Source organism: Perca flavescens, chromosome 6 (genome assembly GCF_004354835.1).
Source record: "Perca flavescens isolate YP-PL-M2 chromosome 6, PFLA_1.0, whole genome shotgun sequence".
Classification (NCBI taxonomy): domain Eukaryota; kingdom Metazoa; phylum Chordata; class Actinopteri; order Perciformes; family Percidae; genus Perca; species Perca flavescens.
Window position 1 is genome coordinate 11,538,217 of NC_041336.1, and position 62,463 is coordinate 11,600,679.

At 40.3% G+C, this 62,463-nt stretch overlaps 3 protein-coding genes across 8 annotated transcripts; 2 read left to right on the plus strand and 1 right to left on the minus strand.

The window, feature by feature from the left end:
* Positions 1-6,650: 6,650 nt before the first annotated feature.
* Positions 6,651-12,390, minus strand: LOC114557688 (type-4 ice-structuring protein LS-12). 2 transcript variants are annotated; one of them, XM_028581310.1, is made up of 4 exons: positions 12,380-12,390; positions 8,370-8,444; positions 7,776-7,926; positions 6,651-7,015 (listed from the first exon to the last, which is right to left on the minus strand). In XM_028581310.1, the coding sequence occupies exons 2-4, from the start codon at positions 8,419-8,421 to the stop codon at positions 6,748-6,750; spliced, it is 471 nt and encodes a 156-aa protein (XP_028437111.1). In that variant the 5' UTR covers positions 8,422-8,444; positions 12,380-12,390; the 3' UTR covers positions 6,651-6,747. The 2 variants fall into 2 exon arrangements, with proteins under 2 accessions (XP_028437111.1, XP_028437110.1); XM_028581309.1 differs by lacking the exon at positions 12,380-12,390 and adding an exon at positions 8,662-8,767.
* rbm8a (RNA binding motif protein 8A) lies at positions 12,384-17,967 on the plus strand. Of its 2 annotated transcripts, none has more exons than XM_028581308.1 (6): positions 12,384-12,537; positions 13,498-13,557; positions 13,674-13,751; positions 14,251-14,387; positions 17,142-17,278; positions 17,510-17,967. In XM_028581308.1, exons 1-6 carry the CDS (start codon positions 12,477-12,479, stop codon positions 17,556-17,558), a joined length of 522 nt encoding a protein of 173 aa, XP_028437109.1. In that variant the 5' UTR covers positions 12,384-12,476; the 3' UTR covers positions 17,559-17,967. The 2 variants fall into 2 exon arrangements, with proteins under 2 accessions (XP_028437109.1, XP_028437108.1); XM_028581307.1 differs by having other exon boundaries at positions 12,387-12,543; positions 17,510-17,650.
* A 375-nt stretch (positions 17,968-18,342) lies between these two features.
* On the plus strand, positions 18,343-59,542 carry otud7b (OTU deubiquitinase 7B). Of its 4 annotated transcripts, none has more exons than XM_028581621.1 (12): positions 18,343-18,524; positions 43,867-44,076; positions 47,510-47,680; positions 47,886-48,116; positions 48,590-48,691; positions 49,099-49,226; positions 50,907-51,013; positions 51,412-51,539; positions 52,200-52,349; positions 53,331-53,448; positions 56,272-56,350; positions 57,367-59,542. In XM_028581621.1, exons 2-12 carry the CDS (start codon positions 43,992-43,994, stop codon positions 58,855-58,857), a joined length of 2,790 nt encoding a protein of 929 aa, XP_028437422.1. In that variant the 5' UTR covers positions 18,343-18,524; positions 43,867-43,991; the 3' UTR covers positions 58,858-59,542. The 4 variants fall into 4 exon arrangements, with proteins under 4 accessions (XP_028437422.1, XP_028437423.1, XP_028437424.1 ...); XM_028581622.1 differs by having other exon boundaries at positions 53,334-53,448; XM_028581623.1 differs by having other exon boundaries at positions 47,889-48,116.
* The last annotated feature ends 2,921 nt before the right edge of the window (positions 59,543-62,463 follow it).

The following is a 62,463-nucleotide window of genomic DNA, read 5'->3' on the forward strand; positions in this document are numbered from 1 at the left end:
GAAACCAAAAAAGGCCCCACAACGTATTTATCCAACACAGGCATGTAGCAACAGCTTATAGAGACAGTACATACACGTAGCTTTTCACATGTCCAGGACTAGCATGTCTATTTTTTACTAGTTTCTAGTGTGTGCTGCCCGAAGAAAACGCCTGATTCACTCCTATTTGGTCCAATCCTTCCTCATGTTCTAAGCAGCAACTGCGATATTTCGGTCGAGCGTTTACACAGAGGTGCACAGCTTCACTTACACTCTCCTTTTCCCTGCATCGCTCTATTCTGTGAGTGTGTGTATGTGTGCTTTCACTCCTGTCAGTCCATTTAAGGGCCTTTGGTTTCAGAGGAGGCCATTGTATTTCCTCCATCGCCTAGCAACCATCACCAAGGCTGACACTCCATTGTTGCGGAGGCTGAGCACCTGAATTGCCTGCTGCCTGTTTCTACTTTTCAAAATTGTCCTGTAATTTCACAAAGTGGTGTTTCAGCATTAGAGAGAGAGAGAGAGAGAGAGAGAGAGAGAGAGAGAGAGAGAGACGGCCGTGCTCCAAATTGGAGGGCTATATGAAAATTTGAGGAAGCTTCATTTGCTGGTTTCACAGGAGCTGCACACATTTGTTAAAGCCACACAAATGGTTGAGAAGCGAAGACATTCAGAGCATGTTGTGCATTCAGCAAAATGAAAACAAACAGTGTGTGTGTGTGTGTGTGTGTGTGTGTGTGTGTGTGTGTGAGAGAGAGAGAGAGAGTTGGAGAGAAGCAGAGATTTATCCCCCTTACTTTCTGTTTAAGTACATTTAAATACTTGAGTATTTCAATGTTATGCTCAGACACACTAGTGTGTTAAAGACAGGAGCTGAATCAGATAAAGAGATGCCTGTAAGTGTTTTGTGGCTTATAGTTTGTTAGGCTGAGAAAGTGATAGAGAGAGATACAAATCCACAAAGACAGGCAGACAAAGAGTGAAGAGAGAGGGAGAGAGAAGTGGAAATACAGAGAGAGAGCAAAAAGGAGAAAATGGGAAAAAAAATATGAAGAGAGCAACATGTAGTGGGCGGGACTTGAGCATTGAAAAGGTTTGTGGGCTAGATTTTGCTCAGTGACGTCACTTTTACACAGTTTCCTTGAATAGCACCTGTGTGCATGGGGGCTGTCCGTCAGTTCTGAGTAAAAATATAATCCATGCCAGCAAAAACATATCTATCTGTTTTCTGCCCTGGCCATTGGAGACAGACTGTGTCCTTTTTTCTCCTCAGAGGCCAAGATCGACTCTGTTGTCTTTAACTGCTGGGTGTGAAAGAATGGCCCCCTCAAACCTTCTATTTTCTCAGCCTATGTACATAAAAACAAAAAAATCCTTTTTGTGAATTCAAGTGAGTTTCATTTTTATTTTGACAAAGACTCCGCTTTCTCTTTGTGCAGTGCAAATTGCTCTTTTTTGTGCGCCTTCAATTGACGTCCTTGTGGATGACCCCAGGTGCCTAATTCAGAAATGGTAAGTGCCAACAATTTCACATTTGGATAAATCAGTGTGTCTTTCCTTATATTGTATATCTTTTTATTGTTTTGACTGAGCCATACCGAGAATATCTGTATCGTCTTTTGAATATTTACTGTTTTTGCAGTGTTCACTGCAACCATTTTGCTCTGCTAATCCAAAGACACATTTTTCCTCTTCAACTCGTGTCTTGTCATTGTCTGTCAGTTTCAACCGCTTTCTCGTAATGATTCTCATTTGTTCAACCGGTCCATTCTGTCTCTGCACTCCTGTATTTCACATCAAACTGCACAAAGATCCTGAAAGTCTGGCTGTTCCTAACCATTCTCATGAAAATCATTTACAATACACAAATTTTGATTTAAAAACACACAGATACAGGCGGTTATCTACCAACATCCACACCTTAGACTGGTACGCCCCACTGACATACTGTAGATGTATGCACAAATCTACAGCATGTCAGGTTCAGGTGGTAGAGCGGTCGTCTACCAATCGGATGGTTGGTGGTTCGATCCCTGGCCCTACAGTCCCATGTCAAAGTGTCCTTGAACAAGACGCTGAACCCCGAATTGCTGCACCTCATCGGTGTCTGAATGTGTGCGAATATTTATCTGATGAGCAGGTGGTACCTTGTATGGCAGCCTCGGCCACAGTGTTTGAATGTGTGTGAATGGTGAAGGTTTCCTGTACTATGTAAAAGCGTAGTCGCTAAGAAAAGTGCAATATAAATACAGTCCAATTACATACAAATACAAGCAAAAGCACACACACACACACACACACAGGATTGTCTATGTAGAGGACGGTGAGATGGCAGCACTGTTGGCCAACATGCTATCAAGTTTCACTAAATACTCAGATTATCCTCTGCAGTCATGGTCGGGATTTAAGTTCAGCAGGAATCAGTCTTACACAATGAAATCCTACATAAATCGTGAATGCAGAGCTGTGAATGCAGAAATAATAAGTCACTTTTTCTTTAGGCAATGACAGCAAAGATTGAAAAAATAGATTTCTTTTTTGTTTTTTATTCTGTTGCAAGAAAGTAAACATCTTTTTATTTGATAGAACCTAATAACTAAGCAAGTAAAACACATGTATAATAATGACAGGACAATCCTACTGCCAACAGCCATTTCCTAGGCAGCTTTATTTGTACCCCACTCTTAATATGTTGCATATCATTTTATGACATACACATGTCATAATTCTAATGTTGGTATAGCACCTACTGTACAATGAAAGTGCTTTTTCTGTGTCCATTACTATAAGTATGTGTCCATCCCTGTTATATGTGTCCAGCTAAAGCATTAACAAAATGGCAAAGTGCCAGTGAGAAACAACTGACTGTAGGTTATTCCCTGAAAAGCTGACTTCCGATGTCCAAAACTCTATTATTCATGTTAAATTATTGATCATTATTGACAACATAAAGACCTTACCTGTAACTTGTAGACATTATAGACATAGACAATATGGAATGAAGTGCAGTACATGCGAGTGGAAAAAAATGTTAAATGAATGCAATAGTTTTCATCTGAGGCTCAGCAGGAGCTGCTTTATGGAATTAAAATGTTGTGAATGTAAAATAATTTGTTTTTGCAGCCTCCTGTAGCTTCTTCCAATAAGTAATCAATTGTATCTGATGGGAAATGATTATCTGATTCAAAAATCCATTATTCTGTACACAGCAACTGACAATCATTTTCATTACTAATTGATCTGCCAATTATGTTTTCTTCGATTTATTGATTAATCGTTTAGTCTATAAAAAAGGAATGCCTCTCACAGTATCCAAAAGCACATGGTGATGTCTTCAAATGTCTTATATTGTCACACCAACAGTCCAAAACCCCAAAATATCCAACTTGCTATAATGTAAGACCAAAAAAGCAGCATATTCTCAGATGTGAAAACTTGGAACCATCACATTTTTGATTTTTTTGTTTGTTTTTTTGCTTGAAAAAGGACTAAAACAATTAATCGATCAAAAACAGTTGCGTATTAATTTTCTTTTGATCAACTAAACGTTGCAGCTCTACTTTTAAGCTGCAACGTTTGGACGTTGTTCTGTTGTAAAACATGATTAAAAGCTTAGTAAGACTGCAGCGTTAAATCAGTGTGAACTTCATAATAGGGACAAACAATTGGCTGAGTAAATATTTTAATATTATTTCAGCAAAGCTTTAAAGTTTATTCTGAACTGGAAAGGATTTGAACATGCTCACAGCATCCTTTCTCTTCACCATTCACCTGCTTTATTGCAGCGGCATCGCTGACTGACCGATGAATCAAACTGAAACTGAACTAATTAACACTGACGTCGGTACATCAAATCACACCACAGCGACTGAATGACAGCTTGTCAGCGAGTGTTTTCTCTCTGTTCCAGCGTGCAGGATTGTCTCCGGCTGTACCGAGCCTCGGATCACACAGTTTGTTCTGGCAGATAACCCCTGGCCCTGCTTCAAGCCTTTCTACCTTCATCCAGAACACACTGAACCCTCCACAAGTTCACACAAAACAGTTGGTTCCATGTTTCAAGGTGAGAAAGAGAAACTGCGTGTTGTGTGTCACTTTTTAGTGGTGGAGTACATATATAGAAGTGCAAATATATATTTATAGAATGTAGAGGCAGAAGGGAACACATATTTATCAACACTTAATACATTATGCGAGATGATGACTTTGTGATTATGATTTTCAAATATACAAAAAGACGGTAGATGAAAGATAATGAATAGTCACAGAAATAATTGCAGTAATTCAAATAATAACCCGTGCAGGAGAACTTTTTTTTCCATCAATAAAAGGTGTTTTTCTTTCTTTCAAGCATGATTTGAGCGCTTTTACAGATGGTTATTTGACTGGCTGCCCATCGATTCATTTAATCTCTACAAGCACAAGGAGAAGGCCGCTCAGCACTGCCAGTTCTTCTGTGACGAACAGGCTCCGGCCTTCAACCCGAGAGGTTTGAGAGTGCTGACGAAAGTTTGGTTTGAAGGAGAGCCATGGAGGTTTTGTCAAAAGCTCCTTCAGCCCTCCCTCGTCTCCACAGGATCACACATTAGCTCAAGGAGGCCACCTTGAGTAAGCTTGGAGCTTGGCAACAGAACTGGGAGAGAATAAGAGAATACTCGAGAGAATAATACTGTTGTTTAATTATGCCGTTTGTTGAGAAAGCTAATATGTATTCTACTGGTCCCAGTAATGATTTGATTGGTGCATTTGTAGTTGGCTTAAAAAGAAAAGCATTCTTTACAAGATTTTAATTTACAGAGACGAAGAATGAATTTTTTTTAAAATGCTGTTAAAAGTTATAAATCTCATGGCCGTCACCGTTTGGATGAGGAAGTCCATAGCAGCATGGAAGACTAGTGATTTTGTTGTTATGCGGTTGAACTGACAACAAGTCATTGTCTCCCTCACTGCTTTGAGACACAAGCTTGAACTCAAGCCACATCTGTGACAATTTCTCTCAAAATGTGACACTGAGCTCCAATTTCTCTTTGTTGCATAACAAAACACTGAGTGCTCCAGGTGCCTTCCAAGAAAGATGAGCAGCAATTACTGGACACCTTGATGTACTATTGTGCACAACACAGACTAAACTGGGTCAAATCACAGTTTATCTCCATGGGGAAGCTGCACAATTTTGGGGGAAAATCCTGCATCAAATGTTTAAAGGCACAGTGCTTTCAAAAGAAACAGCTTTTAGGCAGAACCAGATAGGACTGGTAGAAATCTAATTTCTTTATAGTAAATAAATACTTTTGCCAATACATTTTGAGTTATTGATAGATTAAGAATTGGCTACTGTTAACTGTGTGTTTAAAGCATTGCAGATCTTTCAGGAACTATTCCGTTTGGTTTTAGAGTGATTTACTTATTTCCAATGAATCTTTTCAATTTTAGTTCAATTGGCTCACGTCCGCACAATTCACGGTACGTTTTTCTCTGTCCCTTCTGTGTGAATGGGATGGCAGCGTACAGGAGGATACAAGAGGTGGAATTAGACTGTTAAAGGACAATTCCGGCGCAAAATGAACCTAGGGGTTAATAACATATGTGTACCGAGTCGACCGTTGTCTGGGATATGTTTTCATGCTAATCGAATGCGTCTATAGCTTGGAAGAAGCTAGCACAAACCGGTGGTTAGCTGCTAACGCTACCTTTTGTGGCAGAGGGTAAATCGCTATTTCTACACCACTAACAAGGCTCAAAATAGCACCACACTTCAACAGTTGCATCATGAGGGTCCCTACGTGTAAACGGAAGCATTGAGAACTTTGTAAGTGTACAGACAGTTTATTAAAAAGATAGATTGTAAAGACAGTAGCGTTCGTGTTTACATGCGGACGACATACATGCGGACGCCGTGCAACCGGTAACAAGTAACATAGCTCAAACACGGCGTTCGTCGTTCGACTTATCATGACTGTTTTCCCAAGATGGCGCCCGCATGTAAATATGAAGTAAATGGTCAAAACAGATTTGCCAATTACCTTATTATAGTTTTGAACACATTGTTCAAATAGAAATAAATCAAGACATTGATTGACTTGACTTAAGCGGTGCCCAAATTAGACATTGATCGTGCAAGTGCATCTGTTGTTAATCTGCTTATTTTACAACACGCTGGTGGAGGTGATTTTATTTTCTTTCTCTCCAAGCTTTAAGGTTGTAATAAAAAAAAAAAAAAGACTTGTGGTTAACATTCTGATTGTGTAGTAGGTTAATTATTGGCCTTAAATCAATACATCCATCAATTTAAGTTAATCTCATTAATCAGATTTTATCCACGCTGTAAACTGGACTCTAACCTATTTGACAGCCTACTTCAGAATATTGAACCATGATGGAAAACACCAATGACCCAAAGGTCAGAGGTAATATTGATATTGACTTCCACTTCAATGAGTAACTCTCAACAGATTCTGCTTCAATATATTTCATTTCATCTTGATTACTTGCCCTTTGGCTTTATTTTTATAAATGAACCTCTTTACTCAGAATGCTTAAATAGCTTTACTCATATAAGTCCAAATCAGTGGTGATTTTAGACCCTTTTTAGGGGGGCTCAAGCTAAAAAGTCTGATCCTAGAATTGCCCCTGGTCCAAATAAAGAATACGTCAGCACAAAATGATGACTTTCCAACACCTTTATTGATAACATTCAGCCATCGCATCTCAGATAACTTGGAGACAGAACCAAAACGGGAGCGTTATTGCAGCTGGAATGAACCAGAATCAAGCTTCACTGGGGGGGAGCAGGGCCTTGGTCTGGTCCATCACTTGCTGGAAAAACTTCTCCATCATGTCGGTCAGAGGCTGGACCTGGGCCTGGAAGTTATCGGTCAGAGGCTTGACCTGGGCCTGGAAGTTGTCGGTCAAAGGCTTGATCTGATCCTCAATGTTGGCGATGAAGGGCTTGACCTGCTCTTGCAGCTTGGCGGCCTCGGCCTGTACCTTATCAACCAGAGGCTGGATCTGAGCCCTGCTGTCCTCAATGTAAGTCCTGTGAAAGGAAGAGAGGAAGCGAGTTCTGTTAATCACTGCTGCTGACTCCGACTTGTATTTTAATAAAGGAAAGTTAACTTAGACTGCCGGAAAATGTATTAGTGTGACTCTTAAGGAAAGTCTTTTGAGAAAAACAGCTGTGATTGACTCCTTATTGCTTCAATGTGTGTATTTATGCATGCATTCAATCCAGGTTAAGATAATGTGGGTTCCAAGAGGTGTTTAGACTTTAGACTTGTGTAATTTACATCATAAATATGACTTTTTCATCTTGAAAACTGACATATTTACTGTTTTCAGAGACAGTTTTTCTCAGTCATGAATTTCTCAATTACATTAGATTTTCTACATGTTAAAATTCAAATAAATAAACTTGTATGTGTATAGCTAATAAAATATTTCAAAACATGAATAACTAAAGTCATTATTAAAGTCAGTATATTTGAAATTAACACTTCTGGAACTTCTATATGACATTTTGACCACATTGTTCTAAGAAAAATGAAGCGGTCATACATTCATGTTAACACTTAACACTGGCCATTTACATTTAGAGTTTATGCTTGAAACATTTCACTGAATGCCTTATCCAATCTGTCGCTTACAGAGAGGGAAACAGTGATTTTAAATGCCTAGATCACAATTCCAAGCACAGCAGAGCAAAGTTTACTGCAGCCCGACAAAAGACTGAATAATATGTTGTGCAGAAAACAATCATGAACATAAGAAGAACATGAAGGTAATTTTTTTTTACTTACTGGGCAGTGTTGGTCACCTCCAGAGCCTTCACCTTCTCCACCATGTCCTGAGTGGCGCCGGTGATGCTGGCAGACATGTCATTGATGAGCTGGGTGAGCTTCTCCAAATCAGTCTGGGCGTCACGCTTCACCACTGACCCGGCCTCAGTGCCTGTGAACACGCATTTACTGTTCGTTATCTAAATCCACTTAATGTAATTCAAACTTACACACTGCACAGCCTGAAGACAGTTACACATATGAACAGTGATGTCTTCAGTTCATCAGATAGGGTAGGGATGCACACACATTACAAATATTTAATTAGCACTAGTTCTCTGCTGTTGTGTTAAAAACCCTTTAAATTTGGTTGGTTTGTAGATTTTTTTTAAATTGTCCACTGAAAGGTATTACTGTTTCTAAACTGGACAGTGGTCAAGTTAAAATCAAGGTTTTTACTTGCTTAAATGTCAAAGAGAAAAGGTTCGGATGTGCAGAAAATTAAGCAGATATTCTGAAGTTAAGTTTATATATTTTATAGTCTATATCTGATCTTACAAATACATTATGTATATCAAATAGAGTTGTTTTTTTATCAGTGAAAACATGTCTTACCATAGGCAACAGCCAGCACAACAACAAGAGCGGCAACAAGGGAGAATTTCATGGCTGCAGATGAGCAAGACAAACCTGAAGAAAGTTCAAGGATTATTCAGATGACACTGAAAGTTTCAGAGATTAAAATAAAATGGTGGCAAAATGTGATGAAGCAGCAACAGACATTTTACATCATTTAGGAAATGTAAGTAATAGTCAATGTGTTTTCCACAAATGGATGAACAATACATTTCTGTCTACAGCCATAGAAAGTATAAGAAACACCAAAGGAAAACAGCAAGAGACATACCTTAACTCCTGGGGTTCTCTGACCTGATGGTGCCTTCTGTCAGAGAGCCGGAGGCTTTTATAGCTAGTTAATCACGACTAATCACAATTTAATCACCTCCTACGTAAGGAAGTGACCTGACAAGACTGAGTTGGCTGAACCTTGATGCTTGAGAGCTGTCACCAGATAGAAACAAAGTCCACTGTGTGTGTGTGTGTGTGTGTGTGTGTGTGTGTGTGTGTGTGTGTGTGTGTGTGTTTGTTTATGTGTGAGAGAGAGGGAGAGAGTTGGAAAGAGACAGAGATTTATTCACTTCACTTTGTGTTTAAGTACATTTAAATACTTGTACTTTACTTATTATTTCAATGTCATGCTCAGACATATAAGTTATACAGCTGGAGTGACTTTGAAGATCAAGGTTTTACAAACAAAACAGATGCTCATCTTGATGTATTTTTATTAGTAGTATAAATGAAACTACCCAACTGTATATAAAGTCAAATTTAGCTTCACTTCAACCAGCAACAACAACAAAAAAATGCTGCGTACACATTAATGCCTCAGCAATATAATAATGACAGGAATCATTCGGCCTGCACTTTTTATATTTTAGGTACATTTAGCTGCTTACTTTACACTACAATTTGGAGCTAAGGACCTTCACTTGTAAAGTATTTGTTCTGTGAGATATTGACACTTAAGTAAAGGATCTGGATTCTTCTTCCACAACTGCACCAGTATAAAGCACTTTCAGTATGACTAAACGATATCAACTAAAAGAAAGAAAAATAACAAAGGGTGTCTTACTTAGATGCAAAATAAAGATAAAACTATGAAAGAGCAGGCAACACAAACTGGAAAAACAGTTTCATAAAGATTTCATGTTTTTTTCATTCTGGGCAAAGTAATGTTTTTGTGGTTAACTTCTTTCCTTTTTAAAAGTAAATATTATACAGTATGTAATTAATGAGCACTGATCTTATTTTTATACGTGCCCTATCTTTTGGTGATTGCAGCGGTTTAATCTTACATTGATATCTACTTAACAGAGGGTGAGTTGGAGCCTTGGGCACTTCCCTGGTCCTGTCAGCAGTCATCCCTCATGTGGCATATGTAACAATCAGCAGCAGGCCGAGGAGCTCCTGATAACCTCATCAAACAAGATACCGTAGTTCCTGTGTCATCATACTGGGGCCTTCTGGCTGTTACTTCATTTTTCTTTTTCAAACCAATACAATTACTGCCTAGATGTGTCTACAAATCATCAAATGATTAACATTCTTTTATGTACATTTATTATGTAATCCCTTTGGTATATTTCTGTTTAAATATACTATATATTGTGTTGTGTTCTTCACATTTACATTGTAACAGCTGTAGGAAAGTGTGCCGTGTCTGCAATTATGTCACTGTATGGCAAACTACTTATCTACTTAATTATAACTTATATTGATTGTACTACAACCCCTTGTTTGGGAACAATGAGTATAATAAAGGGGTAATAAAGAAAGTGTAATTTATTTAGCAGATGTGAAAATGGTCTTACTTGTCTTACTATTATTTTACTTACTATATTAAGTGCTTAACATGGCTTTGTGTGCCATCTTGGATTCTGTCTTTCAAAGCATATTCAAATGGTGAAAATGTCGATGCAACAGCTTCAGCTAGCTAAAGCCAGCCTGCTTGGTTTGATAGGAGCATTGAGGTAAAAAGAAATAACTGAATGATAGATGGTGAATTTAAACTAGATAAATGTGAGTGTCCATTCCAAATTAATTTTGATTTAGAGAGATATTATGAATGTTCTGGATGGTACTATAGACTACATAGCCACATATTGGTACAGTGTTGATGTGGACATTGTTATGCGTACATGCTAGTTCAAAATCCATGAGATTAAAGTTCAGGTCAGCTATTGTCTGTCCATGCACTACCCTGACTTCAGGCCTGTTATTTTATAGTTTTGTGTTTTTGTGACACTTAACAAATTACTTGAAATACCAGACTTAGGCCTATCAAACTGTAGACTTACTGTATAAAAAAGAACATGGTTTAAATGGCTATCTTTGGTGTTGGGTTAGCCTTAACTAATGCTTATCTACACAGAATTCACTCCAGTTGAACTTTAGTGAACCCACCCTCCCTCTCTCTCTCTCTCTCTCTCTCTCTCTCTCTCTCTCTCTCTCTGTCTCTATTAAATTCAATTAAATTCAATTCAAAGGGGCTTTATTGGTATGAAAGTTTAAATAACAATGTTGCCATAGCATTAAACAAAGCACAATAAACAGTTATATGAACATTGACACAATATTAGGATGGATTTATATTAATTCAATATAATTTTTGTATGGGAAATATAAAAACAAATTCCTCTCTTTAGCTCTCTAGCTCTCTCATGTATCTATCAATCCATGTTTTTGCTTATATTGTGGTTTTGGATTGCAATGGCCATTAGTCCTTTCCCCTTTAAGAGCTCTGAAGATTCCTCTGGTAAAGCTTTGACTTGTGGCCCCTCTGACATAATTTGCCACAAGATGGCAACATTGTAAGGCATTGTAAGAGCAGTCTAACTACCATTTTTTTTCAACCTGGACCCTATTTTCCTACGTTTTTGTGTCTTGACTGATGGGAACAACAATCTTTGACATTAGTCCAAAAAGCAAGATCGCTACAGTCAGCAGCGGCAAAACAAGCTAATTAATAGGGCAGACGTCCAGCTTGTATTTACCTTCACAAAAGTGCTCGTTTTGACACTGACAGGCTCAGATTAATATTCTAAGTGTCTGACAACATTATGGAAAAACAAAACAACAAAACAAACATCTAAGTGTTTCGCCCGAGTTGTTAACGGATGCAATTTAAGCTGGGCGATATGAAGAAAATCAAACGTCACATTTTTGACCAAAAACATCAATGTCGATATTGCGGCGATATTGTAGGCTGACTATTGCTATATGAGATTTTTGATAAATAATCAACAGTAGCCTAATGTGGATAATGACTAGTGGGTAAAGGCAAATAATAGCTCAGCTAACAGTCTGGTACGTTCAGAAAATTACATCTAATGCAACTTTAAAACCAGGTGTGTGTCATATTACGATATCTAAAATTTGAGGCGATATCGAGTCTCATATATCCTATCAACATAATATTGAGATATTGCCCAGTCCGAAATGCATCATACATTCAACATCATTGTTATCCTTAACCATCAAAACAAAGTGGTATATCACATTTCCATTTTCACCTGCGAGCTAACTTTGCGTCTATGTTTTGTGTGATGAAATCTTTATTTATAAAATAACTAAAGCTATCAGATAATTGTAGTGGAGTAAAAGTACACAATATTTCTGTCAGAAATGTAGTGGTTTAGAAGTAGAAAGCAGCATGAAAAAGAAAAGACTCAAGTAAAGTTCAAGTAGCTTGAATTTGTACTTAAGTGCAGTAGGCTACTTGAGTAAATGTACTAGTAAAACATTCCACCACTGCTTTTTAGCACAATACACAGAAGCCTTTCCAGCAGCCTGTTTGTTATTGTTGTTAACAAACAATATGCCTAATCCAGACAATGTGAAGGCTAACTGGTTTTTAGGAAGAAGAAGAAAAAAAATGCAACATGCAGAGGTATTCAGGTTGACTATAATTGAATGTGTTGTTGTGGGTTTGGTAAGCAAAGAAACTGAAACAGAAGACACATGTGATTCACAGTAATATTTACTGATGTGTTACTTCCTTTTACCTAACCTGGCAACATCCGCCAACCTGTTGTCTCTTTTTGCGTAAGCACGTTGCTTGCGTCGTTCAGCCGCCGCAGCAGTCGTACACACACAGGCATCATGGCGGACGTGTTGGATCTTCATGAAGCGGGAGGCGAGGACTTTCCTATGGATGAGGATGGTGATGGTAATATTAATATTTAAACCCAACCACTGGTGGCAGGTGCTCCATAATTCCAGCGTTCAAATGATATGTAAATATTGAGGACTACATTAAAATGGTCGTGACAGTAACTAAATGCTACGAACTCTGACTGCATGGTAGCAGGCCCCAAAATGCTACCAAGCTAATATGAAGCTAACAACGCACTGGTGGTTCATGCAAAGGTCTTTGTAAGATAGCTTGGTCGTGGGAATTGCGAACTATAAAGGTCCATTTTTTTCACCAAACAGTTTTTTTTTTTTTTTTTTTTAAATGTGTTTCCTGGCTTAACAGCGTGGTTTACATTACTTCAAGATATCACTTTATCACACTGTTATTAACCGCTGCTAGCACGCCAACATTAGCTAGCCAGTTGAGTCTTCTAAAGCTAACGTTATCGGTTGATAACTTTGACACACAGAACTTAGATTATACGTATTTACATCCATAATTTATGTTTTGTACTATAGCGTTAACTACAGAACATATATCCGCAGTTTGAAGTAACGTTACATAAAAGTAGTAACTTGGCTAGCTAGTTGGCTAAGCTTGTTTGCTAGCACTCTTGAGATCGGAACAAAAAGATTCACCTTTTATTGATCCCCAGCGGGGATTTCGGTTGTCGCAGTTCAACAGAAACAACATAGATAAATACAGATAGAAAGTATCAGAAATAAATAATAAGAAGTAACGTTACATAATCTAAAATAATGGAAAAATAGAAACTATGAACTATAGAGAGCATTTAACCCATCCCAGCATTAGGAGCAGTGGACAGCCACATATCGTCCGGGGAGCAACTGTGGGGGTTCAGTGTCTTGCTGAAGGACATTTGACTTAATAATAACATAGTATAATATGGAGTGGACTGGACCTTGTGGATAAATGGCAAGTAAGCAGCATGCATAGATTTTGACTTGTTCAACCTTTCTTTTTCAGAGAGCATCCACAAGCTGAAGGAGAAAGCTAAGAAGAGGAAAGGGCGAGGCTTTGGTTCAGGTGAGTTAACACTGTTTTGGTTACAATGGTTTATGTAATCTCCTACTGCAGCTTTTAAATATAGTTTCTTAGGCTAGTCAGCAGTGTTTAACGTGTTTCTGTTTTGCTGTTACCAGAGGAAGGAGCCAGGTCCAGAATCAAAGAGGACTATGATACTGTGGAGCAAGATGGGGACGAGCCAGGCCCTCAGAGATGTAAGTTTTGCAGTTCATATTTTAGATGTAATTCAGTTTGAATGTAAGCAACTAGAATAAAGTCTTAACTACACATTTGTCACCCTAAAGTGCCTCTGCTATTTATCAAGTTGTTACCTTCTCTGTTGTTTATGAATTTAGATAAGCAACATTTCACATTCTGTTTTGTCACGAGTTGTTTGCTTTAATAAAAAGAAAAACATCTTATTTGCATCCCATTTCTCAACAATGCTTCAAAACAAGTGTGTTGCTCAATTTACTTTCATTAAAGTTTTTAAAAAAAAATCTTTAAAACGTCTTTATCCAGGTGGTTAATATAGTTTTTGATTATCCTCGAAATAGCTTTTTGAAAAAATGGTGGCTTAGCTCTGTGACTCAAATGCAGTGTCGATGAGAGCTTTAGTAATCATAAATCTACTTGTGTCATTAGTTTATCTAGTTGAAAGTGCTTCTTGGTTTATTATTTGACCCCTGATGCCTTTTTCTTGTCTTTGTGCAGCTGTGGAGGGCTGGATCCTGTTTGTGACAGGTGTACATGAAGAGGCCACGGAGGAAGACATCCATGACAAGTTTTCAGAGTTTGGAGAAATCAAGAACCTGCATCTCAACCTTGACCGCAGAACAGGCTACCTCAAGGTGAGCCAGATAACCATTTATCATGTGCATGCTTGTAAGATCAAAGGTGTCCTTCATTTCATGGAAGAGATGTTGACATTTAGTCAATGCACACCTGTTACTCATTATTTAGTATCTTTCATTGACACTGCAATTATTTGAACCATATAATCAATTATTCAAAGAACAACTCACATCTTAACCTGTGTGTGCAGTTATTCGGCTAATTCAAGGTCAGAAAGCATTGCACTAAGTCCACCGGTACAAATTAGTTTTGCGCCACATGTATCACAAGAAGTGTTGCAAAAGTCGAGGCGTGCAGATTTGTCAGTTTGTCATGTGAGAGAGCACATATGTGAAGTTGCAGTGACAGATTCGAGAGGTTGTAATCGCGGAGTTGTGGTTGAGATAGAAAATGGACTCAAGTTAAAAAAAAAATGTAAATGTTGCATTACAAGTTTGCAGCTGTCATTTGTATGTAAATATCAATCTACACGTGTGAATATTTTATCTGTGACTTCACATTCCGAACACGGGTGTGTGAACATATCAGAGTGCAAATTACAAGTTCACATTTTTTCTACAAGCTCTCGTGTGTATTTTTCTTTCTTTCTGGGACTTCAAATTGAACTCACATGCGTGTGAATATTATTTAAAAGTGCAAATTTTAACATACAAGTTCAGATTTTTATTCTGAAAGTTCTGACGTCGTATTCTACAAGTGCTCACATCAAGTCTACAAGCTCTCGCATTTTGCACCATATTTACCTTCATAGTTTCAGGCCAGAGAGTGTGCTGTGAAAGAGGAATGAAAACCTTATTTTCTGATGGTTTCTTAGCTGTTACGATCTAAAGCACAGTGAAACAAAATCTATTTTGTTGGGGTTTTTTGTTTTCCATGTGTGTTTTATTTTTATTTTTTTAAAGATGAAACGGATGGGCACACTGAACTGCAGGCTGCGACCACCAGCAGCCCTCATCCTGTCATGTTCCTTTTATACAACAGCATACTAATTCGCCTAATCTTCAATGGTCTTTAGCTCATAGTGGAAATGCGGTGAATGGGCTGTAGGAACCTTCTAGTTCTTTAAAAATAGTTCGGGTTAGGGCTGCTCGATTATGGAAAAAATAATCACATTATTTTGGTCAATATTAAAATCACAATTACTCATTAACATTTGGATATAATGGATAGTGTCCAAGGTATAATCTGTTAGTATCCTTTATCTTACAGAAAGAGTCTTTGGATAAGAATAAAATCTGTTTTACTATTGTGAGTCTGCTCAGCTTTACAGATATCACACATAACGTTACACAGCTAATGAACAGTTCCACAGACATAACACAATGTGCATCTCACATCACATGTTCACTCACTGTGACCATTACTACTGTCATTACTAAACATTGTTTCAAAATATGAACAATAATGTCACCGTCAGTGGGCTTATTTGCTAGCTAACCTTAGGAAAAATCCAGCACATAGACGGTACCTTAGAGCAGTGGTTCCCAACCTGGGGGGCGGCAAAGATCACAGGGGAGGCGCAAGTCTTTATCTGGTTTGAGGTTGAGGTAAAAAAAAAAATATATTTGCACATGCTAAACAAATTATGATAATACACTAGGATATATAATGTATACAAAAGTCTGTATAAAAACTATATATTTTGTTGTATCCTCGTTTTTTCTGCCGCCACAGCATCACTATTTAACATGGCGGAGAAACGTAACAGTGCTGATAACGGCTCTGTATCAAAAAAGAAATTAAGGCTCTATCTCGAGAGTTTCCTCAACTTTGGTTTCCGGGGGGGGGCCTCAGCTTTTCTTAAACATGAGTAGGGGGGGCGCCAAGGAAAAAAGGTTGGGAACCACTGCCTTAGAGTAACGTTACGTGAAACAGGCGATTTAACGTCCCTGCTCATTCACATACAGTTTAACAACAAAACTAAATGCTGAGGGAACATTACTATGTTTTTTCAAGTTTTTTAAACAGTAAGTGAATACGTCTACTACAGGGGGGGGGGGCAAAGGCAGAGGGACCGCTAGTTAGCCAACGTTAGCTGTTCCCAGACAACTGAGTTGGTTTTGCCTTTTTTTTTTTTTTTTTGCTCACCAAACGCTGTTGCCATCTTTACTCGCGCTGAGTTTTTAAATTCCAGCGGATGATATGCATACGACTTGCCTCCCTGACTGGCTTCTGGAGGGGCGGATGTGCGCGTGTCATTCAGAACACAAGACATGGCAAATAATCGTTTTTTCTCGATTATACTGTTTTGGTGATTGTTGAAATCAAAATTCAATTAATTTCACAGCCCTACCTCGGGTATTGACACATTCTTTTTTTGCTGTCCAGATGTACAGTATGTGTAGTCCTTCCTGTGAGCCACATGGTGGCATCATTGTCTTAAATATGAAGTTGGAACAAAATGTCTTTGCCCTGAAACTTTCTCCACAGTGATTACAGTCCAGCATTGAGAATGTCCATTTTCATTAAAGACTTCAAACCGTGACATTCTCATACATTTTACTGGTCACCTTTCAATGCTTCAGCGACATAAAATGTATAGTGTTGACTGAGCTTTTGTGCTTATTTCAAAATGTTTGCCCTGTGATCCCAGACTGGTTTCAGCAGGGCCGTTAAATATTAGATTATGGAGTAATCGGTTGCCCTGTTTTGTGCTGTAGTAAATTTAAATAGTAAAATGCTACCAAATGCCAAGCAGTGCTGCCATAAATTTGCAATAACTCACGTGCTGTCCTGCTGACTGTTTCCAGGGATATGCACTGGTGGAGTATGAGACATACAAAGAGGCCCAGGCAGCCATGGAAGGGCTCAACGCTCAGGACATGATGGGCCAGCCTATCAGTGTTGACTGGGGATTTGTCAGAGGGCCCCCCAAGAACAAGAGGAGGTAAGGGTGGTGTGTGTTTATCTGTGATGGCAGTAACTTCCTGGTAAAGGGAGTGTGGTCAACATTTTACATGTTTTACACTTTGTCAGTCTCCATTTTTGAAAAATACAGTTGTATGCTAATTTTAGTAGAATTTCATCAAGTTATTGGGATTTTTAATCTAGATAAAAGTGATAAGTGTGATTATAAATTATTTATTTATGTAATGTTTTTTTTTTGTCTTGTTTACAGGACTGGCGGACGGAGACGCAGCAGAAGTCCAGACAGGAGGCGGCGTTGAGTTTAGCAATTGTCATTGGCTTGAGGGCACTGGACAGGCCGTTTATAATCCTCTCATCTTCTCATAAGAAAATAATTTTTGTACAATATTCTGAGTTACTGTTGTATTGCATCAGTGGTGCAAATTCAAATATTGGTATATGGAATTATTCTCTTCTTCAGAGATGAATAACAAAATAATCCATTGGCCTAAAAGCAGCATTCTCATCTTTTTTTTAAATTATGTATGCTGCTTTACAATGCACCAGAAGGATATCCATTCAGCTCTCATTGAAACTATGGTTTAACATTTAACACCAACTTGTATGTAGTGCATGTTTATGGTTCTCTCAAAATGTTTCAGTTTTCTCAATGTGATGTGCATTTTGTTTTGTTTTATATTACTTGGGGAAAATTAAACTTTTAAAAAAAGTACGTGTGCCCACTTGTCTGTTTTATTTAGCCCTGCTAATGACGTAGAGTTTACATCATCCTAGATGACCTCACCCAGGCAATGGTTCCGCCCCAGCTATTTTGTCCAAAGCACCTGTCACTCTGGACTATGAGTGCCACACTCATAGGCTACTTGGATAAAACCCCTTGCCCTTTATTTTTCTGCAGCCAATTGGCAAGCGAATGTTTTGTACTCTGTCGTTCTCATTTGGCGTTTACTCTATTGGGATACATCAGTCAAAGACCGCGAGATTGACCATTGGTTGTTATAAATGCCAATATCATAGAATATTCGCTCTGATTGGGTGGTTGCTTGTGGGGGCGGGCTTAATTCTTCGGTTGACGTTGTTGTTGTAAGTGGAGGAGAAATTACTTTGTCGGTGGTGGTCCAGTTTGGGATTTTACACGTAGTTCCACCAATGAAGATGTTAAAAAGTTAGGAATTGTTTGTCCTGGAAACGTGTATGGTACTCAGAAGTTGGTACTTGCTGGAAAACTAAATGGGACGATGAAAAAAACTGCGAGGCCGTTGAAGGTAAGCAGTAAAGGGATATTCTAGCCACTAGCGTTAACGTTAGCTAACGTTAGCTGCTGATTAGCCAGGCTTGAAGTAGCCACTTGCTAGCCAGACGTCACGGTTCCGTCTACTTACTGAAAAATAATAAACACTTCTTTGCAATAAGAATTCATGCACACGTATGGCAGTTTCCTGAAGGGGTGACTAAATGGCTCATTACATGAAAATAAAGTTATTAGGGTGAGTGTAAACGGTGCATGAACCCCATGCGTTTGAACGCCTCAAATGCGTTTATGTAAGCATGTGTATTGTTCGTTGATATTTTGTTTCAAAGAATAGTCGTAGCCACAATAGCTGGCTCAGAGTCGACATTTAGGACAAGCCATCAGCAGTAGCATTCATATGCATATATTTACTAAGTATGTTGACGAAACAAATGGTTACTGAACATTACATTAGCTTTAAGAGCTGTCAACTAACGTTAGCGCTTCAGCTGTGCAGGTTAAACATTGCATTTTAAAGTTGTGCTGAATGGGAGATCAGTTCCATGTTTAAGCTTTAAACAGTTATGTTTTGCTGTTAGAATTAACATAAATTGTATTAGCTAGCTTTCTAATAGCTGGTCGTCACGATTTATATGATCCGAGCTCGGTTTTAGTTTAGGGTGCATATGTGTGATGTAACATTTATTTAAAATACCAGCTTAGAGAGAATTGTTGGAGTTAACCGTTTACATCCACGCGTATTTCTTTCTAACTTTTTATTAAATCTGTTCTATTAAGCTAACGTTAGGTGGTTAACCTGATCGATTGAGTCAATTCAGCAGATCATCTCTTTCCAAACCTTGCTGCCATATATATGTGTGCGTTTGTGTGACTACTGCCTGAGCTTGCGGGTCATTAGGTTCAGTGTTTCGTGCAAGTTTTGAAACTAGGACTTGGGTTATTTGCCGATGGGAGAGGCTTGCGTTACACTTTTCCTTGAATTATTCAGGTCTTGTATTTGTGGGCTGTTTTGTTTGCTGGTACACCAAAGACATACCTTAAACATGAAAAGTAGGACAGAGGTACAAGTTCTGGGCATAGTAAGTATAGAGCTGGGCAATATATCGATATTATATCGATATCGTGATATGAGACTAGATATCGTCTTAGATTTTGGATATCGTAATATGGCATAAGTGTTGTCTTTTCCTGGTTTTAAAGGCTCCATTACAGTAGAGTGATGTCATTTTATGAACTTACCAGACTGTTATTTGCTTTTTCCCACTTAGTTATTATATCCATATTACTGATGATTATTCATCAAAAATCTCATTGTGTAAATATTTTGTGAAAGCACCAGTAGTCAACACTACAATATTGTTGCGGTATCGATATCGAGGTATTTGGTCAAAAATATTGTGACATTTGATTTTCTCCATATCGCCCAGCCCTACCCTCATTATGCTACCGTGGAAGTGTGGTTATTGGTTTTGATATGACACATAGCAAAGTCCTATGAATACACAATGGAGGGCAGAGCAGCAATTAACTAGTCTGAGTCTCCGTTTTATAGTTTCACAAAGCAGGCAGTCAATTTAACTTGGGAAACATGTTCCGTCTGGAGTTTTACCTCTCAAAGGTTTTGTATTACTATCTTAACGATCTCTCATATCCTTAATGTTTTTAACATGGATCTTGTTAACTGTTTATGTGCTGGTGGATGGCTGTGACTGTTATGACGGCCTTGGTGCCCTACAGTGTATATAGTGTTTCACAGGGAGAGCATGCTGCTTCAGCAATGCAGAGAGCATGAAAATTTAAATTCGTCTCTCGACGGGCTCCTCCAAACAGCTGGTGTGTGTGTGTGTGTGTGTGTGTGTGTGTGTGTGTGTGTGTGTGTGTGTGTGTGTGTGTGTGTGTGTGTGTGTGTGTGTGTGTGTGTGTGTGTGTGTGTGTGTGTGTGTGTGTGTGTGTGTGTGTGTGTGTGTGTGTGTGTGTGTGTGTGTGTGTGTGTGTGTGTGTGTGTGTGTGTGTGTGTGTGTGTGTGTGTGTGTGTGTGTGTGTGTGTGTGTGTGTGTGTGTCAGGGGTCCAGTATCAGTTCCCGAGCCAGGCCCATTTGGCCATGGAGGTATTCCCATAGGATCTCTCAAACATGGTCAGATTAATCAATAAGTAGATGAGTGCTTCTTCAGGTTAGTAGGACAAATGCATGCCTTTTGTGTCAAGTGTACATCTTGCACTCAGTTTTGCAGCGTGTACGCACAGACTAGAACAGGCAACAATGCAAAGCTTAGCTCCTGCTTTTATTAAGACACCTTGCAGCTTTTTTTGTCCATATTAAAAAAAAGGAAGAAGACAAATCATGAAACTCTATCCATACAGCCATGCGTCTGTGTTCTCATCTCTAAGCGGCACTGTCCAAAAATCTGCAAGAGTAGATGTGATACGTAAGAGAAAACTACCTTCGTCCCCACAGTGCCACAGTGAGACGGGGATCAATAGGTGGCTTGTCTCCGAGAGGCCTGTGTGTCCAGACAGCAACTCATAAAACTCATTGGAGCCCCACCCTCCCTAGCATGGCTGATTGCCTGCCAGTCTTGTGACACAGCAACCAGCCAGTGCCCAGGGCTGTTTGTGTCAGGGTGGAGAGAGACCTAGAACTGAGGCATCTACCTGGGGTGCTAGCAGCCGTTTGACTTTGAACAACATGTTGTGGATCGTAGGCCTTCATCAAATGCTTTGGGGTTACATTTAGATCATTTATCATACAGTTAGGGCTGCCACCTCTTAGTCGATTAGTCGACTAATCGGTCGTTTTGGTCTTAGTCGACTAAGATTTCTTTAGTCAATTAGTCATTTTTTTATGCTTATTCATGCTTAATTACTTATTTCCAAGAAACTTCTGAGCACATTTATGGTAAACACAAGATTTAAAGTAGTGCTTTTGCAGGATTAATTGTGGAGAAACTCAGTTTTACAGATGGTTCATTAACTACATTTATATTGTGCTTTTCTAGTCTTAACCTCCTCTCAAAGCGCACAGCTCTGTCAATTAAATCAACTAATCGATTAGTCGACAAAATCATTTAAAGGAACACGCCGACTTATTGGGAATTTAGCTTATTCACCGTAACCCCCAGAGTTAGACAAGTCGATACATACTATTCTCATCTCCATGCATGCTGTAATGTTGTCTGACGGCTCCAGCGGCATCAGGCCAGCACAGAACATCAGGTGAATGGTTCCAGCAATCCTACTGCTCCAAATAAGTGACAAAATAACGCCAACATGTTCCTATTTACATGTTGTGATTTATAGAGTCACAGCGTGTACAAAAAACAACGTAACATGAGACACAGCCGTACTTTACTGTAACTAACTGTAAACAAACCGGGAACTATATTCTCAGGTGGAAGAATATAGTACTTGGGCGAAGTGATATGCTCGCAGCAAGCCTGTCTGAGAATATAGTTCCCGATTTGTTTACTGTTAGAAGATGGCTGTGTCTCATGTTACGTTGTTTTTTGTACACGCTGTGACTATACAAATCACAACATGTTATTTTGTCACTTTTGTCACAATTGGGAGCAGTAGGCTAGTTGGAACCAGTTACCTGCAGGATCTGTGCTGGGCTAAGCTAATGCTGGAACCGTCAGACAGCGTTACAGCACGCACGGAGATGAGAAGGGTATGTATCGACTTGTCTTACTCCGGGGGTTACGGTGAATAAGCTAAATTCCCAATAAGTCGGCGTGTTCCTTTAAGTGTTAGTCGACTAAGAATTTCTTTAGTCGAGGACAGCCCTACATACAGTTATTAAGCGACTGTAAAGTAGGTTGAAACGGTTATATGATGAAAGACATAGCCTTATTGCAGCCATAATCCCATTCAGCATGAGGCGCCACACCCACAAGTGAAGCAAGAGCTTGCTGTATCACTTACTTTATGCTCTTCACCTTTTTCTCTACATACAATGCAATGTAGGGAACTGATGCTAATTATTTGTCACCAGCCAAAATCTCAGTTTTATTTTCCCTGTCAGAAATTTTGGCACATACATACAGCTGTTAAAATACATAATTACCTCATTAAAAAAAGGGCTGGAAATTTAAAATGAACAAACTACCATGACAAACACAGCTGCGGTTGGTTGATCATTTTACATTGAATGCACAATGTATTGGTCATTAGGCATAAATATTTTTTAACATTGTATTTACATTTTTTTCCCAGTGGCAGCAAGGGATAGGTAGGACATTTTTAATTTTCCTTTACAGTAGCGATGGATACTCCATTTGTACTCTACCACCTTGTGTGTCCCATGTTACAAACACATACACGAAAAATTACCTGTTACAAATGTAGGCTAATTAAAAACTGTCCGTCGCTGGACGCACCGGTGGACTGAGACACAAACTAAACACGCCTCTCTGACCGGGGGGTTAGCGGTTAAAATGAGCGGAGGTCAGAGCTCAAGCTAACAGGCTTATTAGCTAGCCCAACACCGAGCGGTAACATCTGCAAAGATTGGATCTGTGAGTGCATTAATCTGCTCGGTGTGTGTTTTATAACAAACAGGGCGAGCAGCCACCGGACTCTAACATCTCTTGATCCGTGCAGGACTTCGCTGTAAGCGGACTGTTTAGAAACGATGTGACCGGCAGGTAACGTTTAACCTGACTCCGCCAAATGGATTGCTTCGCATTTGCTCGGCATATCCATCTGGGAACTTTCTGTTGGAGAACTTTTGAGAAGGGGCGGAATACTGGTTATTTGATTGGATGAACCATCTGTCTGCTGCTGCAGGCAAAGCATAGCTCGTAAGCTCAGCATGCAAGCAACATATCGGTAAAGGATATTTGCCATTTGTGTAATGAGAATTTAGGAATAAAAGGCACCATTTCAGGTTCCCGGACCATATTCCAAAAGAAGGATCCAAGAGAAAAAAAGCATTAGCGAGCGGCTAACAGAATTAGGGCTACCGCTGGCTGATAATACTGGTTAGCTGATTGGATAAACCATCGGTCTATCACCACCTAACCCACCTCAAAACCAACGCTGATTGGCCCGGTCGTTTGGCTAACGGCTCCAAATCTTCTCTGCCTCAAGATGCCAGACTGATCTGCGAATGGAAAACTGGAGCTCGCGAGATCAGGACGGTCTCACGAGGCTAGGTAACGTTAAAGGTCCCATGAAATGGACTCTTTGGATGCTTTTATATAGACCTTAGTGGTCCCCTAATACTGTATCTGAAGTCTCTTTTATATAGACCTTAGTGGTCCCCTAATACTGTATCTGAAGTCTCTTTTATATAGACTTTAGTGGTCCCCTAATACTGTATCTGAAGTCTCTTTTATATAGACCTTAGTGGTCCCCTAATACTGTATCTGAAGTCTCTTTTATATAGACCTTAGTGGTCCCCTAATACTGTATCTGAAGTCTCTTTCCCGAAATTCAGCCTTGGTGCAGAATTACAGCCACTAGAGCCAGTCCCACAATTAGCTTTCTTTAGGATGTGCCATTTCTGTGTCTGTAGCTATTGAGGAGGAGAGAAGGGGGGGGGTTATCCTTGGAGACGCTGAACTGAGCTGTGTATTTTCAGTGTGAAACACTGCTGCAGGTATTCATGCACGACTGATGACTAATTATAGTTCGCCTCAAACTTTTTATTTGTGAATTTATTTAATTTTTATATTATTTCTTCCCCAAGCTCATAAAATAAATTTAGGTCGCACATAAATTGACAGGGTCGGTCAGAAACCGGAACCAAACAAAATTTTGTATGCCTTGTCTGTTGTGTCTGTCACAGTCCTGCTTGTGACTGCTACATTTGCTTTTTCTCACTGCTATTTCTCAGCTTTACCGTATAGTATAGTGACTGAACATTTGTTCCCTTATTTTCAAAATACTTTTGCCTTTTTGATCAATGCGCCTGCAGTAGGGGTGTGTGATTGGCCTTAAAATAATGTTCCAATATTACATGGTAGTTCTGAGATCATGATATTTTTGATGATATGATAAAATCCTGAAAAATTTGAAAGTCTTGTTGGTTGTTTGGACTTTTAAAAAACAGTTGCACACTCTTGACTTTAGTTCTGGCTGTCTTTGTACTCAAATTTGTGAAATATGGTGAAATAAGTTTGTTGTATTGCTCACATTTGCCAATATCTTCTTCTTAGATTGCTTAGGCTACATGTTACTATGGCGTGTTATAGGCCTAACTTTTTATATCTAAACCCCTTCCACACGTTATGTCACTATCTTTTTTTGGTAGCAATGTTAGTCATAAAGTAAACAACTTGCTGTGTCACTGATATCATGATATGATACATTTCTATCACAAGACATGAAACCAATATTATCATGAATGATACAATATGGCACACTCCTATCCTGCAGATGATTTGCCCTGGTGCCTTAAAAAATTCATATACCAATGTGCTCTTTGCAAAACATCTCGTATAGCTGACAAATTAATTTAATCCAATCTAATATGACCCAACTTTGTAATTTCAGAGTCTGAATACGTCTTTAGAAAACAACTGATAGATGGTGTATTTGAAAACCAACAGGAGGATCCACAGGAGGGTTACATTTGCATTTATTGGTACTTGTCAAAGTGTCTGATGGAGTCGATTAATTCTCCAGCTACGCTAAAGTATGTCAACATTTCTTTAGTGGGTAATGTTTATTTAAAAGCATTATAGCAGGTGAATAATACGATTTAGATGCCACTTTAGCCTGTGGACAAAAGTGTTTCCTGTGCAGACGAGAAGCCATCAGTCCCCGCTCTGCCCTGTTGATCCAGGACAGTGGGCGTAATCCCACACACAGCCCTGATGAGAAGCCTGTCACCCATGATGACATCACACAGGGAGTGACGTGAATTGCCCTGCTGTGTACGGGGACTGAACTTGCACGTGGTGATTCACATGAGCATTAGTGCTGCTCGCCTGCAGAGGCTGGTGTTTGTTTAGCCACTGGCTTTAGATCTAGACTAGCTTGGTTGGCTTCCCATTCAGGCTGACTTAGCAGGAGAAGATATTGAACATTTGAATCAGTCTTGAGTAGCTGTAGCTCTATTTTGTGTCTAATACTAAAGGCTTTTCGAAGCTACTATCTCTCTTACAGCTGTCTTCTTTTATTTTGCAGGAGTACAACAAATAGTCAATTCTAAAATGGCACAGTCTAAGGTTCAAGTTTATGTCTTAAAAAATGTCTCACATTCCTTTAGAAATGTCTCACATTCCTCAAGGGTTAATATGCAAATTAAAGCCGTAGTCATCTCTCTTGCCTTCTAAATGTGTAAAAGCTCATTGTTTGTACACTAAGCAAAAAGGATATTTTGGCATCATTGCCAACCCAGAAACATCATTTGTTGCCAGTGTAGGCCTATAGTTAAATCTGAGAATATGTCTGAGAACAACGCGAGAGGTAATTTTTTTCCGCTTTAGGTCTTATATGAGTTTTTCTTTTTTTATATAAATCTGGCTGGAACAACATTAACAAAAAACTAGGGCTGCAACTAACGATTATTTTAATAATGAATTAATCTGTCGATTATTTTTTCGATTAATCTGATCAAAAAAACAAAAGCATTAATTTACATCAAGTCAATACATACTTACATACATACTTGTTTTAGTTAATAGTTGTGTAAAGGTAAGTAACCCAAAGAGCAGATACACACACACACACACACACACACACACACACACACACACACACACACACACACACACACACACACACACACACACACACACACACACACACGTTGAAGCTTATTCATTAAATTATTACCATCATTGTAGTAAGTGCAAGTTAAGTTCATCTATACACCACATTTAAACACAGGTTAAGATGACCAAGTGCTATAAAAGAAAAAAGGCGAGTGAATAATAACGTGTCTTTAGTCTTGCAAACTATACCACCCCTGCTTTACTACTGTTATTAACGAGTTAACGCTAGCTTGTCTTACTTGTGAAGCTGGATAACGAGTAAACACCACAGCAGCACCAGAAGAGCTACTGGAGGGACGGTACGTTCCTCACTTCAGAACGGAACAGAAGTAGGATAGTGTAGTGACTTTACCCTGCTGTTGAACTCCCTCCTCATCAAGGACTCAAACATGTTTACGTTTTAGGTGCTGAATCATCACATGGTGCGCCCGTGCCATGCCATGTCGCTTTTGCTTATCTTGCAATTAACACGTTTTTGATTTATTTAGTGTGAAATGCTCCCACACCTTGGATGACTTGGGTCGTACTGATTTCTCTGCCTCCGCCGTGTGTTTCACAACAACGTTACGGGTCTCTCTGGTCTCTCTCCATATTTCGCTCTGCTCTTTTTTTCTTTTCTTTCGCGCTGTGATGCTCCGCTCTGCGCTCGATTCAATTTTTTTTTTAGCTCTGCGACTGAGTGGCGTAATAGTTGCACGACACAATGAATCGATAATGAAATTCGTTGACAACTTTTTTTAATAATCGAATTGTATCGATTCGTTGTTGCAGCCCTACAAAAAAACTACTCGGATTTATATATTTTTTGTGGTTTTTTTTCTATAAATTGCATTACTAATTATTTGAATACTTAAGTTATTAGAGTTAAAGATGCTGAGGCTTGTTTGTTTTCAAAGTACCTTTGGATAAAAATGCTGCATTACATAAAAACTGCATTTCTTTACAGCGGCTATAGAAATCAATAAAGAGGCTGCCAGGGCTGAATGAGGACTTCTCACCCACAGAGTCTGGAGTTTAGGTCGGCAGCTTTCTGGATTACTGAAACCAACACACATTGTTTATCAAGTAAAACATGTATCCACCTACCTCTACTGCTGCCCTTCAGAGGCAGATTCACACTTTGCTCGAGATGCGCTCTACAGCAGTCACTCTTAATTTGTTTCGGGGTTTTCTTTTTGTTCACATCTTTTTGTTCACATCTCTAAAACAGTAATGCATTGATAGCAGCTTAGCTTCCACTTCCCTCACTCACTGTGAGGATCAAATACTCTTTTCTGCTGTTTCAGGTGTTCACCCCACTGACACTGCACAATGTAATGTGTTCTCTGTGTGGAATGTGGGAATGCCACTTATGGTCCCCTGTAGCCCTCAACAGCAGCCTGCCTCATGCGGCTGTTAATTAGCACTCCTTGACTGGTGAAATTACTGGGCCTGACTGCAGTAACATGCCTCGGGCACAGACCAGGAACCTCTGAGGCCAGCTTGGATGGATAATAAAACCATCACTATAGACAGAAAGGAGGAAAGACTTACGTCATGATATAGATACAATTCTAATCACAATGATTATCACATCATTTTCTTCCTCTCTTCAAAATTGCATAGTAACATGTTAAACTCAAATCTGTCCACTACTCACTTAGGATGTTTTACCAGAATAAAGTCCTATAATAAAAAAAAAGTATATAATAATAATAAAAGACAGATTTGGCCAAATGTTAAAATGTAGTCAATTTGGGTTATAAAACCTGTCAACTGAAATATCTCTTTGAGAATGATTTCACATCTGAAGAGGGGAGATATACTGTATTATATGATCTTACATATAGCTATCTCAAGACTGAATCATAGGGAGTGTAGACGAGAAATCACCAGCTGTTCTCAAATAAGACACATCCTGTTTTTAGAGGAAAATGTGTGGGTAGGTTTTTGTATTTGTTATATTTGTTTAACGGAACATTGTTGCTGTTACTGTATCCATCCATATAAGTAAACCTCTTAAATTTCAATTCTGAACAAGCTTTTTTGTCACTAAAATGTGAGCTTTTCGTTTCAAGCATTGGCGTGCTCTGCAGTATTTTAGCAAACTTGGAGAACTAAGTAAATTCAGAGATCTCTGCTGCATGACATCAGCTCTCAGACACTTTGATAAACACTTGTGCTCAGAAGCTGATACTGCCCATTTCAGCTGGCTGAACTTGGCTGTTATTACTTTGCTCCAGTGAACATCAGTCCACAATAGGCTGAAGGGAAGCACTCTTGACTAGGTTTTGTCTGACCATGTCCCTTTTCCTGAACCAAAATTACACCTTGTCGCCTGAGCAGTGGGCACACTGAACGATAATATAATTATAATAATAATAATAATAATAATAAACCTTATTTATATAGCACTTTTCTTGTTGTAACAATGTTACAAAGAAAATAAAACCAGACATGGCCGATACAATGAGAATAAGGTTAAAGGACATGAGTGCAGATGAAGTAAATCTGCTCAAGTGCCTTGAGTTCAGTCGGCAGAGAGTTCCATATGTGTGGGGGGGGCTCTAATAGCAAAAGCCCGATCACCCTTTGTCACAAACCGTGACCTGGGAGTAACCAGCAGGGCTCCATCCTCCGTGAATCTCAATGGAGTTAATGAGTTTACGTCCTCTTGAACCTCACTTAGGCACATTCTGTATGTAAATGGGTGCCCGCCCTGACTGTCATTGCTGGGTGGGTACTCGGGTGTGATGCTTTTGAGAGAGCGCATGGCATCACCAATGGTATGATTGTCTTGAATTAAAGCATTAGGCGTTCACCAGGGCGTTTATTTCCTGATGGTGTTGGTTGTTGGCTGTTTTTGAACTCTGCACAGTGCAGTGTTTCTATGTTTAAACTGTGATTATGAGCAGATTATTTTTAGACCATCTGAAACAGGAGGTTGCTCTAATTCTAGCAACTCAGAGATTAGGTGGTTATTCTCTGTATGCATTTGTACTGTAGGTATGCTTAGACAGCTGTCATTGCTCTGGTTTAGATGCAAGGATACTCAGAGCTAGCGGTCTAGTATCTAATGGGCATAAAGGGGCTATGTCCTCATGAACAATAGTAATAATATACTCAAACCACTGTGAAATGTCTTTTTTTTTCTTCTTCTTCTTATTCCTTGTGTTGCATTTTTAAAGTTGCAGTAGCTCAGTCAAGTAAGTCAGTTCAAAGATACTACAATCTGTGGTTAACACATTTTTTGGTTCTATACACTCCAAACAATAAAACCAAGGTCAAATTCACGATCTGTAAGTAGATCTTGTTTTCCTCAACTTATTTTGCCTTGAGCTCTCATGGAGAAAAAGGCTGGTTGCTGAGTTGGATCAGGTTTGGATGTTTCTGAGCCAGCAAGCAGAACAGGGAGGCCGAGGGAGGGAAGTTAGACTTGGCAAATTTTTGTGTGATGACTGGACAGCTTTTTGACTGGACCAGCTCGAGTGGCATGGCCTCCGAGAGGGCAGGCATGGTGTGGAATCTCTGACATCAGCTGTGTATGCATTCGGACTGGTGTTGTCTTACGCATTACACACACACTCAGACGCCCACAGCTGGTGGTCAAGCCTTCATCAGGGCTGGAATGTACATGCTACTTGTTTCACGCTGCAAAAATGTTATCCATTAGTAGTAGTAATAATATACCGGCTTAAGGAATTTTCTGAAACATGTTTTAGTTTCCATGTAGGGAGGGTAATCTTTTCCTCCTTTTTTTAATTTTGAATTTCCACTTGTTTGTGCTTTGCACTTTTTACAGTGTAGGCTGAGGCGAAAGATCATTTATTGTCCTTATTTGGGAAGAAGATAGCCAGTACTTGCTGCAGCTGCATCAGGGTTCTTTGCTCCAAAAAGACAAAGGCTTTCTTGGATTCACATGAAGAAGCATTTTTTTTTTTTTTTTTTTTTAGCTGACGGACTTGAAATGGTCCACTAGTTATATTTCACATGTCCACAGCAGCTCTGTGGATGTTCTGTGCACTGGGTTGTATTGATGTTTCTCCAATGACCAGCTTACTAGTATATTTCCTTTTGTCCAGGGAAGTGGTCACACTCCAATTTACTGTATAGATTTCTGAGATGTAAACGATTGCAACTGAAAACATCAGCCCCCTCCCTCACTACTGGTCAAGCACATCTGATCAGCTGAGTGAGAGAATTAGTGAGGCAGCAGTTTGCAAACAGAACAGGAATATCTAGCAGCACCAGGCTAACAGAATCGTTATATATTGTGTTGTTTGCTTTTTCTTGTTACTGGAAGGTGAACCCTTGATCTTTCTCCTCTATGATGAACATATTAATTAAAGGTGGTTTAAAAATGAATTTATTTTGACATGGAGAAAGGGGGAAGAGCATTGACTCGCTTTGCTGTGCAAATCTCTCTCGTTGCAGTGGCCTTGTATATGCCCGAGGGGGTATTTCAATGCAATGCTTATTATATGCTTGAGCATCATGCCAGCCCTTGGAAATGAATGTGCCGACGCTACACTGTTCTATATGATGCATTCAGTTGCCCTTGAAGACAACTGATGTTGCAGAAAGTGACAAAATTGGCTGAGATATCTTTTGCTTTTTTCACAGGCGGAGCAATTTTTCTATGCCATAAAAGGTATATTTATATTGTTTTTTTTGTCAACACAATTACATCGTCAGTAAGAAAGCTTTGCCCAACCCTATAGAATTATATTACGCTATACAGAGCAAAGATTTTGCATTGCTATGCTCTGTTGTGCATTTTGTTGTCCAAGGCTGTAGGGTCCACTGATTCTTTTTTAAATCCCTTTTCTATTTTGTGTCAAGAGGGTCTGACGCAGTACATCCTATAGCAACGGTTCATTCTCCTTAGTACATGTGCAGCAGTGCTTTTGTGCTGCTCCGTTCAGCTGAGAGAAACTTTGGTAGAACTGGGTAAAAGGTTTGGCTTCTCTTTCTCTCCTCTTTTTGCTGCAATTACACTAAATCAGGCATTGCAGCGAAAAACGGCATTTGAATGTGGGTTGAGCGTTTAGGCTGTGGCGGCAGGAACCGCAGGGGATGCCAAAAGCTGGGATTAGGGCTGGGCGATAAATCAATTTTATTGATTAACTCAAATGTGTAGTTAACGTTGATTTGTTTAAATGAAAATTGATTTTCTCCTTAACATCCGCCGACGCTCCCCTCTGGGCTCCCGTAGCTCCGAACGGGCTCAGCCCTCCCCCCGCGCGTTTGCCATAGAGATACACAAACAACATGGCAGCGACAGGGACTAACAATTATTTTATTTATTTATATATATATATATATATATATATATAAAAACTAGTCGTTTCATTACTTACTTATCCGTAATCTCCGCCGAAATGACCGGCAGCTCGCGGTGCTCTGTCCCCGGCTGAGAGTCACCTATTCTCGGATAACTGAACCACAAACTACCGCTGACCTGAAGGAGCACCATGCGGGGTACCAGAGGCGGTGTTGAGGAACTCTGTTGCAGTTCAACACATCTACTAAATGCTGCTGATACGACCGAGCTGTGACGGAGGTCTGTAGTGGCTTAAACAACTAGCAATCACCGTTCTGTAGCACGGAGCTCCTCTCTGACGTTTGTTTTTACCGCTAGTTACTACGAAGGAGCTTGCTGCAAGTATGCTACATTCAACAGACCATGGGATGTTAATTTACGTTACTCAGCAACTGGTGAAAATAGGGGCAAGGTTGTGTAATAAAGTTAAAATGGTTTGAACTTTTAGCGAGGAACAAGAAGGGAATTACCTGTATGTGTGAAAACAGCTTTATCTCACGCATCCGTTTTGTTGTTGTTGAGTATATAGCCCCGTGTGTGTGTGTGTGTGTGTGTGTGTGTGTGTGTGTGTGTGTGTGTGTGTGTGTGTGTGTGTGTGTGTGTGTGTGTGTGTGTGTGTGTGTGTGTGTGTGTGTGTGTGTGTGTGTGTGTGTATCGAGTCGAAACTAAATAAAGTTAAAACTTGTTTTGAACAATTTCTTTGTCATCTGCAGATTGCTTTTAAGGGGGAGAAAAAAATCTATTTAAATCTTACATCGGATTTGTTTTTTGAAAAAATAGGGGATTTTATTTTTAGGCCATATCGCCCAGCCCTGGTACCGTGACTTTCTCACTCGCTTTACCACGCACACACACACACACACACACACACACACACACACACACACACACACACACACACACACACACACTGGCTCTGCAATTCTGTTAAACAGATACGCTAGAATCACCAGCGCACACATATAAGTCCTCACAACAGCGTAGGCCATTTACGTAGGCTGCGTAGAGCCTACATACAACCATATATCAGCCATTAGCCAGGCAACGATCAGCCTCATTCCCAGCTGTAGCTCTTAATGTTATGTAATGAGTGTAGGCTGACTGGGCTCAGTCAGTAACCAGATTACAGCACTCCACAGATAAAGACAGCTAAAGGACAGCCATCCCACCACACCTTTTGTTTTTCTTCCTCTTCTGTTTTTTGTTTTTCTTCAGCATGTGTCACTGAGAAAGCGAACAAGGAGGCATTTGTTTTTATGCATGTGTCTGTGGTTTTAAAGACAATAAGCTATGCCTATTGCAGACATTTAGAGCACTTATGACTGACAACATAAGGCTAATTGAGACGTAAGTGCTGTGCATCAATCTTGTGGAGATTTAAGTCTCCAAATGTCCCTCATTAGACGTATAGCCCGACTGAAACTGGATTTTTTTTATATTTAGGAGTTAAAAAAATCTTATAATATAACAAATCTTGATAGGGATCCCTTAGATTCATTTTTCAAAGAACTGTGACCAATATTGATACTAAGCAGGACATTTTATAGTTGAAAAATCAACTTGTCAGTGCTCTGTAGTTAACAAACTATAGAGACACTGTTTTTGTATAAACCTACTTTGGCACATCTGTACTGCAATTTCTTGTTACTTATTTGCTGACATTCACACTGATAGGATATATCTGCAATAAGCTTATATACGTACTGTACCTGTCGATATATTGAGCTCTAGCTCTAGCTGTTAGCACTCATTGTTCTGCCCAAAGGTTTTGCTTTCTAACCCACCATCACTTTAGACCGGAGATGGAGCACTGGGGCCACACTTATCACTCCTGCCACACCAACCACATTGCCCTCCCCTGTTTGCTTACTTTACACCCTTTATCTCATTACTCATATGGTTTTGCGGGGGTGTGTTACATTTGTTGAGATCACAGGAAAGTTTTTTTGTGATTTAACTAAAATAGAGTTGACACATTCATAGACAAGGTCATACATCATTCCCGGACCATTAGAGGGAAACTCAGTCAGCCTTATGTGAAGTCTCACCACAAACTGTGCTGATAATAAAATAATTGTCAGGCTCTGGGTCATAGTGTTAACTGTCTATTCAGGTGTAGTGCACCCCTTTTGTTCTTTGACCTCAGCTCCTTTCCCTCTTAATTGTAAAGCAAAGCTCACGCTTCACACGATGAATTGTAAACTTAGTGAGCTGAACATGAAGTGGTAAATCTTGTAAACACGTACATGACCCTGTTTCCCTAGTTCATGGAGACCTATTGTAGGTAAACCTAGCTTAGTTTAATCACCATGTGGAGAAGCCGCTTCTGTAAAAGGCACAACCAGTATTCCACATGCAAATATAAGGGTCCTCCTCTTTTACCAAAATTCAAAACAGAAGATTTGAAAACTTTGACTCCTAAATTCACTGACATACAGGCAATTGAATAACACAATTGTTTGTCTGTGCACTAAACTAAATCTCAATGGTTTACATCTGTAATGCCTTTAAATACAGGAGCAAAAAGAGCAGTATTCTTAAAGGTCCCATGACATGGTGCTCTTTGGATGCTTTTATATAGGCCTTAGTGGTCCCCTAATACTGTATCTGAAGTCTCTTTCCCGAAATTCAGAATTACAGCCACAAGAGCCAGTCCCACAATGAACTTTCCTTAGGATGTGCCATTTCTGTGTCTGTAGCTATTGAGGAGGAGGGGGGGGCAAGGTGGAGGGTGGGGGTGTGGCCTAATAAAGTGAAATTGTCATGCCATGGGACCTTTAAAATGCCTAGGTCCCTTCTATAGCTCAGACTCTTCAAAGTCACAGTAAAGACGGACGTTAGAGCATCTTGCTTCTGTATTGTGACATATTTCTGAGTGAATCGAAATATATCGGCAGATATCCAAAAATCCAAAAGGACTGGGGCTTTGCAAATACAGCACAATACAGAGCGGTAGAGACATCCAGAGCTCAGAAGCTGCAGGACTGTTGGCCTCCACCCGCACCTCCTGAAATGAATGAATTAGACCTCAACAGTCTTTGGATTTTAGCTGGCAAAGCCTTTGTTTTTTCCAAGCACACACCTCCTTCTAAGATATTTTTTAGCTGAACACTTTTAAAAGAGTGAAATACTGACAGCCTGACTACAACATCAAACGTTGTAACATTCTACAACTTGATGCATCTAAATTTTATTTTATGTGTTGCCATAGCAAGGAGTTTGACTGACAGCCAGTCATCCAATCAGGACAATCGCATACCGGGAAGCATTTTGAGTCCAATCGTGATTCACAGTTTGTGCTGCTGCCGCTGCATAGCATACTTAATAGTTAGACAGAAACATGACCACATTACATTTTTTATTATTTTATATTTAACAGCTAACGTTGAATTTATAAACACACGCAAGTCATCTGAGTCATCATGCCTCAAGTCAAGTCTCGAGTCATTTTTTATCAAGTCGCAATTCATCCAAATGGTGACTCAAGTCGACATCTCTGGCTAGCACCTTCACATTTGATTGGATAAATGAATGTAACTGCCCCCCGCGTTCAATATAAATCATCAAAAATATTTTCACGTTTTTCAGGAAGAGAAAAAGAAATATATATATATAATATATATATAATATATATGTGTGCGCTGGTGATTCTATAATATATATATATATATATATATATATATATATATATATATATACTAGATAATGTTTTTTACACACATTTAGCATAATAAGAGATGAATGAATAATAAATCCAGGGACACAGGATTAGAACTTTTCATTTCACTGTGTTTTAAGAGCAGCTAATCAATATTTGTATCGTAATAATGTGAAAGAAGTCGCGAGTAGTGATGAATCTATAGAGAATTATCCCCTGAATCCGCAGCTTTGCTCGGTTTTACGGAGCTTTACAGCGCGTCTCATCATTGTTTAGCTGTCAGCTGCAACTTTACTGTTTTAGTTCACTCTCTGCTCTCATAGGGTCGTTTAAAGCGTAGAGGTTCTAAAAACCCACTGTACACTAGCTGCTCAGCACCACACAGCAGACAGACAAAATCAGCCACTAGCTGGGGAACATAATGGATCATTTAGCAGCTAAACAACCAGATAATTTCCCACAGGACTTGGTGGAAATAAAAACAATGCAACAAGATATGGACACAAAAAAATGAATGGTAATGTTGTTTAGTAACTGCTGGATGTGTAAATAAACAACTGTTTGCTAAATCAACTTAAAAGGAGATGTTGCGTTAACAACTTGTTTCCGCTGCTCCCAAGAGTCCCAAACAAATTGCGTAGCGGATCTTAAAATTAGAAAATGTCTATGCTCCTCTTTAACATTTTAACATTTTTCATAATTTAGGTCATGCCCTATTGATATTTATAGCATGGGTAAACCTAGACCATAAAGCATGACAAAGCATTTAGAGCACTGACCACTTTTGCACATGAAGGCCTAATCTTTCTGTCGTGCCGTTTGTGTGTTGTACGTGTTATTGTTTGTTTCTCTCCTTATGTTCCTTATCTCGGTTTGCTGTGAACAGTGGGTAAAGGCCGCACCCCAGGCTGATAACACATTGAACCAACACTACTAAATCCTGTCTGGACTTTATAACAACAAAGACAATGCCGACAACAACAACAACAAACAAGACAAGGAATGCAGTTTAAATTAATCACAATAATAACCTTAAATTAAGTGTTAATAGAAGAATTTTATTGGAGTGGTAATGACAACAGAGTAACTTCCTTTTGTGCCTTTTTCTTGTGGCTTTCATGTAGCCCCGTGATTATTTTACACATCTCGTCTTTTCACTGACTTGTGTCTTTATCTTTAGGAGGTAATTGCATTTTTGGCTGAGTCATATACTGTAGTTTGCGCTTGTCTTTTCTGTCTTGCTAGAGAGTCGGGCTTGTTGAACTCCCCATGGTAGAGGATGATGCCTTCAACCAGTTCAGCTGCTCATTTGGTCAACAGTAGAAGACATTTGTACTCTGTACCTGGTGTGGATGTAGGTAACATCTCAAATGCGAGGGCTTGCATTCCATAAGAAGAGTATAACAATGTTTCCTTCATAAATGATCAAAGGGCCAGCAAAACAAACTTGTGTCCCCAGTCCCAGCAGTAAATGTAACCCTCTCAGCCCACCGAGGGCTGACGCAGTGGGCTGTGGTGACCTCTCTGTCTCCCTCAGTGATCCAGGCCATTCTCCCAGCCTTCAGCTCAGCACCCACGTGTTGTCAGCAGCTCCTGTTACGTAAGCCCTCCTGCCAGACAAAAGCTCAGCCATCCCAGACACAAATCACTGACTGCCCCGTGTTGGCAGCAGCACTGTTAATGTTAGCCAGTAATCCACACAGGGTCTTTCTTTTATGAATTTTTTTTTTGTGTGCATGTTGCCAATTTTAGAATTTGTGCCACCAAATAAAAAAAATCCCATTTTGACGGCATGAAATGTAATTTATATTTTATTTGTGTGAACCCCACGTGTCATTGCTGTTAGGCTGCCTTGCCATTAGAGGTGGACACTGGCTTCACTGTAATACCCACCCCCTTTTTTAGAAAAAGCAATTAATACATTTTAGCTTTGGTGAAGGTTCACAATACACACCCTAGTTTGCATTTGATAAACTTGTAGCCTTCCACACCTTTACTGTTGTTTGATGTCATAAACTGGTTTTCTGTTCTGTCTTAATGCCTTCACATTGTGAAACATCCATCATTGTGTAAGTCTGTCTAAAAAATAATAACTATAACCAAGGCACTTAGCAACACCCTTCCTTAATAATGCTTGACTCATGTAGGCTAATCAGATTTGCTAATATACTCTCACAGGGCTCCGGAATGGATCAAAAATCTGTCAAGAGCGACAAAAAACATTTTCATTGGTCGCACCGGTGCGTCTTGCAGGGCTGTCTCTGTGTGTGTGGATGTGCAGCGTTGGGTTCAGAGAGGAGGCGGGAGCGCTGCCATGTGCCCGACGGACAGCTCCACGAGTGATTAGAAAACAGCAGAGGTGCAGAATCTTTATTGACCGAAGCAGAAAATGCGCAAATAGCCAAGCTACTGCTCGCCCTGAGAATTGATACATCACGGCGTTTCGCGGTGCTTCAGCCCCCCTGTCCATTGCCCGGCTTGATCTGTTCTGTGCGACGCGCTGGGGCTCGGTCAAAAATAGACTATGGCTTGTACGGAGCAGAGCGGAGGAAACTTCAAAAACGCTGGTGGCAGAAATAAGACCTGTAAGAAATTTAAGTAGTTATTATTCAGATATGAATAATATATTATTTAGTAAGCATCTATAGTGCCCTAACTATGGAATCTGTGTCATTATTGATATTTCCCTTTTTTCTCATGATCATTCTCTCGGTTTTTAAAGCCATATTTTCCTGTTGATGTTTACATTAAAACGGTTGTGGGCGCCTGAAGAGATCACCACTATCTCTAAAAGTGGTTAGACAAGGGACACTGCAACGTGTCCTGTTAGAAACACAAGAGAATGCAACCGAAGTTTTGAACGCTTTCTTTATCACTGTTACCCAGTTGGCACACACTTTCAGTTGAACTTAAGACGTGGTTCTGTAAGGGATCATTATTAAATAATTATCTAACCTGCAGCATTTGTACATATTGGCTATAACAAGCACAAATATGGTAATAACGTGAGATATTATAATCTAATAACGCTTAAAATGTATTATTGCAGCTCCAACATGCTTGGTGAAAACCTGAAAAAAGTTAAGCGCACCAGTGCAACCAATGTTAAAAGGTAGACTGGAACCCTGTCTCAAATCTGATCCAATAAATTAATACATAAATACAAATAAATTACATGTCCTTTCCACAGTGCATTCAGATTGATTTAAATTTTTTATGATGATGTGGTGGAACACCAGAGGCCTTGTGGGACACAATCGGGCCATTTGCAAAAACAATCTTGTTATTTTTTTTTCTTTTTTTGAAGAGCCATGTGATCTTATATCAAATGCATCAGAGTGGGTTCACAGGAATGGCTGATGTTACAGGCACAGAGTGACAACAGTCAGCCTTTTGTTGGTCTGTGTTGGTACATTCTGTCCACAGCCCTTCACTTTTATCACCCTTTCACAGTACCTTGTGTTGTCAGTGCCAGTATGTGTAGTCAATAGGCCAAATAACGTAGCGTTTCTCAGAATAATCAAACCAGTAAATTAGCATTATGGGATGCTATTAAGTAAACAAACAAGACACATACACACTTAGCGACCTGAGGTCCAAGCAGAGGCTGGATTCTGCTAAAGCCATTGGACCAATAATCATTTATATAATTCGTACTGCACTGATTTTCCAGCATTGCTATTGGAGGGTTATTTACAAACTATACATGTTGGGACGTTCACATTTATTTGACATTTTCTTTTAATTAATTTTAAAAGATTCCTGTATTGGAAGTGGTATTTTTTTCTATATCCCAGTTGGATCAGCAGAAGTATAATACTATACAGTAATTCCTCTTATATAGGAGAAGCATGTGTGATTGAGGTCTACTGCGTCACACAAGCCTCTCGCATTGAACTCATTCATGTGAGACTGATGTCACAAGTTAATGCCTCGTTATAGAGCCCCGAGTGTGCAACTGAGTTTCTTTCTTGTCAATGTTAAACCCAACTACATAGAATTTCTTTACACAATGACTAAAAAAGGTTAGTTACAGTTTTACTTCTGCAGCCATGCTCTCTGCTCTTGTTCTTACTCTCTGTACTCCCTTTCTTTCTATCTTGTTTCCCTTAAATGGTAGGGTTAGAGGGTTGTGCGATAGAGAGCCACCATCGTGATGTGTGTCTCTCTACATGTTTTCAGTTATTTCACACTTTTTTGTTCAGTACATAATTCCATATGTGTTCATTCATAGTTTTGATGCCTTCAGTGAGAATCTACAATGTAAATAGTCATGAAAATAAAGAAACACATTGAATGAGAAGGTGTGTCCAAACTTTTGGCCTGTACTGTATATAACTAAAGGCAAACTGAGCACATTTGTTATTTCAGAAGAGTGTATCAAACTGGTAGCCCTTCGTATGACTCCGTACCCATGAAGTAGCTCTCAGTTTCTAAAAGGTTGGTGACCCCTGCTCTACCTTCTGGAACGCTATCACACTTTCCTTTCTCCCCTCATTGGACTAAGTTTGTCGACACTACTCTGTGCGTGCATCAATAAGTAAGTCTGAGGTCCTGTAGGTACGGGACGATGTTATGCAGGATTTATGAATGTACGTTAGCAACAGGCTAATTCACGAGGGTGCTATTTTATGTGTGAGCTAATATTGCGCATCTGTTCATGTGCGCTGCAAGAGTTATGTTTCTGTTTATTGAATGCGTTATTCAGTGCAAACATAACCGTGAATGTAGTTTAAACTCAGTAATGATGGTATGTTGGGTTATTACTGTCGCTCTGTTGAAGGCAAACGTCCCACTGTACTGTCGTTACGCAAATCACGGACATCTGATTGACTTTACTGCACCGTACTTAAGTGAAAGTAGGTCAAGTTGTAAAACCTACCAGCAGGGCACCATTTACAGAGGGCATTGAAATGTATCTCTAATCGTTTCTATGTTAACTCTTGGCCCATAGTAGTAGAAAAAAATATTTATGTAAAGCTACCGCTGCGCTAAGCTACCCCCACAACGATATCATCGTCCATCACGATGTTTTACTGTAACCATCGTCAACTGCCAATTTAGGGGACATCGCCCAACCCTAGTTAGATGTTTAAATGTCAGTAACCTTAAATTCCCACCCCTAATATTAATAATCCCCAATCCCATATGTCTACCAACGGCAGGTGGCAACCAAACTGCGTTCAACCCAGGTCAGGATGAGTGTTGACCCTTTAAGAACACCCTCCAATGCAACAATATCTCTGTAAAAAAAAAAAAGAAGACGTTTTCACACCTGTAGTTCGTTTGCTTTGGTCCGAATCGGTTGGTGAGTTAGTAAACTTGGAGCAATTTGCCCTCGGTCTGTTTGGTTTGGTTTCACACCTGGAAAAATCCAAGCGTACCAAAATGCATCATTACAAATCAGGCAAGAACGTCCTTATTGGTCGGATATGTCTGGGGGCGGGAGCAAGAAAGTAAATACTGGAAGAAGATCCTGTGTTCTGGTCTAGTGGTCAAACCAGCTCATTTCATTAAAATGATCAGACATTGTTTCGCAAGAGACTTTTCTACATCTGCTCTGGTCACCGAGACTTTACTACATCTGCTCTGGTCACCGAGACTTTACTACATCTGCTCTGGTCACCGAGACTTTACTACATCTGCTCTGGTCACCGAGACTTTACTACATCTGCTCTGGTCACCGAGACTTTACTACATCTGCTCTGGTCACCGAGACTTTACTACATCTGCTCTGGTCACCGAGACTTTACTACATCTGCTCTGGTCACCGAGACTTTACTACATCTGCTCTGGTCACCGAGACTTTACTACATCTGCTCTGGTCACCGAGACTTTACTACATCTGCTCTGCCGGCGTCTGTCTCCAATTTTAACGGCAGCTGGTGTGACCACGGAGATACGAGTGACAGACGGCAAGCTTGACTGCAGTCTATTTCTGTGATAGAAACACTGCAAACTGCTACAGTTTGCTGCTCTGCTGCATCGCAGATTGCTCTTACACACCTCACTACAGGAGACATTAGCTCAGACTTGCGGAGTACATATAGTTGGTGCGATTTGAGTACGGATCACGTTCTGACCACAAACAAACCGCTCCAGAGTTCTTGAAAGCGTACCGAGACCACCTCTTCAAGCAGGTCTCGGTACGCTTGTTCTGTCCGCTTTTGGTGCGCACCAGAGTTCGATTGCCGCGTTCTCACCTGCCCAAACGAACTGCACCAGTGGGGCAAACAAACTTTAGTTTGATTTAACTGAACTATAAGCTGTCGGTGTGAAACCTAATTTCTTTAAATAAGACTACTGCACTGTTGTTCATTGGTAGGCTCTAGCAAAAGAAAAGCAGGTCAGTCCGATACAAAAGTTGATCCTGGCTCAGCTTTAGCTTAATCAAAAATATGCACTTATTAGACCTGATACATTTTATGGTGTGCCACTTTAAATAGCATCATGCCAATTATACTGTTAACTGAGTATGAGGAGAAAATGATTGCTGCTTTGACAAAGTTCTCCCTTAAATTGTAAAATCCTGCCTCAGAGGGGTACATCATCTTTTTCTTTTCTTTTTTTGAGTCCAATAACAAACTGGACTTGCTGGACTGGTTCGTATTACATCTTCTTCTGGTACCTATAGCAACACGCTCACTCCAACACAGCGTGTTTTGATGCAGTGCTATTATCGGTCAGAACACGGTCTAACCCACACCTCTTTGTTATTCTGAATGGGGTCAAAGTCTGTTTTAATACCCTGTGGTTTTGAATGGTTAACTGACCACAGTCTTGCATCTCTAAGTTGTTGTGTTTGTGATCAGTAGACCTGAATATCTGCAGGAGACTTCTGAATGCCTGACTTTGCCGAGAATGCTCTAGAAATACTCTGCAGGCTGAGAAAGGCCTTTTGTACTGAAGTCTTTTCCTCCCCTGCGTGCCTTTGTGGCTTTTACTGTAATAACGATGGAGAAACTGAGGGAGGAAGGGAGAGCGTGAAGCGAGAGAAGGATGGAGAGGTGTAAGAAGAGTAAACTCGTGACTCATCAGGCGCAGTGGAGAGGGTTCACTGAGTCAGAGATGAGGCGGGAACATTGGGTGGTGGATGAGCCATGGGACGGATGGGAATAGATGACTGTAGGTAGATTAAAAAAAACAAGTCAGACAAATTTGTATCGGGCAGTTTATGAACTTCAAGGCAGCATAATGATTGGATCGTTTTACAATTGTGCACAGCAATTTTGTTATTGTAATGCCCGGAGAACATTGCCATTGTTCCTGCACCAACTTCATGTTGGGTGCTTTATTTAAAAAGGAAAGCACAATATAGCCTATTCTTCTACAAAACTAATAGTAGTGATTAATAATGACGGAACAACGTGAAAGATTTAATTAGCTTTTTGACAGGCATTAGAAGTTTATCATATACCAGAGGTTTATATCACTCTAAAATTATACTAACCCAGCAAAGTGCTGTGGAAGGACACACGTTACAGGACAAAGCTTGTACAGTAACTGTCTGGATGTGGTTCAAAGCACTGCTTAAAAAGTGCATGTACATTCAGAATACCTTTCCTATTCAAATAAGGCTTTTAGCTTTAGCTTGGCCTTAAAAAGCATATCTTTTAGTCAGAGCTACTTTGCTTCATGCCTTTTGTCTGGCCGTGAATCGATTGCCCTCTACACTCTTTGTGTCAACGGCCTATTGATGCTGACTCTTTTTTTTCCCCTCTCAGTCTTATTAGTTTTTCTGTATCAATTTCCCAACTGATGTGGTTCTTTTGTATAGCCATTGAAATTTGAAGAGTAAAATTGTGTAATTGATTTTAAAGAGGCCTCTTCAAAGGAGTACTGTTTCCTCATATCATACTGCTCCGACAAATTTGACTTTAAAATGTATTTGACATTCTGGTCCAATTACAGGGAAATATATAATGTTTCTATACTTTTGTCTTAATCTAAAACCATTGTTAATTATGATGGTGTAAATAAAAATCTGAATTTTTGCCAGCACAAAAACAGGCAAATATTGGCATTTGATATTAGTTTCTGATATGATTGATTTGCAGTGAAAACTGACTTTATCTTGGCTGTTTGCTGAACACTTCACTTGCTTTCTCTTACACACGTGTTTCTGCTTAGACCCTTCATGATCTGTTTCTCTGGCAGAAAATAAAATCTTATCTGCTTACATATTCAAAAGGTCATATCTGAAGGCGGTAATCATGCACATTGGTCTCAAGTCCAGATTTAGAAATAGACGTGACTTTAAAGACAGATCCTGACAGCTCTACTGAGTTCATAACAGCTAATTTGAGAAAAGTGTTCACAAAAACAGGATGAAGACTGAAACCACACAGTCAAGTTGCCCACATGACAAACACACGCCTGACAGCAGCTAATCTCCATGTGTTGTCATTTGCCTTTTATTGGGTTCCACTGCAAACCGTTTGTGAAACCTGTTCACTTTGTGTGCCACAGCTGTTGTCTTGGGTGACGGCAAAAATTGCAAAAATTGGCTTGCATTTGAAAAGGAGTTGAGCAGGGTCATTATATCAGTGTGTGCCTCTCATTCACTGTTGCAAACATTCAAGCTCCAATGCTCCTTTCGTCTCTTGCAAGCTCACTTCTGATGAGTTTATAACGGCATTTTTTAATCGTGTTTTATCGGTCTTCTCTTTTCAGGTGTGGCAGGTAGAGTAGCACAAGGTAGAGGACCGCTTCCCCTCACCCTTGCCCTCGCCTTCAGTCTGCGTTTTATTTATTTTTCTGCCCGGATACAACCCGCAACCTGGTGAATTCATGATCACATGACCGTGGATATGGACGCAGTCCTGTCCGACTTTGTCCGTTCCACTGGAGCTGAACCAGGATTGGCAAGAGATCTGCTAGAGGGTGAGTATTTCTTAGACAGAAAACATTTGTATAATTGTCTCAATCACTGCTATCCTTGTGGAATAATACAGTGGGTCCAACTTCAATAGTTGATGTAAGAGACACATTGTCCTGTGCACATGCTACACAATAAATACTCATAACAATGCATATTTGAAGTGATAAATGGATTAGTCATGAACATCTAAGGCCCTGTCTACACATTTACAGATATTTTTTAAACTCATAAATTGTTCTCCTCCGTTTTTAAAAGAATATTCTGTCCACGCAAACTTTGTTTACAAAATATCTCCGTCCACGGCAGCATGCAAAGACACAACTCCAAACGCCTGCCAGGCCAGTAGGTGGCGATAAAGGCTACATCAACAATACTTGAAATACCAGAGAAGAAGATTCTATTTGTTATATCTTTCTGGTACATGGCCCAAGATGCTATGGTGAAACTGAAATGTGACTCCTATGTGTGGACAAACGACGATGAGTTGCTGCTCAGCTTCAACCTACAATAGCTGTAGTCCGTCATTGTTTCTAGCACATGCTAATTACACAAAGCAACAAGGGGCGAGGTGACATCATCGTTTCCCAAACGCTCTATTTCACATGTCCGCTGGTGTTTGAAAACTATACTTTAAAAGGTGTCTTTTTTTTTTTTTAAATCACTGTTTTAGTGACCTAAAACTTTGTTTGCCAAAGCGTAGATGAAAATATCCGTTTATGTGTAGACAGGGCCTAATCAGGCAAGTTCAATCACTTCAAGCTGTTATGTCTTCACCAACTGTGTTCAATGAAGTTACACTTTGATTTTATCCTTTAATTTAGCCTTTGCTGCTTCCATCCGTTATACCATTAAACTAAGACAAAAAAGGAGAGTTGTAAAGTTGACAGCTGGTGATGTTACGATCAGCAACCAAACTGACTGCTGTCTCAGTCAGTGCTTCTTAGGCTGTTTTGACCTGGTTTTAACATCTGTCCTGAGTGATCGGATCACAAGTGGACAGCTCTAGGTGCTGTGTTTTCACCTGTCTGTAGAATGTGTCTGAAAATGCGTCCTCAGTGACCACTAGTGATCGGATCTCACTTCTCCGCTCTATATGCAAATAAACGTACATAATTTTAGTTTGCATATAGGTTATCTGTGTGTTAATAATGTCTGTTGTTACTTTGACATAGGGCTGCTCGATTATGGAAAAAATAATAATCACTATTATTTTTGGTCAATATTGAAATCACAATTATTTAACATGGTTACTCATTAACCTTTGGATATAATGGATAGTGTCCAGGGTATAATGTCAGTGTCCTTTATCTCACAGAAAGAGTCTTTGGATCGGAATAAAATCTGTTTAACTACTGTCGGTCGGTTCAGCTTTACAGATATCACACATAACGTTACACAGCTAATGAACAGTTCCACAGACATAACACAATTATGTGCATTTCACATCACATTTTCACTCACTATGACCACCACTACTGTCATTACTAAACGTTACGCCAAAATATGAACAATAATGTCGGCGTCAGTGGGCTTTTTTGCTAGCTAACCTTAGGAAAAATCCAGCACATAGACGGTACCTTAGAATAACGTTACATTAAACAGGCGATTTAACGTCCCTGCTCATTTTACATGGAGTTTAACAACAAAACAAAATGCTGAGGGAACATTACTATGTTTTTTATGTTTGTTTTGAGCAGTATGCACCCCCACTAAGCTGGAAAAAGTTTTAAACCGTAAGTGAATACAGTGTGTCAGGGGAATACAACGTCTACTACAGCGGGGAGTCAGAGCCAGAGAGACCGCAGGGTTAGCTAACGTTAGCTGACCAGACAGCGGATTTGGTTTTGCATTTTTTGCTCACCAAACGCTGCTGTGGCTGCCCTCTTTACTCACGCTGAGTTTTTAAATTCCAGCGGATGATATGCACACGACTTGCCTCCCTGACTGTATAGGCTGAGAGAGTTTATGGCTTTGGGGGGCGGATGTGTGCATTTGCATGTCATTCAGAACACAAGACAAAATAAGAGTGTTCTTGCAAAACAGAACATGGCAAAATAATTTTTTTTTTCTCAATTGTACTATTTTGGTGAAGGTTGGGAGCCGAAATTGAAATTCAATTAATTGCACAGCCCTACTTGGACATAAACCAAGTGAAAAATGAAAAAGCGCTGCCCACAGTCTGTCTTTGTGCTGGCCATAGACTGTAGCCTATATAAAAGGTTGCCGACATAAGGAGATCTACTGACGGGCGGCAGAACCTGTGCAGGAGAGACAGAACAGATGTTTTGTGAGTTCAGTTCTCAGTATGTTTGTAGCTTCTACGGAATCTCTGTGGTTTGAAGTTTAGTTTATATTATATCTGCTTTATTTTATGTTTCATGTTCGCTTGGAGTTGAGTTACGTTACTGCTGATGAAGACCCAACATTTCCTGATTTTGCTGTTTCATAATACAAGCATTCAAATACCAAAATAACTGGAGACTTTTATTGTGAAGAACTTATAGGAAATAAAACCGTTTCACAGCCGCTGCTTTGACCACTCATTTCCCCATCAACTCCAGACAGCACTGTGTAGCTCTCGCAATGCGAGACTAATAATTAAAAGAAAGGTGACATAATAGCAGGAAGTTTTGTAGTAATGTCCCACATATTGGTGAATTCGTGAAACTGAAAATAACATTATTTTCAAGGCAGTTGCGCTGCAGAGAGCTCGAGAGATCCGGGTTTATGGGAGCAGGCAGCACGCAGGAACAGAAACACCAACACATCACTAACTGCATATGATAATAACATCCAAATCACAGAATTCACTCTCAGTGGTTTCTGTCATGAGAAATATTGAATGAGTATGTAGTTCAGTTTACAATTGAGTGGATCTTTATTGTGGACACAGAACACATTCTTGTTGTCACTGCTATTAGAATGTGGACACATGCGACTCGTTTTTTGCGATCCGATCTCAATGCGTCCTGAGAGAGTTTTCACCTGTACCTAGAGCTGTCCACTTGTGATCCGATCACTCAGATCGGATCTTACTACCAGATGAAAACGGGGTTTCTGTCTTGTTACTGTTAATTAGGCTATAATACACTAACAGACGGAAGGTATATCTGGAGTCAACAGGGCTCCTGTTGCCTAGCAGCGAACCCAAGTTGCAGATAAGAATATTGGTTAAAAATGCAATGCAATGTAGTGAGCAGCAGCAAGCCAGCGAGCCGAGACATGTTCCAAATTCTGATATTTACCCAAGTGAAGGAATGTGCCAGTGGCCTTTACATAAGATAAGACAGTTTACATAAGATAAGACCGTTTATGGTTGCATTGACTTATGGTAAATATTAAAGCTCATTGAAGATGTGTCATTTGCTCGACATAGAAACAAGATTCAGGATGTCAGGCTGGACCTGGTGACTCTATCCCTCTCTCTGTCTGTAGGCAAGAACTGGGATTTCACTGCTGCCCTCAGTGACTTTGAGCAGCTAAGACAGGTGCATGCTGGGAACCTGACGTATTCAATCGCAGAGGACAGGTCGTATCTGCCACCCGAAAAGGAGATGGCCAGGGTAGGGCGGCCTATACTCCACCGTCAAGATGATGTGGTGCAAGGTGAGGCCACCAGCAATGAGATGTTTGGTAGCTACGCTAGTTTAAAGTGCTGGGCTCAGTAAGTGCTGTTAAATGAGGACATACCACCAATTTGAAGTGCCCGACAGCAGGCCCAGGCAATTATCAGCAATAGCTAATGTAGTTTGTAAAAAAAAAAACACTTACGTACCACCTTTTCTCCACATCCTCTACCATTGTCTTTTAGCAGCTACAGAGAAGCGTCTGTCGAGGGGCATTTCCCACGCCAGTTCAACCATCGTGTCGCTGGCCCGCTCTCATGTCTCAAGCACTGGAGGTAGCAGTAGTGAGCCACTTCTGGACACGCCCCTGTGCACTTTCCAACTACCAGACCTCACTGTGTATCGGGATGACTTCCGTGGCTTCATCGAGAGGGACCTCATTGAGCAGTCGATGATGGTGGCCTTGGAGCATGCAGGTGAGAAGAACTGAACCCCAACCCACATATGAGATGCTAGGATTTGCACGCAGGGCCTGCTGGTTAAAAAAGAGCTGATATTTTTTTTTTTATGACATCCTATGCCTTCTCTGTAGATGCAGAGCTACTACACTGAAAGGTTTACAGTGGATTCCCATTAATGATGGCTGAATTTGATTCAGCTGCTTTGGTTTCAGGGTCCGGATATGATGTGCTTGCTGGCTCACTGTGGAACTGAGCCATTGTTATTTGTCACTCCTCCAAGTGAAATGTCTGCCGTGATAAAGGCCTTTTATGTTGTGAAAGTGTTTGCACATTGCCAACATGGAAATCCAGTTTTGCTACAATGTGATTATCTTCAAAACATCCTTAGTTTTCCCATTTGTGAAGTACTACAGCAATTGTTTTGAACTAAAACTTTGCCATATTTGTATTAAAAACAGCTGAGTGAAGTTTTTCTTATTTGCCTTCAGGGCGACTGAACTGGTGGACGAAAGTGGTTTCAAACTGTCAGAATCTGCTGCCTCTTGCAACAAGCGGAGACGGAAATTGCCTGTTACATGCCGCTTCGCTTGGTGAGTATCACAGACCTTTCAAACAAGACCCCGATACCATGCAGGTTCACACTCCATTAGCATTTATTGAGAGAGCTTCATTGTTGGTTTAAGCACTAATTGCATTTTACAATGTTGCAGTGCATATTTACTTAGCCTTTGTGGCCCACTTAGGAGCCCTAGCACAGGAAATTAATAGTGTCCTAACTAATGTGCAGGCATTGTTCAAGCCCTTGTTGTGCTCCTGGGTAGTAGATATACAAGTAATATTCATGTTCTTAACCTGTTCTTTTAAAAAAGATACTCATAGTTTAAAAAAAAAGAAAACGACAACAAACTCAGCTTTTCATTCACTGGTTTACAGTTAATTTATTTATTTTGATCTGAATGAAAGAATTTGTGTCTTTTAAACACGTTTTCTAATGCAGGTATGTGGGGTTTTCACGACCGGGACCTGATGCTACGGAAATCCCTGTATGCGCTGATGGATCACGGGCTGGAGAGAGAGGCACTGAAGCGCAGGTGGAGGTGGCAGCAGACCCAGCAGAACAAAGAGGTCTGTTATACAGGCTGCACGTTTCTCTATGTCATTTTTGTAACTCTGTGATGACTGTATGAGGGGAGTGGTAGTCTAAAGCACGGAGAAGCTTGTGAATCAAATAGGGAAAGAATAAACAGGGACAATGGACAAGTCAAAGCCTTGACATGCTTCTTATACCAGCGTGTCTGCCCACAGCTGCCCACACATCTGCAATGTCAAATGCACACGGCTCACTTATTAGTTTTCTGTGTTTCAGGCAAATCCAGTCATATGTTTTCTATTGAGGTGTTATTTAAAGGTGGTGTTGTAGTGTTGTACTGGACTATATTATGTTGAGAGGTGTTTCTAATTTGTTTGTCCTCTCTATTTACATACATTAATAAATATTAGAAACACCTTTCAATGTAATGCAGTCCCGTACAACACCACAGCTAACTATGACCCCAATGCTAAAACATTTAATTGAATTAACACCTAACCCTAACACCTCCATGACAGTGTAAAAAACAAAACTGAACATTATAAAAACAGACTGTATGGCAGAACAGTTTGGATTGCATTAGATTGTACATTTGTATCTAATAAAGTGGCCACTAAATGTGTGTACAGGTACTACAACTGCTGCAACAACAAAACATTTAAAAGTTTGCACTACAGGTTTGGCAGGATTTAAATATCCAAATCATTTCAATATAGTTAGCACTGATTTCCTTCTCTTGTTAAACTTCCTCATTAAAGGGGTAATGTTAGTTCACTGTTGCTTTTTTTCTAATTTGTCATGGGGCATTTATTTGTCTTTAACAGTTGATTTTCACTTTTTGTCACGTTGTGCAGCCTTGACAACCTTATGACTTATAACCTTATCAAATACAAACAGTGGTTTTAAGATAGTTTTATCTGCAAGTGCTGGTACCTCCACCTGCTATTGATACTCTATCAATACCCCAGAAAGGGAGTGTTTGAGTTGTGTGTGCACTGCACTTTGCTTCCAACACTCTACAAATGCAAAAAGAGGATCTTTTAGAGCCTTTTTTTAACAGAACACAGTGACTCTTCCCCATGAAAGCAAGTGTAGCAGCACACTGAGTATGTTTCCCAAGTGGTTGCAGGCAATGTGCAGACACCCACAGAGGAGATGCCACACGAATGACTGTCTTTCAGTTCAGCCATTCTTCAACAACTACCACAGAGGTGTCCTTAAGCAGATCACTTCAACCAAAATTGCTCCAGCGGAGCTGCACAGTGGCCAGCGGTAGAGGACTGTGGCTGCACTGGGATGCTTTCTTGTCTTATTGTAATGTGTAGGTGAATAGGGACATTGAATCTGAGGATAAAAAATATTATTGAGCTGTTTCCTTCTTCATATATGGAGGTTAAAACATTATATTGATGAGGGTTCCGTTGCTACTGTGATACCGACACAGGGTTTGTAAAGGCACTAGTTACATTTCTTTCCTCAATTGTCAGTATGTAACCTTGTGGGAAGACGCCATAACGTCAGTGCATGCTTTTGTGACATTTGACACTCCCTCTCTAAATGGCAAGTGTGTGTGTGTGTGTGTGTGTGTGTGTGTGTGTGTGTGTGTGTGTGTGTGTGTGTGTGTGTGTGTGTGTGTGTGTGTGTGTGTGTGTGTGTGTGTGTGTGTGTGTGTGTGTGTGTGTGTGTGTGTGTGTGTGTCCTTCCTTTCTCCTCAGTCCGGTCTGGTGTACACGGAGGAGGAGTGGCAGAAAGAGTGGAATGAACTGTTGAAGCTCGCCTCCAGTGAGCCGAGAATACACTACAGCACCAACGGCACCAACGGGTAAGGTCTGGTTGGACAATGCAGGGACTGTTAACCCAACGCACACTTAGTCACACTCATGTTTTTATTCATGAACTAACAACTGCGCTCACAGTCGGAACTGAGTGACTGGCCCTCCTTTTAGTCAATCTGTTATTTATTGTAACAGGCATAAGTTCAAAGGGTTAGATATACTGACAAAGCTCCACAATACAAACTCTTAGTTAATGTGGTTTCACCTTCATATGTTTATGAATGTGGGCCACCAAAAAATCAACAATTAACTTTTTTGTTTTGTTTTTATTACTCATAATAAATCCATTACAGTTCCAAACATCAAAACTTTCATTATCTCTGGTTTTGCAACATTATAAACAATTGTGTCTGTTAACCAAAGGCCGTGTTGTTGTTGTCTTCAGGGCGGAGTCCTCAGATGAACCAGTGTACGAGAGTTTAGAGGAGTTTCACGTCTTTGTCTTGGCCCACGTCCTCAGGAGACCCATAGTGGTGGTGGCTGACACCATGCTGAGGGACTCGGGAGGAGAGGGTAAATATGCCCGAAGCCTCACATTGCAAATGCATTATGTTCTGAATTTCATAATATTTTTTGTAATTTCATCATATAACTCATCCTTTTTGTTTCTCATATAAATTAGATTTGTCACATACATAATTTACACTACACTTGGCAGAAAATCACTAGAAAATTTGGAAGAAAACATTTTTGACTAAGTTGTCAGAGACTAATGACTTGCATGAGTTGTCCTAATGAAGTAAACACCACCAATCTGGTATCTCAAGCAAGGCAAAACAAACAATAGAAACTACTGCCAAATACTGTGATCCATTTCTGTCGCATAAAACAAATGTGCATACACATATAACATTTTCTTAAAATAAAAAACAACTGGAGCTGAAGCAACAGCCATCATAGTTTTGTTAATTGTAATAGCTGTTAATTTGCTTTGCACTGTAAGATACTTTAATGAGGTGATAACAGTGTTTATATGAAATTAATGAAACACTGGTAATTGGCTGAACCTCAAAAGTAGATATAAATTAACCTTGAAGTGAAATACTGGTTTAATTCATGGATAGAGGTGAATGCCCATTTTTGGCTCAAATACTCCTATTGCGCTGTATTGCCGGGAAACAGTGCTGAGATCGCCTTTTTTAGATGTTTAATGGCCTTGTTACTCTTCCCTAGCCTTTGCTCCCATCCCGTTCGGAGGCATCTACCTACCACTGGAAGTGCCAGCTGCCAAGTGCCATCGCTCTCCCCTGGTCCTGGCTTACGACCAGGCGCACTTTTCTGCCCTGGTCTCCATGGAGCAGAGGGACAGCTCCAAAGAGCAAGGTAATGCTCTGCATCATTATTCATCTTAATATCATCTGAGTATTCTATTTATTTATTTACTTATTTAGCAGCATCCTAGTAAGCAGTTGACATTTTAAAATCATCGTCATGGGTTTTACACTTTTACATAAATTACTCCTAAGAAAAGTTGCTGAAAAATAAAAGCCCTCGTATAGTTTACATATATGAATGTGTGCAAGGTTTAGAACTAGTTTTCTGACAAAACATTAACTAGGACCCACTTTGCAGCGTAGTGCCTTTGCTTGATGGGTCAGTCTTTTTTTAATATTGACCTTGGTGGTTTATTTAAAGTGCTCATATTATGCTTTTTGGCTTTTTCCCTTTCCTCTATTGTGATATATATCTTTTTTCAAAGGGACTTACCATCTCCAACAGAAAACACTGTGTTTTTTCCAAATTTTCCAAAAACGGTGTTTTTGGAAAATTAAACCCTGTAAACCTATTTTGATATAACCTTTAAATACAATTATGAACCTGAAAATGAGCATAATATGAGCACGTTAAGAATGGTAACTAATGGCCATTGGGCTTTTGAGTATATCCAGAAATCTCTCTAGCTCGACACCAAACAAACAAATGGCTGCCTTTCTGTGTTAAAGTTGACTGATATTTTGCAGATTTGTAGTTTAAAAAAATACTTTCTTGTGATCTAATATACTGCAAATGACTATGTCGATTGAAATGCTGTTTTTCACCTTTTAGAAGAGTAGAATTTTGTGCTCACACTGAAGTTTGTGCACAAATTACAAGTTTATCTTGCAAGACATTGCCCAGACATTGAATTGTTTACCAGTCTAAAAATATCTGATTGGACCATCCAAAGACAATATTGGTCAGACGCTGCAGGCTAAATGTTAAAATAGAAAAGTGAAACAATTGATTGCACTCAGAAGTATTTCTGTCTGCTGCATTCTAATGTTTGATCTTTTTTCTAAGAATACTTTCCCCAATCTCTATCAGCAGTTGTGATCCCTCTCACTGACTCCGAGCACAAAATGCTGCCTCTGCACTTTGCTGTGGACCCTGGGAAAGATTGGGAGTGGGGCAAGGATGACACAGACAACGTGATGCTGGCAAGGTATGGTCTCCTAAAAACAATTCTTAGTTATGTTTGTCATGTCAAATATATTCATATTAAAGTGCTTTTCACAAATGGATTTGTCAGATGTGCTGTTAAGGGTCACAAATGATACAGATTAAAAACGAGAATGGCGCATGTTCACTTGCATATGTACTCCCTTATGGACACCTGTCCCTTTAGCACTGAGTGTCAGTGTCTAGGGATTGACCCCTGACTCCAGATAAGTCACACTCAGTGCCAGTGACAATCAGATTAGCTCTAAATACCTTCTATGAATGGAACCGGGGAAGGAGCGCCAAAATAGCAGCTCGGTAAAAATAACTTTCCACCTTATTTACTTTAGCTGATGACACTGTGGTTGTCTTATTCAGATGAAATGGTGGACAAAGATAATATAACACAAGTGGTTGATAATTAGAGCTATGCCGAATACCATTTTTACCACATTTTTACCAAATACCACATAGCGCTGCATAAATTTGCCAGCAGCTAGCAACTTAATGACCAAACACCACAGTTAATTTCAGCCTGCGTGCCTGTTTAAAAAAAAAACTAAAAACAAATATTTGAATCCAAAAATTGAAAATCAAATACCTACCCATCGAACGAATATTCGGATCTAGCCGTACTGATAATATTGCTTGGAAAAGGTAATTGAGTTAAAAGGCTAGTGCAGAACAAGAATCCACAACAGCAAGATGCTTTTAGTGCATTTGCTATTTACTGTACTATTCAGAGCCAAATTACCAGTTGTTGTTAAGCAGCTGCACGCAAATCATTCAGTTTTATTATCGGTCTACATTGAAGAAGATTACCTACATTTTATGGTATATCAAGTTAGCAAACTTTAACATTATCCCAGCAAACAGCTTAATTTATTTATAACGGAATAAACCTCTGTATATACAGTGGGGGAAATAAGTATTTGACCCCTTGCTGATTTTGCAGGTTTGCCCACTTACAAAGAATGCAAAAATCTACAATTTTAATCATATGTACATTCTAACAGTGAAAGACAGAATCCCAAAGAAAATTCCAGAAAATCACATCATATGAATTTATTAAAATTGATAACCATCTGATGAGGAAAAACAAGTATTTGACCCCCTGGACAAACAGCATGTTAATATTTTGTAGAAAAGCCATTATTGGCCAGCACAGATGTCAAACGGTTTTTATAGTTGGTGACAAGGTTTGTGCACATTTTGGCAGGGATGTTGGCCCGCTCCTCCCTGCAGACAGCCTCCAAATCATTCAGGTTCCGAGGTTGTCGCCTGGCAACTCGAATTTTAAGCTCCCTCCAAAGATTTTCAATCGGATTCAGGTCTGGAGACTGGCTAGGCCACTCCAGAACCTTGATGTGCTTCTTCTTCAGCCACTGTTTTGTTGCTTTGGCGGTGTGCTTAGGGTCGTTGTCGTGCTGAAACACCCATTCTCGACCCATCTTCAGCTCTCTCACTGAGGGAAGGAGATGTCGGTCCAGAATTCCACGATACATGGCCCCGTCCATCCTCCCCTCAATACGATGGAGTTGTCCCCGCCCCTTGGCTGAAAAGCACCCCCAAAGCATGATGTTGCCACCACCATGCTTGACGGTGGGGATGGTGTTCTTTGGGTTGTACTCGGTGTTCTTTGCCCTCCAAACACGACGAGTTGAGTTGAGGCCAAAAAGTTCTATTTTGGTCTCATCTGACCACATCACCTTCTTCCAGGCCTCTTCTGAGTCGTCCAGGTGGTGAATGGCGAACTTCATGCGGGCCTGTACATGTTTCTTCTTGAGCAGGGGACCTTGCGCGGCGCTGCAGGATTTCAATCCATGACGGCGTAGTGTGTTACCAACCGTTTCTTTTGTAACTGTGGTCCCAGCTGCCTTCAGTTGATTCATCAGTTCCCCCTTGTGGTTTTGGGATGATTCCTCACTGTTCGCATGATCAGGGACACCCCACGAGGCAAGATCTTGTGTGGAGGCCCAGACCGAGGGAGGTTGGCGGTGGTGTGGTGCTTCTTCCATTTCCTGATAACTGCACCGACAGTTGATCTTTTCTCTCCAAGTTGCTTTCCGATTCTCTTGTAGCCCATCCCAGCCTTGTGCAGATCAACAATCTTGTCCCTGATGTCCGAGAAAGCTCTTTGGTCTTGCCCATGGTGGTGATGTTGGATGCTGGTTGTTTGGGTGTTGACAGGTGTCTTTTATACAGGTAACGAGGTGAGGCAGGTGTATTTGATGTAGATAATTGGTTCGGATTGGGGCTGTGTCTTAAAGAAAGACTAACTGGCTTGTAGGAGCCAGAATACTTGCTGTTTGTCCAGGGGGTCAAATACTTGTTTTTCCTCATCAGATGGTTATCAATTTTAATAAATTCATATGATGTGATTTTCTGGAATTTTCTTTGAGATTCTGTCTTTCACTATTAGAATGTACATATGATTAAAATTGTAGATTTTTGCATTCTTTGTAAGTGGGCAAACCTGCAAAATCAGCAAGGGGTCAAATACTTATTTCCCCCACTGTACTGTAGGCATACACACTGTTATTTCTCGTTCTAAAGCTGCATTGATTTCTTGAATTATGTATCTTTTTGCTGGCTACCTCTGCATGTTCTTTTGGATCTATTTTCCTCTATTATTAACCTCTGGTATCATCCAGCGCCTGACTGTTGTCCAATACTGGTTAATATCAACTTCCTAAACAACAGTAATTGCATTTCCATAAATACAACACTGGAGCTCTGGCAGAAAGTGTTGGTCTTCTCACTGAGTTTTGACTTGTTTCTCTCTCTCTCTCTCTATCTTCTCTTCCCCCCCTCCCCTTTTTCCCAGTGTGGCTTTATCTTTGGAGGCCAAGCTCCAGATGTTACACAGCTACATGACAGTCACCTGGCTGCCCCTGCCCTGTGAGGTAAATATGAAAGTCCACACATACATCCTGAGTCATGTTTGCTCCTCTACAGCAGGGACGTTTAGAAAGCCAGCTCAGACAACAGGATTCATCATAACATTTATTGGACGGCCTGGTTTTGCCTAAACTGCTTTTGCAATGACAAACACCATAAATGAGTGACACAAAAGATAAGTGAATCATTTTTAACTAACCACAAAAGCTGGTAGAGGATTCCCCAGACTCGTTCAGTATTTTACCAGCCAAATTGAGTTTTGAAATAACAAAGAAACCCCAATTCTAAATCTAATTATCAGACAGATGCCAAAGCAGTTGGTAGTCATGGTAGTCATTTCCCACACTCATTATAAACAAGGGAAATATTTTTTCCCTTTTCCATCAGACCAGCTGTCCCCTGACTGCTGTACAAAGTGTATGTGAAAACAAGCTACACTGGGCCATTCAGGTCATAAAGTCACGCCATGCAAACACTGACAAAGCTCCTCTTGTGTGCCACATGCTAACAAGTTAATAGCAGTTTCATGGTTAAGCTGCAGGGACTGGTGGAAACCATGTATTACATTATAATTCAAGGGGATTGTTCTGATAAAAAATGCTACCAGAGGATAGCTGTGTGATGCTCATTATTGCTGAAAGGTAGGACATTCTGTAACTGCTTCTTGGTTGAGATCAGCGTCATCATGTAGGTCATGCCTTTTCTAAATAAAGCATTGTTTATTGTAGAGCTTCCTTAACATGCTTGTAGATATGAAAAGGCATTTGGAAACTGAGTCATTTGTATATTGCATTGGTCTGCAACAAAACCGCTATATGAATCACTCTTTTCACTTCCTTTTTTCCCCCTGTACCTGAGGGTTATGTGCCTGTACTGCTAGAGTTTAGCCCTGAATGTGACTCTCTTTTTTCCCCCATTTCTTGTGAATATTTCCATTGTCATATTGTCAGCGGATTAGGGCCTGATGTGCATTTTTCTTCACTACTTTTTTCACTAGCTTGTGTTTCTGCTTTCCTTGCAGCAAGCCCCTCTGGCCCAGCCCGAGTCTCCCACAGCATCAGCAGGAGAGGATGCCCGAACGCCTCCTGACTCAGGAGAGTCAGATAAGGAGTCAGTCAGCAGCAGCTCCAATGGCAACGGAGAAACAACCACAGGATCAACGGTCAATGGAGGAGGGTCCTTGGCCAAGAACAGCTCCTCTTCCTCATCTAGTTCCTCTAGCAGTGGCTCAGCGGGGGCAGGGACAGGAACAGCAGGGAAGGACAAAACCAAGAAGGAGAAGGACAAGGATAAAGACAAGAAGAGGGCAGACTCTGTGGCCAATAAGCTTGGCAGTTTTGGCAAAAGCCTGGGCAGCAAGCTGAAGAAGAACGTGGGCGGACTGATGACAGGAAAGAATGCTGGAGCAGGAGGTGCCAAGCAGGAGGGTGTGGAGAAGAAGAAGGGCTCGTTTAGGGGGAGGAAGGGCAGCAAGGATAGCTCGCCTTCAGCCCACGCCTCAGAGGATTCTGGGAAAGGCTCCCCCTCCTCAGGTAGTGAGCGTCTCAATGGAACAGGGAGCAGTATGAGCAGCAGTGGTGGGAGCAGTACTGAGAGCGATAACTACAAGTACAGTGCTGATGTCAAGGTGAGCCTGGGCATCCTGCGAGCCGCCATGCAAGGCGAGAGGAAATTAATCTTTGCCAGCCTTTTGACCACCAGCAACCGGCAGCCCTTCCAGGAGGAGATGATCCAGCGGTACCTTGCCGATGCAGAGGAGCGCTTTCGGGCCGAGCAAGAACAACAGCGGCGTGATGCAGAGAGGAAGGGCGTCACCAATGGCATCCAGCCACCTAAGAAAGAGACAGTTGTCGGTACAGAGCTAACCTACCGGCCTTATGAGGCCAAAGAGGAGCTGTCGGAGAACTTGTCACCTTCCTTTAACCAACTCAAGCCCTCTCTTTTGAGCCCCTCTATGTACTCTGGTGTTGTGCCCATCCCCCGGCCCTCCTTCATAGACCAGACTCCTGCTTCAGCACCCCTTACCCAGCACCTTCATATGCACGGCTACATGGATACTCGGCGCCAGCTAGCTGGTGGCTCCCCGGCAACCTCCTACTCCGGCCTGCCATCTTACGCCACCCTTCCCCGGCACTGCCCTACAACGCAGGGTCCCTCCCATCCCCATTACAATAACTCACAAGGCCCCGCCTCCCTGAGTCCCTCTCGCCTCGCGCCCTCGTATCCCCCTGAGTTTGACCCACCAGACTACCCTGGGTCTGAACCCGCTGGTGGGAGTTACACCAACGGCTTCCGGGACATGCGCTCCAACTTAGACTCTCGGAGTGGGCAACCCCCGGTCAGACACTACTCACTGGGCAGTGCCGGTGGTTTGGCCAGCCTGCAGTCCACCCGCTGTCGGACACCTACCTGCACCTACTACGGACACCCCGAAACAGGCAACTACTGCTCCTACTGCTACCGGGAAGAGCTGAAGAAGAGAGAGCCAGAACCAGCCATCCACAGGTTCTAAATGGACCTTTGCTATGGCTTGAATTTGATGAGTGGCCTTTTTCTAAAAAAAATATAACGGCTGGGGCGGATCAGCCTCTGAATGGACAAAAGAAAGGCACAACCAGCTCCCTTCCTTTTTATTTTTTTTTAGCACTTCCTGTTGGAATAGACGACCTCAGAAAGTGGCAGAGAGTCAACACTGTGGCTGCCCGATCCGTACCAGAAACCTGATTTGTTCTAAGCATGTGCGAAGATGGTTGAGGTTAGGCATTGACTTTGAATGGTTAGGGTCAGGATTTGATTTTGTTTATTCTGCACAATTAAATCAAGACAACAGTAACACAAGAAAATACAGTAATATAAAATAAAGATTGTGCAGGTGAGATTAAGAAACCCCCGAGGGGCTTATAGAAGGAATCTCACCCAAGGAAGAGAAGGAAAAAGTATATAATGAGCAATTACAAGAGTTCTAAACATGAACGCATGTAAGCACTGAATAACAAAAAAAACATAGGACCTGAAAATCTGGTTTCCGGTACGGCTCGGGTAGTGACAGACATGACTATGAATAAGCAGGCTGGTTTCAGGCTGCTGGGGTCACATGTTAGACCATAGAATACACTAACTGCACTTCTGTTACATTTTGCTGTGGCTCTTATGCAGGTGTGTGTGTGTGTGTGTGTGTGTGTGTGTGTGTGTGTGTGTGTGTGTGTGTGTGTGTGTGTGTGTGTGTGTGTGTGTGTGTGTGTGTGTGTGTGTGTGTGTGTGTGTGTGTGTGTGTGTGTGTGTGTTGCAGGCTCTCCTCCTTTTTATCAGTTTAACGCCTTGCTACTGTCTCCTCCTAGTGGAGAGAATGTATATGGCAGGCGCCATACATAACACTCATCAACACGTATATACAGTACCGGCACGCATATACACTAAGTTAGATTCACACTACTACATACACAGACATGCAAGCACAAACAGAAAAGGCACGAGTGTCTCCACTACATTTGTGGTCTGTGATACATTTGGATTGGTTAATTAAGGGATGTTTGAGCATTTTGAAGTCACATCCGGTTAGGGTGATTTCAGTGTTACTGTTACTCGATGCTTGCGTCATATGTACCTCGAAACAGCAGAATTAATCCTTATCGGTCACCATTTGCATAATGCAAAAATAATTTACCGTGCAATGCAAATGATTAAGCGTACTGTAGGCTGCTGTGGTGCTAATGCTCTCAGAATGTAAACACATAAATGTCCATGCATTAGAGACAACTGCTCTGCGCTGTTAGGCTTTTGGCAAAACACAATTTATACATCTATAAATTGGATCATAAAGATGTCAACATTTTAAAGATTAAATGCAATTGGCCGCATTGTTAACCAGGCATTGTTGAACAAAGGTGACATAGCAACATAGCACTACGGTAAGATACTGTTCCCAGAGTCTGATCCAGAGTATTAAATGTGTTTGTTGCAGTGTTTCTCTTTCATGGTTGGGCTTCCTCTTTCTGTAACAATGGTCGGTGTTGAGGCATTTTATTATTGGCATCGGCATGCAATACTTCACACTACAAAGTCAAAATGTCACATCCAGCACAACAGTTTTTGGAGATGCCCGTCAAATGCGTAACATGCTGTAAAGTTAAATGATTAAAATGTGAATAAACACATTTTTTGATTTCAGAGAAGTAAAGCAAATACACCATTTGTTATTAAACAAATGACAAACTTGCTATAAGTCAGCGAGGATGTCTGCAGTTGTGACAATTGTCTCCAATTTCTGTTTGCATGATGCAAATGTTGATACCCAATAACATTCACATTGTATAGAAACAATTCTGGTCACAAGTTTTGAAATGACAAACCCTCTGTGCTCTGGTGGTTGAGAAATGTTAAAAAAAAAGAAGAGGTCATACATTCATGTCATCCTCACTCATAGGACATGATAATGCTAATTGGTTTGGTTGCCCACTGCAAATTCTGAAGTTCTACGGTTTCTTTTTACTGGCATTCGTCCCGCCAAATCCAGCTGCATATTCTCTTGTTGCACAAATTCAAGCACTTTCCTGATGTCCGTAGATACAAAACGTTTTTACTGTTTTTGAAGTGGCCTGACTGTTGTCCTTTGTTCATCTCTGCAGACACTGCCACCTCTGTTCATGGGGAATCAGGGGCTCAGGCTAGAAGGGTTTCTCTAAAGGATTCAGTTACTGTAGAGCTAAAGCATTTTGGTGCCAGCGTCACCATCTAACTCAGTTTCCTAGTTGCCTTTTTCAGCATTTGTCCTCGTGGCATCACAATCCTGTTTGTACGTTGTGAAAGATGGACATCAAGTATCCACTGCTTGCATTGCCTGCAGTCTCTACTACTACTGCCCCAAAATTTAACAAATTCTAATTATTTTTTAAATCGTGTTAAAGCTATTGAGATAATGATTCTTTTCAGTTGGGCATATCGACTAGTTGATACGGGCTGATGTGGTTTGAGTCTTCCTTATAATAATCAATCAAATTTAAAGCGGTTTTAGTTGTACTAATGTCAAAAAGGCTACTTCAATATTTGTGATTATTTCTCCTATAATAAGCCATGGTGAGGAATTTCTTTTGAGCTAGTGTGACTCTTGTTTCCCTACTTTTGTTGATTGAATCTGTTCTTTGGCATTAAGTCTAGAAAAGCACAATTTAGTATGCAATTCACTGCCTTGCCCAGTTGAGGGCACTCTTGTTTTGTTTTTGTTTTTAACTCAGTGTTTGGAGCTTACCCTCGCGACCTACACTCAAACTACAAGCAAAAATAACCAAAATATTGGGGAATTATTTTCAGTATTGCTAATTCAACACTATGTAACGCTATAACAGTATTTTCTGTGTTGCTAAAGCTGGTCAAGGAAGAAGGGAGTTTATTTGCTGTGCATTTAAAGTAACACTAGAGTTTTAATGACAATAAAACACTTAAATCATGCTATTTCCCAAAAAGAAACGTGCAGTTACTGTGTTTATGTGTGTGTCCATGCACTGGCATTTTAATTTAGACAGTACCCATCAAGTGTTCCCGTACTGTGGGAAGATGATGCCTGTTTAAAAAAAAAAAAAAAGTGTACGTGTGCATACTCTTTCCCTCCCTCCGAAGTAATAATTAGCTTACAAAACCATTTTTATTTTTTTTTTGCAATGAAACGGATGCCTCAGAAACATGTAAGACATCAGACGTTACAGGTTACAAACACGGTTTTGTATTTAAGAAAACAAAAACAATGAGAGGTTGTATAAATATGTTCCAAGTTATTTTTGTAAGCCCGCAGTTTTCCAGTGTTTTTAAAAGGGTAAGAATGTATATTGTTGGATACTCAACCAGGTATGGATGATAAGCTTGTAAGAGCTGGTTTTAGTGTTTACCAGAAAGTGACATTTTGGCTGTCAAAGGCGACTCCCAGACAAGCCTCTTGGTCCTCGAGGCTCTCTCATTGCAAACTTATTTCCTAAATGCTGACCTAACGAGACACCATTTGAGAATATATATTTATAGTGAGATTTTTTAATAGGTTTCCTTGTGGAATGTTTAGTTGCGACATTTTAGGATGTTCTTTCTCACATGGCTAATTGTCTAGCGGTCTGGCTTTTATTTGTTTGGTTGC

What these genes read in the sequence shown, in the direction of transcription:
- LOC114557688 (XM_028581310.1), bottom strand. Translation starts at nt 8,421, where the DNA reads ATGAAATTCTCCCTTGTTGCCGCTCTTGTTGTTGTGCTGGCTGTTGCC. An exon ending in TGTGCTGGCTGTTGCCTATG is followed by an intron (nt 7,927 to 8,369) that starts GTAAGACATGTT and finishes GCGTGTTCACAG; the next exon opens with GCACTGAGGCCGGGTCAGTG. An exon ending in GAGGTGACCAACACTGCCCA is followed by an intron (nt 7,016 to 7,775) that starts GTAAGTAAAAAA and finishes TTCCTTTCACAG; the next exon opens with GACTTACATTGAGGACAGCA.
- rbm8a (XM_028581307.1), top strand. Translation starts at nt 12,477, where the DNA reads ATGGCGGACGTGTTGGATCTTCATGAAGCGGGAGGCGAGGACTTTCCT. An exon ending in TATGGATGAGGATGGTGATG is followed by an intron (nt 12,544 to 13,497) that starts GTAATATTAATA and finishes TTTCTTTTTCAG; the next exon opens with AGAGCATCCACAAGCTGAAG. An exon ending in GCAGAACAGGCTACCTCAAG is followed by an intron (nt 14,388 to 17,141) that starts GTGAGCCAGATA and finishes GACTGTTTCCAG; the next exon opens with GGATATGCACTGGTGGAGTA.
- otud7b (XM_028581621.1), top strand. Translation starts at nt 43,992, where the DNA reads ATGACCGTGGATATGGACGCAGTCCTGTCCGACTTTGTCCGTTCCACT. An exon ending in TCAAGATGATGTGGTGCAAG is followed by an intron (nt 47,681 to 47,885) that starts GTGAGGCCACCA and finishes ATTGTCTTTTAG; the next exon opens with CAGCTACAGAGAAGCGTCTG. An exon ending in GAGGGACTCGGGAGGAGAGG is followed by an intron (nt 51,540 to 52,199) that starts GTAAATATGCCC and finishes ACTCTTCCCTAG; the next exon opens with CCTTTGCTCCCATCCCGTTC.